Genomic DNA, 72,089 nt, shown 5'->3' on the forward strand with positions numbered 1-72,089 from the left:
CGGCGTACTTTGCAGGTTTGAGTTTTTTCATTATTATTAGACCTATTATTGCGAAGACTTACAACCAAAATAACTACAAATAGCGAATACACTACTCCACTTTGACTACTAAATTCAAACTTTTCGAATGACTGAAGTATGAAATATTACTGTTAAGAAAGAACATGCCCAAAATTACCATAAAGTCATACAAGAATACGTCAAAAATCAGAAATCGTGGTACATGATTAAAACATAACTTCATTTCGGGGCGACTAACTCAGAAAGGAATTATGACAATTGGTGTACAAATAGCTAAAATGGCGAGTTCAGTTTGTAAGCTTCCTGTAAAAGTTCAAATGATGTAAACTTTCGAAAAAGTTACAAAGAAAACAGCACATAACGCGCTGTAGCACTCATTTGTAAGTTGATTAGTAAATTGGCTTGAGCATGACAAAGCTGTCAGTGTAGAAAAATGATTGATTGAAAAATAAAAACTAATCAAATTCAATTAAACGAATCGTAAATTCACTTAGAAATAACAAATCTTCTTCATATTATCTCTCTTGATTGCCTATGCATGCACGCAGCTTATGACGTACTTCCGGAACTTATATTTGAGAACAGGACTAAAAGACGATTCTCACATTACTACACTAGGCTAAAATTTACCTTTTCCACTTTGTTCAATGATACGTTGCTGTCAGATAAAAGCTTTTCCAAATCTTAAAAATAGTATAAATATGTAGTAAATTGGCGAAAAAACTCTTGTATTTTTTAAGTTTAACTTCCAACGATTATTACCTTTAGGCTAAAGAAAACGAATGATTAAGTAAATTGTATGATTGTGAAATTAAATTTTTGCGCTCTTCCACCGGGAATCGAACACGGGCCCAGAGGCACACGCGCCAGATACCAAACCAGCTCGAAGGGCATAAGGAACTCCTCATGCATTCGATTATGGACACATACACAATATTTTTGTGTTTCTCAAAACCTGTATTCTTCTTGGTTTCCGCGCGTAGTTGGTTTCCCTTAAAATATTTTTTATTAAGCTGAAATCATATATATCTGTACGAAAGTCTACGGTACCATAATATTTGTATAGACCCCCCTATACAATTGTATTCCAAACATCAATAAATCTACCTCTATTTAAACCGTTTTTTAAAAATTTCGAGTGAAATAAGATCAAAGAAGATCCATATTTGCTTGAGTAACGTTGTTCAAGTAGATGTAAATAGCTCCGTCGTCGCTAAGCAATTAGCGTATGCGATTCTGGCGTGGGAGACCCGTGTTCGATTCTTTGTGAGTGCTCATGTTGTTCGCATACCACGGTAAGTTATAGGTTCATGCATCATATCGCCTTGGGGGCGCGGTGGCTCAGTGGTATAGGGTTCACCCTCGGTGCTTGGGGTCCCTGGTTCGATCCCAGTTCGCACCGTGTGAACTTTAAGGTGGACAAACACCGTGCTCGTGGGTTTTCTCGGGGTTCTCCCGTTTCCTCCCACTTTCTTCATTGCACCATTTAACTCATCTCTCATCATCACCGTCTCCTTTAGCCTAACCGCCATAACCGTGGGACTTAAAACTTAAAGATTTCATTTCATTTTTTCATATCGCCTTGTTTGTGAAAGGGATGCTAAACTCACAATCAAATCCAATAGAGATGAGTGGTCAATTATTATTATTATTATTATTATTATTATTATTATTATTATTATTATTATTATTATTATTATTATTATTATTATTATTATTATTATTTTGATAAGTTTCAGAGTATTACCAGAACCTTAAAACTCAGGTGTTTCAGTTTCGTCATTGAACCTTTGTATGTCAAGCTTCGATGCGTTAAAGAATCTGCCAAGCTCCTATCCTCAATTTCAGACTATGGGTCATTGAGGACGAATTCCGCCCTTATGAGATGAATTGTCGCTATTCCAATAATTGAACAAATATAAAAATGGCCCTTTCCTCCGTATCTAGAAATGAAATTACCTTTTTATTTTTCTCTTTCCCCCATAGAGATAAAGCCTTCTTTATGAAATATTGTCACCCGGAAACCTTCCATTTGGTTTGATCTTTAAAAAGAAACAATTGCGTTTTTGTCACTCGGAATTGATTTCCTACAATCATCCAAAAACATATATTATGGGACGCATTCTTCCTTTCATGTGCACTATCTCTTTATTACAAGAGAAGAAAATAAAAATTATAAAGAAATAGACAATTCTGTTTTATTTTGAGCTATATTTTGTTATTGGATCGACAAATCGCATTATTTTTTATTTATTTTTTTTAAATAAAGTATTTCTTTCTCAACCTGCGAATCATTTTAGTGAATTAGTATTTGTTTCGTGTAAAAATCTCATTGTTAGCGGACCATTTCAAATATATTTAAAATGTTTTATTAATCCGTTTGGTTTAGCAAAACTTCTTCATATTATATATTGAGCCTGTCTGTCCGTCAGTCAGTCCTGGAAACAAACTAACAAACAAACAAAATAAGTTGATGGATCACTATCAATTTTGGCCGGTAAGTAAAGAAAACAAAAACTAGGAATGAAGTTTGTTAATGGAAGTGATCTCCACTTCATTTACTAAACGAACACACAATATGTTTCACTAAAATATTAACTAATAATTATAACTGGAAATGAAGGACTATTTTTGGGTCATAAAAGTTGTAGTTTCTCTTTTTCGTGTGTATCTGTGTATCTTGATCACGCAAAATACTGTTTTGTTATTTTTTTTTAAATAACGCTTTTGTATTCGCATATGAGAGACAGATGTTCTGTATTCTGACTGGAGACAAAAAAAAAAAAAAATCATGGATTTCCACGATTTGTTCTTGGAGGTCAATGGCCAGAACACTACGCTCATAAACGGGTGGGGAAGGAAGATGTGAATAAGAAGAAGCCAGGAGCGTCATTTCAGATTTTGCTTGGGGGGGCAAGACCCCTTGATTTAGGTAAAATTTCTCGTTTTTCACTGATTTACCATTATTCTTTTGATAAAATCTATATAAATCTCAAACTCAGGGGAGGCAATTGCCCCTCCCTGCCTCCCTAAATGACGCCCCTGGAAAAAGCATGTATTACACACTGAGAAAAAAAGGACTAGGATTTCCGTGTGGATACATCGTATTTACGCGGGTGCGCTCCTTAAGTATTGTAATTTCATGTATAAAAGTACAGCAAGTGGGAACACCATGCCAAGTCTGGAGTTCGGCGTCGAACTAGACTCGCTGTAATTGGATAATTTTATTCACATGATTGGTTTCGTGTTGAAAACTATTACTCTCGTAAGGTAGGGAGTCACAGATTTAGAAAGAAGCAGGAGGGAACAATCGTAGGAAGGTGGTAACAACATTATATACGTAAGTTACCACCGTCGGAATGGGTATGGCGTTAATTCTAGATTTGAAATGATGGTCCTACAATACAAAATTTTCGCTGGACGGTGGTGTAGACAGTACTACGGATGAAACAACATTACTTAATGAGGTGACGCGCGTAACCTGGTAAAAACAGCATTTACATGCCGACTGGAGTATGCATTTCTCTCAGTGCAGGAATTCAGGAAATGGTTGTACGCAGTGGCGGATCCAGGATATGATCAAGGGAGGGGCTAAACCATAGTTTGTAGTTTTATCCAGTGTAAAGCAGGATTGAAGTCCATTTTATCCACTGCATACCTGAGCGTCAAGGGGGGTTATAGCCCCCCTTGGATCCGCCTCTGGTTGTACGTATTTGTTTACCCTGTCTGTTTTGTAAAACCATTAGCTATATCGACTCCTTTTATCACAGGGGAGCCTTAGTAACCCAGAAAATTCTCAAGGTTAAACGTAACCAACCATCTCAATTGTAAACTATTGGCACCTGACGGCTTGTCGTAATGTAGCGGAGGTTTTGAGATGTCAATTCTCTTAAGATTTTCCCAAAACACCTTTTGCTCCGAGAGAACCCTTGTAACTCATTAACAAGAAGTGGTTAACTACAAAATTAGAATGTGCATATATGCCAAAAAGAATAAAAGAAATATGGTCCAGAATTAACCAACATGAATAAATTATAACTGATATTAATAACTGATTCGCTATTTTTTTTTTTTTTTTTTTTTTTGAAAAGTATCTACAGAAAATATTTGTCACTGTTTAATCAGTTCGGTTTAAAAGTAGCTTTCGTGCGGTTGCTTATAAAAAATTTTACAATCAAGTAATATTAGAAATGCTATTCTAAAAAATACACCAGTCATACTTATTTTCTGTAAGTTGGTCACTTTTCAATGGGACCGACATAGACAGGTTTCACTGTATCCCAATGAATAGATTGATGAGGTTATTTTTCAATATTGGTTTCATATTAATAGATGGTGAAGGTATCGTCCTTCAGCATTAATTTTTAATGTTACACAAAAGAAGTTTTTTCTCAATTTTCTCGACAGTTATCCATGTTGGTTTACATTCACCCGTATTATTTTGTTTAGCTTAAGAGCCTGTATCACTGCGAAATTAAAATACCGCTAATTTTACAGTAATTATGATATATCTTCAAATAGATAAAAGATAATCAAAAAGTGGAACAAGACCTCCCTAGACAGTATTATTTTGCGTGAGATACCGTTATCACGACTCATTTATCTGCTTTCGATTTCCAGCCCTTTAGAAAATCGGCATTTATTTTCGCGTTTCTAAATAACACCAAATGAAAAGCTACTAGGTGACTCATGATAACGGTACCTCATGCAAAATAACATCGTCTAGGGAGGTCTTGATCCACTTTTCGATTATCTTTTATCTATTTGAAGATATATCATCATTACTGTAAAATTAGCCGTATTTTAATTTCGCAGTGATATAGACTCTTAAGGAGTTCTATCCAAGGGGTAAAAGTGAGGGGGAATGCAGGGGCACGACGTTCCCCCTCCTCCAAATAATATGTACGGCGTCCCACCAGTTCCTAAAAGATTACAATGGGCAAAGATAGGCAGAGGGACGGCGTGAAGTCATGCTGCTACGTACCGTCCACCTACCTTTTCAGATCCACTTTTACCTCTGGTTCTATCGATTCGTGTATGGCTCATCACTGGACATATTCGTTAAACGTTAATAATATGATAGAACTGTTGGATTGTCGGAAAAGTAATAACTTTTTTCTGTTTTTTAAAAGTACTTCTGTATATCAATGATGTATTATCTGTCGTTTTCTTCTTTTTTTATAAACTTTCGCCATGTGTCAATGAGCTTCATAGTACCTTGCTCATACAAGGATTTGTCTTCATCAGGGACAAGTTGAATGAATTGCTGATTTAGAGTCTCATCTCAATTAAACTTTATGCCACGCAACAAGTTTCGAAGATAGCGAGACAAATTTTAAAAATCTGACGGCGGAAAGTTAGGCAAGTATGGTTGTGTCAGCACATCCCATAAGAGCTTCAATACTTCTAATAGGTGGGTCTGTTTCGCTTTGCCGTGTTGAAACACATCTCTTTTTACGATTAACGACTCTTGAAACGTTCTTTTTGGATGATAAATTCGTTCAAACTGTCCTTTTGTCTTCACTATACATTTGAATTAATATTACGATTCCTTGGTGGAAACTCTAAAGCGTGATATCTTTCAAATACCACCACCTTCCTCTTACGACTGTCTGTTTGAGGCAATTCAGCACGTGAGGGCCAAGACCGTTTCCGCACCACAACTGACAGATTATCACACAGCAAAAAGTGAGGTGTTGAAATAACAAAATGACTACCACTTTAGCGTGTTACTTGTGTGTCAATTCAACACCAGCTACATCGCCTTCAGAGCATATGAAAAATACCTTGTTACTGTCTGAAAGTGCATTGTTTTTTATTGTTTGGTATGAGTAAAGTTTTGCGAAACATGTTTCGCATTTATGGCAAGTAACTAATAATATTCTATGTTTTCTGTAATCAGTCACAATAATATTTTTGTAAATCTGTGAATATCATATCAACAGATTGTTCATTCATATCATAACAGATTGCGACTGCAACCTGTGCCCAATTCATAACGTTGACATGTATTCTTTACTTTAGCGAAGTAAAACAGCAAAATGCAGTGAAAGTGCATAGTTTGTTCTTCCATTTAAAACTCTTAAACTCTACAATACTCAACCACATTCCCGTACAATCAAGCTACAACTGTCAGCTTTTAAATTACATTAGTTTGAATGATCTAGTACTTTCATAAATGATCTATTGCAAAAATGCGTCATGACTTTTTTTTTTCGGAAACCCAATAATTTAAAGTTTTGTTTTGAATTTAATAATTTCCAAAAACATAAAAAAAAGAAAGAAAATACTTTATACAAAAAATGAAATGAAATTTTTGAGTTTTACGTCTCATGGTTATGCCGGTTAGGCTAAAGGAAACGGTGATAATGAGAAATGAATGAAATGATGGAATGAAGACAGTGGGAAGAAACGGGAGAACCCCGAGGAAACCCACGCACACGGAACACTTTATATACTTACGAACATAGTCTATATGCGTATTTTACGCTCGTCCCTGTTCCATGTCTTGCATTTGGATAATCGACTAGGTATTTTTCATTATGTATAATTAGAATTCCAAATTATCCTATGCGTAATTTTTAGGAATCTTAGAGAACTGGTTTGTCCGTTCGCCAGACTATTTGCCCACTAGTATCAGAGCATAAACGGTGTTACCTAGCAAAAATCGGCTTTTCGGAATCGGCTTTCAGCTCTCCAAGAATAAATTCCATCTCAATAAACCCTCTATTGAAATCGGGAAGTGGAAATATTTAATTATTTCCGGTTTAAACGTTGTTCACCATAGAGTATAGACGGTTATAAGGTATCTTTGTCCGAGAAACTGCTTTCTACAATCGCTTCAACGTTCCAAGAATGAATTTTATCTTCATACTAAAACTAGAAATCCGCTACAAATTTCGGTTACAATATTGATCTTCATACAACAAAAATGGTAAGAAATCGTTAGATTTTTTTTATGTATATTTAGTTCCACAAGAATAAGTTGTAGCTCGACTTTTACCCTTTTATTTAAACTGAAAGTGGCGGAATTCTGTCCTTTCCAGTTTCAACACTGATTCCAGAAGTGGAGTAAAGTTTATAGACAACGATAGAAACAATTTTTGATATGAATTAAACGTTGAAAGAAAATATTCGATCTTTGACTTTATCTCTTCATTGGAAGTTTTAGAGTACAGGGCTATTACAAATGCTTGACTGGATTTCATATAATCACTGTAGATTTATAATTGGACGACATATTGCCACAAAGCTTTGCAGACGTATTCAAAAGCTTAACAAGTTCTTTTGTGTTGCAGCAGGCCCGTATGCACGGGGATCTAGGGGCTCCCTAAATTTTTACTGGCCCCTACAATTTTCACAGTAGGCTTGCAAATGAATTTTAATATGGTGATGAACTATAATATGGTTGGATCGACCCCTTAACTTTTACCGGATTTCTCGTATATTTTTTGGGCTGGCTATGAGGTTCTATTGCATTTTCGATTCTGATTTCTGCCACAAGAGCGCAGCAGTGAGTATTTATACAAAATTGCGACAGGCGGACGGGAAGCTGGTTTAAAATCATCGTAGATGTAAGCTCCCAGTTCTGTTACGTTCGTTGGTAGAGGAGGCGTAAATACTGTATCTTTCACATTAACCTGACACACACACACACACACACACACACACAAAAAGTCGCATCCGACTATATCAAGGATGTTATAAAATAGAGGATCTGTCCATACAACAAAATCGTGAAGCCATACGTAACAGCTTCGCCACGCCTACTCTGCCCACTCCAAGCTACTAAGATCGCAATGTTCCGATCCAACAATCATGGCAAAAACGAGAGTAGCCAATCAGACGATGCTCGGTTGTTTTTTGGCTTCATTGAGTTCATATGATGAAGATACGTATGGGCAGATCCTCTATTTTATAACATCCTTGGACTATATGCTGTGAGCGTTGCGGCCATGACAGGAATTGCTGATCATTATCCTCACCACGACCGATCTACCGGTTTTTCAATCTATTTAGGATTTCACGAACATCGAAATGGAAGTGAGGCATCCTGAAGTTACAAACTGTGCATACCACCACCAAATGGACTTGACGGAAGTCCATTCGTTCGGAAGTGTCGTTGTACTGTTAGGTCAGACTGATATGAATGAAACTCGAGTACAAAAATAAGCTTTCTCTGCTCCTGTCGCCATCTTGAATAAATACTCACTGCTGCGCTCTCGGGGCGGAAATCAGAAGCGAATTTTCAATTCTTAAAAGAAAAACCTTTTGACTTTTTCAATATATCTGTTTGTGAGAATATTTGCAATAATTAAGTTACAGTGAATTTGTTTAATAGGGTCAATCATTTCACTATGTGACAGCCATTTTGTAACTGCGGTGCCAATATATGTTTTTTACTAATTCCGATGCGCTGAATCCAAATTCGTAACGCAAAATTTTCCAGCACGTACCATTTTTGAGTTACGCGTGACGTCACTTCCGGTGCTACGTTGCAGCCGAAAATTTTTATTTATATTGCTGGCAACACTGCTGAACTAAAGAAAAAGAAAAACATGTGGCGTATATCAGTCGGCTAGATCTTTACCCGTGATAAACAAACCGGTGAGAGTTTCTGGTGATTGTTGTGTTATTTGTCTTTTATCGTGGTTTAAGTATAGTATAGAAAATATACATCTTCCACTGATTGATGCTAACCAAATCTTACTTCCCCCACTGTACATTAAACTTGGTTTAATGAGTACATTTGTGAAGGCTCTGGACAAGGAGAACGTAACTTTCAAGCACTTAAAGGAAAAATTTCCCAACTTAAGTGAAGCAAAAGTTGTAGCAGGGATTTTTACCGGCCCTCAGATAAGGAAATTACTTCATGACCCAGGGTTTGAAAATAAAATGAACCATTTTGAAGTCGCTGCATGGAATTCATTTGCTGCGTTATGTGACGGGTTCCTAGGAATATACAGGAGTCCTCACTATGTACAATTGGTCGATGATTTGATAAGCAACCTATCAAGTTCTAGGTTGTCGCATGTCATTGAAGCTACATTTCCTTGATTCTCACTTGACCTTTTTCTCTCCAAACTTGTGTGACTTGAGTGATGAACACGGAGAGCGATTCCACCAAGAAATTTCCCAAATGTAACTCCGGTACCAAGGCAGATCAGATGCTTCAATGATGGGTGACTACTGTTGGTTTTTGTGCAGGGAGTCCGACACTATATCATACTATATCATCAGGGGTATATTCCCAATACATGATGCGCTGTATATAGTGAGCCTATGTGGGATATGGAAACTGGTCATATTCTATAACTCAGAAATGTGACGTGATAGAAAATTTCTAAATACACCATTGAATTCAGCGACCCCAAATTAGTGAAGAACAGATACTTTCATTCCAGTTACAAGAAAAAAGGTTTCAATTTGTTGTCTAGTAATAAGTCTGCCTTTATGCTTTAATGTTGAATTCGAAAGGTTTAGGAATACAATCTGGAAAGAAACTCAATTAGTTCGTGTTCTGTTTTCTACAATGCCAACCTTCAGGTGAGATTACCATTCTGTGTAAATAGTCACTCACTATGTTTTTTTATATATTTAAAGTGGAGGACATGTCTTCAACAACAAACAGCTAATTTGCCCATGACAATCAAAATAACAGAAAACAAATGAAATCAAATTTTGTAAAAGTACTATAAACAAAAAATGTAGTACGAAATACGCTGAATAAGGAAACGATAAAATATCATTTACTTCTGCAAAGTTGTGAATGACAACACAAATAAAGCAGTTAGACATCTCTGGAGGAAGAAGATAAAAAAATGGAACTTCTTTCTTCGTATCCATTTATTGCCGGCTCTACAGAATCTTTGTGAAAAATCAAAATAAACCCAATGATACTTGATATATTTCAAACGCTTCCTCTCAATCTACAGTATACATATCCTGCATATATGTACTATACTTTTCCCTTAAGAGTCTTTATCCCGGCGAAATTAAAATACCGCTAATTTTACAGTAATTATGTGATATCTTCAAATAGATAAAAGATAATTGAAATATGAAACAAGAGCGCCCTAGACAATATTATTTTGCGTGAGGTACCGTTATCACAAGTCACCTAGTGGCTTTCCGTTTTCAGCTGTTTAGAAACGCGAAAATAAATGCCAATTTTCAAAATTGGCTCGAAATCGAAACCAGATAAGTGATTCATGATAACGGTTTCTCATGTGAAATAATATTGTTTAGGGCGCTCTTGTTCCACATTTCGCTTATCTTTTATCTATTTGAAGATATCACATAATTACTGTAAAATTAGCGGTATTTTAATTTCGCCGGAATGAAGACTCTTAATATATAGCTTAACTATTACATTTCCCAAAGAATTCCAAGTTTCTTTGTCTATTTTTACTTTCTTTCATTGTTTTGTTTCTAGTTTGTTCTGTAAAATATGGACTTCCTTTAGCATCACTGGACAAACCGTTATTTATTTATTTATTTATTTTAGAGATTTATCTCCCACCAGTGTTCGTAGGTTTAAGAAAATTTTCCTCGCCTGACATAAAATTTTTCCCAAGTTTGTTGAGTGCCCACTACCTATGACAGAAGTTATATAATAAGGTTAATTTAGCTATATTAAAGGAACTACCACCACGGGCGTCTTTACGGGGTGTCAGAGAGGGGAATTGCCTACTGAGTTTGAGACATATATATATATATATTTTTACCAATAGAATAGTAATAAGTCAGTGAAAAACGCAAAATTTTACTTATATCAAAGGGTCTTGCACCTCGCAAGCAAAATCTGAAATGACGCTCCTGCAACCAGCCAGTTGTTTTATTCATTTGATTTTTACTTCTATTTCTTCGTGTACTTTTTTTTTAACAAAAGTATACACAGAAATACACTCAGCTAACAAAATGAAATGAAATGAAATCTTTCAGTTTAACGTTCCACGTATATGGCTTTAGGCTAAGGGAGATGATGATTAAAGCAAGTAAATGATGGTGGGAGAATGAGAAAGTGGGAGGAGACGGGAATACCTCGAGAAAATCTACGGATACAATGTTGTTTATCACAAGCTTGCTTGGCTGAGAATCAAACCAGGGAAACCATGCACGAGAGGTAAACGCTTTACCACTGAAAACTTTAAGCGTTGATATTGGTCAGTCAGTCAGCTAGAGAATTTCCCTGGATTTTTCCCGTTTTATCGAAAAATTCCCTTTTTCCCTTTTTGCTAAATTTACCTATGAAATTTCCCTAGATTAGGTAAATATCCCTTAAACTACGAACACTGCCTCCCAAGGTTTGACTTTTTAGAAAGTTTCTAAACTTGTGGTACGCGTGCCACTGGTGGAACAAAAATCACTCTTGGACTTCCCGTTTGGCTTATTAACGTTTCGCCTACAGACCTTCCAGCAACGTCTATCATTATCTCATCTTATCTATAAGTAAAACGAGTATTCCCGTTTTGTCTATTCCCGTTTCGCCTACGCTCATTCGACGAGGGATATTTAGTATTTGAGCGAACATTTGAGTGTTTGAGGTGGGAACGCATTGTAAAGATAATGAAAATATTAATATGTCGACTAAATACACTCATGCCATTTTCAATCAAGTTCCATCTATGGAAATTTATCAGTCTAGGGAATATTACATTAAACCAATTATCTTGGATTTTACAGAAAAGAAAATTCCAGAATGAACACTGCATAGTAATCCTTGTATTGTCTAAAATGCTCATACTAATTAGTAAATATCGTAGTAAGTTTAACTTCTCAACAGTGATTCTAAGTTTCTAAGTTTAAATTTCTCAACTTCATTTTTTTTAAGATTACGATTAAGGTAAATTGAGTGCGTTAAGCCTCATAATATTTTTAAAATTTGATTCAGCAACGTTCAAATCCCGTCATTGTCTACAATCACCATACTCACTTTAAACGTTATACCTTGACTGAAGACTTATCCCATCTCATCAACCCTATAAAACTGCTTCCTTCATTTTGGGAAATTTGTTTTTAAAAAATTAATAATTTATCTAAAATAAGTTTAAAGAAATTCAGATTTGGAAGGTAATTAGCTCCCATTCGAGGTATTCCGCCCTTTACTCCAGAGCCGCCTTAAACACTATCAAAGCAAAACAGCTATATCTTTTTATTGAGAGAAACTCGTACTTGAGTTACTTAAACAGAAAGTACGAGGGAGAGAACTGTCTTCGTTTACTACACCTCTGCTACTTTTGGTTCGATACTCATCTACCACTCTGTACAGTACCACTCTGTACTTTATGGGTAATCAACCCATAAAGTTGTGAGAAAAATAGACATAAAATTTGTACTGTAAGCTTAATTACACAGAAATTTTAAGTTTGGATTGTACTCATAATTATATGGAAAATTTTACTCTTTTTCTTTTTCCTTTACGTTGGTCTACTTACTTTGATTTGGGACTTTCAAATTTCATTCCTTTTTCCACTGAAAAGTATCGATAATTCAAAAAGGAAATAATTATACTATGATAATTTAATTGAAATTCATCATAATTTGGCCCATGACAAACAGCAGTGTGGTAATTGAAGGGATAGAAGGGGGAAATTCCCAGGCATCTCTGAACACTTCTCCGAAACCTCGTTCTCTTTTGATTTTTAGGGGAAGGGGAGGAAACTTGGTAATGACATGAAACCTTCATGTGTAATTACCAATATTAAATTTATAAACAAATAAGAAATCATCAGTTTATCAGGCTTTAATTGATAATGTATGCACAAGATTCCCTATCGAAGGCGTGGTAGATGAAGTTTCTGTTCCCCATGAGTCAACATTGCCAACTGACATGGTCGATATGGAAAATATGTTGTATGGTGATAGAGAGGTGATACTTCTTGCTGAGTATTTCAACACTGACCAAGAAAAATCGTTATCAGTCTTAAGTCTAACAAGTAGATTTTCGATGAGAAGTTGCAGAAATCGGGTAGAAGTATTATCAATTTCCACGAGAGAGTGCGAACGGGGATTTCCCCTTATGAATTTGCAGATGACTGATATTAGAAATGGACTAAGTGCTCAAACATTGTCTAACTTGTTGCTTATCAGTGTTAATGGCCCACCGCTAGACATGCTCAAAATAGACGAGCTAGTACTTTCTTGGCTGAAGGATCGACATAATTCCACTGCGGACGATTTACCGCCAAAAAGTAAGCAACAGGAAAGAAATCCGATTTCAGATTTGTTTTAAGGTGGAAAATTACGAGTTATGGAAAATGTATATTTGTATTACTAATGGCTTATTTGTGTTATTCAACTTTGTACCTAATTTTTAATAAGTCTCTTCTTTGCTTTAGGTAAACTACTTTGAATAAATATTCATAATAATTGCAATTATGCATATTTGTAACTTAAATTTAACGTGGTGTTTTAGTGATTACACAAATTACAATTATGAGCATGCTTTATGGAAATGCTCTCACATAGGGTACCCGAGGTACCCTATGAACAACTGAACAACTGATTTTTCAAGTCTTTTGTGAGAAAAATACTGTGAACTGAGAAACCATAACCTTTTCCATATTGCACAGGGGTATTTTCCTGCGAATAGAAGTTTCTTGTGGAATGCGTTCAGAAATTAACACTTGCAAGAATACTCTCTTAGTACAAGTATATTTTAGGCACACACTAATTTCTCCCCACCTCGAACTGTTTGAATTTCCTCACTGACAAACATTTTACCATTTCATATCGTAAAGGTCAGATCCACCGTTATTGTAACAGAGTGGTGCTTGAGCGATTGACCGTAGAAATTCAAACTCAGATTAGTGACAATTTCACAGCCTTGTTTTATTACAAGTGTAAACTCTTGTGTAGACGAGTTTCATGGTAGTTCATGGTGGATCGTGGGTCAGAGTGGGTCACGGTGGGTGGTGGGTCATGGTGGATCGTGGGTCATGGTGGATCGTGGGTCAGAGTGGGTCAGTGAGTTGTAGGTCAAGTTTTCATTGACCCACGCCAACTCTGTTAAAATGCCAACACTTGCATGCATTTCTAATTGAAATTTTGTATTACTTTTAGGATACTATAAATAAATCCACTGAAACTATATTTGAAGATACCTATTCATACGGTACTAAGAAAAAATAATCTCAAATTTTGCAATATAAATAAATATAATCATCCCCACTTGGAGGTAAGTTTTTTTTATGACTTCAGGTTTAAAAATAGTTTTAGCTTCTTGAAATTAGTATAAAGAGTGTTATTTGAAATTTATCCAAATAACACTTCGTGATAGGTACATTTAAATAAATGGCATCATTATTACGTCTTTATTTGAGTTTAATACAAACTTAAGACGATTTTAATTCTTTTTACTATTATTCCTCAATTACCATAGGACATAATTTCATTTATTAACCTGCCATCAAAGGGCAAATTCTAATATGTTTATTAAAAGATGCTTCAGTTGCTAATTAAAGGATAAAAATTTAAAAGAAAAAGATACGGAGATAGACGTGTTAAATAGATGCAAATTATCACACGGAGGCACAGAGGAACTTCGACATAGATAGAGTAATACAAGTAAAAGGATAAATTAACAGCCGAGACAGAAAGAAGGAGAAAAACATAGAGTCATAGAAACAAAGTATAGAAGAAAAATCGAAATTAAAAGATAGTGAGAACAGAGTAAGAAGGAGAATGAACGAGAGAATAGAGAGAGAAAGGCAAGATAGAGGGAAAGCAATAATCAGGAGCATATGATTGAGAGTGTCACGTAATATAGAAGGAAAAGAATTTTTTAATTAATTGTAAAGGTCAGATGCGATGTGAGTCAGGATGCGATTTTCCTTAATTGCAGAATTCTTCCCCCTCCCACCCGGAGAAAAGTCTTCCTCTCCTATTCATAAAGAAGAGAAAATTAAGATTTTAAAAAGAGAGAGAGAGAGAGAGAGAGAGAGAAATAGACGTTGAAATGGGAGATTTCGTTGTATAAGAGTCTAATGAAAACAAGCAATTTACGCAGGTGTTGATATGACGAAGCTCTGCTAATGGGAATGTTTATATCGTGTAGATTTTTAAGGAGATTCAGCAATTCAGTTTTAGTGTTGCAAAGACAGATTTTTGCTCTTATACGTTACATGTGCCTAAAGGAATACTTGTGTCCCTGTCTGAAAAAAAAATGGGATTGAAATAACAGCAATAAATACAGTCTACTAATTAGTGTATTTTGATCTCTAGACACACATCACTTAATGCTTGCAAATTCAGTTTCCAAAGGTGTTCAATTGGGTTAAGATCAGGTGAATTTGAAGACCACAGTGCTCCTTTAATTAGTGTACGAGTAGCAAAATCTTTGCCTTTGACAACGAGGATTGTTCTGCAGAAAGATGCCATTCTGAAATAGAAATATGGCCGATATGTATAGGAGTACGTGATTAGCAATGACTATTGATAGCTAGGTGTCGTCATGGTGCCTTCCATGAGCCTTACTAAATCCTTGAATGATTATGGAAAGGTTTTCCATATCATAATGAAGCCACTACAAGCCTGTCGCAATCCTACTGTAGGTGTGTCCACCAACCCTTTCCCTGAAAGACGTCGATTCTGACATAGACATCAATGCGACGACGGCAGTATCGTGATTCATCGAACCGTGCAACGTTGCGTCAATGCTCTTCGATCTAATGACGATGTGCACGAGCCCATTTCAGTCATTATCGATGATGCTGTAAAGATAATATTGGTACACGATGGGACATCGCCTGCGGAGGCCCATATCTAACAGTGTACGGCGAATTGTGTCTACGCAAACATAATCAAACATGTCGAGGTTGTGTCCTATTCTGTTGTATCAATCTCGACATTCTACGACGACTGACATCTTTAACGAGGTGTGACCGCTCCATGTCTTGTAGTTTGGTTTCAACTTCCCTTCCACACTTTTGGAAAGCACCAGGGGTGGCTCTACCATATGTGCAACAGGTGCATTTGTACGGGGAGGTAAGTTTCGAGAGGCGGCAAAATCTATCATCACTATAATATTTAAAACAAATACTTCTCTTTGGGAAATAGACTTCATGATGATGGAAATTAAATTTACTAAGCTGACCTTCTATTTGAATACTACATTCATAAATCATGTTTAGAGAGCATTAGTCTAAGGTCACATCGACAGTGCTAAAGCAAATGGTCAAACGAACTCCAGCGTGAATTGCTTGATTGTTGTCAAATACAAGAACTCAATTCTCGAACGGTAGCAAACATATGTTCCATTTAGGTAGTTATCACGGTTTTGATAAGAAAATTAGCCTTGTCTTTGTCACAAACAAGTTTCTTATCATTGAAGATGGAAACAAGTTTTTTTTTTTTTTAATTAACAGATATAGAAGAAAAACGAAGAAATAAAGATAAAAGAGCTAGTTGCACCAGAACTGCAAACAGGTATATTGAGATTAAAGTTCGATATTGAATTCTATAAAAAGGATTACCATATTTCCTCTGCAGGTGGTTTGCTTCATCTTTCACTGACATAATAGATTATTACTTAAAGAAACAAAACAGACATAGTGAGGTTGTATTTGTGGTGTTTAGGTCTTTCTGAGTGCGAGTAAACTTTCCTCGTCTTCGTTCTTCATGATGGAGTAACATACTTAAAATCATGGCCTTGAAGATTAGTTCTTCCTGGAGAAAGAGAACGACAAATTGTGCTACTGCACGGGGTGGCAAGTTGCCTAGGGCCGACCCTGGAAGGCACTAACCATAGAAGCTCGCGAACACCGAACTGTTTGCCAGATACTCGTTCCCAGCGTCTAGCAATCAGAATCTTTTTTATCAAACTCTGATGTGTCATCGGCCTTCCTAATTCAATGCACAAACATTGCAATGATTGATCGAGTTTAAATTGCTGTTAGCGCCTGAGGACAACAGTTCTGATGTGCCGTGTGAATCTTACGTTAGACTTCGTTCAAAAAATAATGTGGTCATAATGTAGCCTACAATATTTTAACTAAACAGAAAGTAAAATCTAAGGATGTTATAAAATAGATTATTTGCCCTTACAACAAAAACTTGAAGCCATACGTCACAGTTTCGCCACCCGAGCATTAAGAAAAAAATAACAGAGATGCTGAATATCACTCCCATTTATTTAATATATCACAAATTAAGATTGTATAAACACACACACCAACGGGAAAAGTGGAAGAGAAATAAACCGAAAGAATGATTATGCAAATGAATGTAAAAAAAAAAAAAAAAGCAGTGCATAAATCATGATTGTTCGAGAAGGGGCGCTGGCCCCGGGCCCCAGCTTACCTTACGCCGCCACTGATTAGAATTGCTCTACAAATCCATCAAACAGTTACATCGATTGTTAAGATAATAAGTGTTGCTAGTATCAACGTATACTGACTTCAACTGTCATCTGGCAAGAATGGATGTAATTATTTGAGGGATTGGTAGATCTAATCTATGGTTCTTTGTCTGCGATGTTGCCGCATAGTGCAATTCGCGTCTCCAGACGAGGACCCGAAAGGTATACAAATATATATATATTGGTTTATTCTAACTTGTAGAATAGTGTTCTGTGGTCCGTGGGCGCAATTTTTATAACACCGTGTCTCAAAAATCCCCTTCTCAAAAGTCCCCTGACATATTGTAATTATGTTATTAAAAAAGTTACAACAAAATGTTAGAGGGGAAACCGTCTCTAAATGTGATGTTTTCAATCTAAAGTGAAGATTTTTTTTTTAAATAGGACGAGCCATTTGGGCTGAACACTCTTTATATGCCCAATGTTAAATGAAAATGCAACATTGCCATTTGCCTGGACCCACAAGATAGGTGACTGAAGTTACTGTCTTTTACGATGACCAGCCCCCATTTTAAACATTCCCCATATTCACTCTATTCTTACTTAGAGTAAAAGACAGTAACTTCAATTACTTATGTTATGGGTCCAGGTAAATGGCAACGTTGCATTTTCATTTGATTGGGCGCATAAAAAGTGTACAGCCCAAACGTCTCGTCCGACTAAAAAGAAAAATCCTTCACTTTAGATTGAAAACATTATATTTGGAGACGGTTTCCCCTCTAACATTTTGTTGTAACTTTGATAATAACAGAATTACCCTACGCCAGGGTACTTTTGAGACACCCTGTATATATTAATTTGCTGAATGGGACACGGTGGCTCAGTGGTAGAACGCTGGTGCATGTAGCCCGTGTGGTGGACAACATCGTACCCGTGGGTTTTCTCGGGGTACTCCCGTTCCCTCCTACAATTTCATTGCAAAAATTTTTTTATCATCATTTAGTTGCTTTAATTATCTTCTCCTTTAGCCTAAATGGCATAATCGTGGGACGTTAAACTCAAAGATTTCATTTCATTGTTTTCAAGCTTAATTAGCTGAATGTTTATTTATATAATATCGTATTACAGGGGGCGTTAAAAACCGGACGTTCCTTTTGTTTACCCCATTGTTATCTGTACGAAGCTGAGCATAAGAAAGAAAAGAATTAATTTACTTTCGAAAGAGAAAAAAAAATAGTTTAAACGCTGGAATATTCTAACTAAAGTGTCTCTACTTGAAACAAAAGTTTCAGCAACGAATAAAAGAAGTTAATTTATGCCAAAAAAAAAAAAAAAAGATCAGGTGACTAGCAACTAGTTTCCAACCCGGAACGTCTTGGCTCCTTAGGGAGAGCGATCGGTTACATCTGAAAAAGCTAACTCCATAATTTAAAACTAACTGATTAAGTCACACCCGTCTTTCAAGTAATATGTGCAAGAACTAAATTCTCTATAAACCCAAATATTGATGATGTTCGAAAATCATACCAATTAGTAAAGTAAAATTCATAATGAATTACATCCTCATTCAACTCTTTCCAACACTAGCAATGATAATATATAGTCATTAAATATAACCTAAAATTATCGTCAAGCCTTAGATTTTACCAAGGATCTTATAAAATAGAGGATCTGCCCATATGTATCTTCGTCCTATTAAATTAATGAAGCCAAAAAAAAAAAAAAAAAACGAGCATCGGCAAGTCTGATTGGCTACTCTCGTTTTAGCCATTGTCTGATTCGCTACTTTCGTCCCCGCCATGATTGTTGGCTCAAAACATTGCGATCTTATTGGACGGAGTGGGCGGGCAGAGCAGGCCTTCAGACTGGTAGTAAATATAAAACCTGACCATCGCTATCACTGCATATTTTTCCTTCATTTTATTCATTTTGAAACAAAGGACACGATAGAAGAAGGATTAGAGATACAAGTGTAACGGAAACTACAACTCACGACTGAAATAACATAATCTTAAGAACAAACAAAACCTAACAACAACAAAGAGTCCAGAATTTATCCTGCACCTGAGTTACACAATCCTAGTTTAAACATGTACTGTAATTACAGGGGTGCCCACAAGGGGGGCTATGACGCAAACTGCGTCATTGAAATATTAGGGGGGTAAAAATCTATACAAATATGTTTGAGAGGGTGTAAAAATTAATCGAAAAGATTTTTTTTTTCAATGAAGAACACCTACGGATAGGCAATTGAGGGGGTGCGTCATGGACATGAGGGGAGTGGTCACCAGTGGTAATTAAATGGAATAATGGAAGTAATGCTCCTAATAATACATTTAGAGACAAATTTACGTACAAAATGTAAGAATGAGCTGATATTGAAAAAATGCGAATAATAATATTACCGATGCGATTTCTAAATGTAAACTCTGAGTTTTCTAGAAATTTCTTGTTTGGTTTTCGCTTTTGGTGTTATTCCTATGCAATTTCTCATGTCTGAGTCGCTACCTGGGTTTTATTTGATTAGATTTTCCTCCTACAATTAGCCTCATTTACCTTAACATTCGGTTTCTCTCTAATGATCATACACGATACTTAAACACTTTTGAATCGAACTATCAGTAAATAATGGCTAGAATAGATTTCTCTCATGTGTGTCTTCTTCACTTATTTTTTAATATGTTTCTCTCCAGTGATAACATACAATCTATTTAGTCCCACTGCCTCTGCCGAAATATCAATGAATAGTTCATGTTTCTCTCCTGCTTGTCTTTTTTACTATTGTTTCCAGATTTCACACTTGTTTTATGATTCCATTATTTTGTATTTAATAATTCAGTCATGTTTATATTCTGTTACTTATGACTATTTACATTACCACTTACTAACATACTAGTATTAGATTATATTATAACAAAAAAAATCCTGAATGTATTGAATAATTGGGAATATATTATAGATTAAATATGTGAGCACAGAATTCTACTACGGGTTATACCATCCTACTTTTCATTACCGTCCACCACCAGTCATTGGCAGATATTGACGGCTTTTTTATTATTTGTCTGGTACTTTCGGATTTTTATTGTCTTAAGTTGAAACATGAAACTACTTTCGACGATAGTTCCACCAGCATCCGAAGCCACCAGTTCCGAAACTAAAGCGTAAGGTAGCTACTGCTATAGTGGTTGTAACAACAGTTCTCGCCTGTTATGTTAAAAAACGAAAACCACAAAGAAGTATGTAGGCAAAGAGCATCCCTACTCCAAGTCATTCTTCTTTACTACAATTCAATGTCCCACACAAAACAAAGAGCATGGATATTTGGCACAAAATCTTTCGCTTCGTTTTAACACACCACAGCGCTGCAATCGGACCGGAAATGCTGGGGAAAATGCTACGAAATAGAGCAGGTTCTATCGACAAGAAATGCCATAGGATATGCCATGGCATATCATATGGAAGTGCTATAGCATTTGCTACTTTACACGGTGGGATATCGATGATACGATGTTTGCTACTAGAAATGCTACGATAAATGCTTGCGTCTAAAAGCAGCCTCATTGTGAAGCGCAAGTATGACTCCTTTCAGATTCATTTTGCTGAAAGATCTTTCACATGATGCGACAGACACGGGCAGTGTTATCAAAATCTGAAGAGTGGTTACACGTAGAAAAATCCAGTAGATAAGAAACGCTACCAAATCGATTACATTCTGGTGAACCAACGTTTCAGGAATAGTGTACGAGACGTGAAGACGCTGCCAGGAGCGGACATTGATTCGGACCACAATCTCCTGATGGCGAAACTGCAAACCTGGTTAAAGTCGATCAAGAAAAATGGGAGGAGAAATCGAAAATGGGACTTGGAGCGACTAAGAAATATCGACGATGATGTGAAAGAAGAGATTGAAGAAAAATTCTGTGCAATGGGCAATATGGTTGACAATACAGAGAATAGTTGGGGAAAAGTTAAACAGATTCTACTTGACACACTCTACAATAACATTAGCAGGATGGAAAGAGCACCGAGAAAACTATAGATAACTGAAGCAATGCTTAAGAAGATGGAGGAACGCAGAAGGGTGAAAAACACGGACATCAAAGAATACAGAAGGCTGAATAATGAATTGAGAAGAGAAACGGACAAATACAAAGAAAAGTACATGGAGCCAATATGTGAAGAAATAATGGAACTTCAACGGCGCGGCAGATATGATCTGATGTACCAGAAAGCTAACAAAAGTATTAGGAGGGAAAGCTAACAAAAGTATACGTACGTTCGAAGATCAACAAAGTAATGTAACCACTGAGCATCAAAGAATCCTTAGAGTTTGATAGGAATACACAAAAGATCTGTATTATCAGAGGAACCGCTCCAAAGGTATTGCGATCGAAGCAAGGAAGAGGTGGATGAGGTTGAGAAAGGACCCAGTATATTGAAAAGTAAAGTAGTACAAGCAATCAAAGACATGCGAAGAAGAAACGCCACTGGAGACGACAACATACTAGTAGATTTGCTCAAGGGATTAGGAGACAACGCAGTGAAAGTACTGACTTCACACATTAACAAGATCTACCTGAGTGGAGAAAGGCCAAGGGACTTTCTTGATGTTACAATGATTGCATTGCCCAGGAAAAAGTAAGCAAAGAAGTGCAGCAATCACAGAACCACTAGACTGATTTCCCATACTGGAAAGATCATTGCACGCATACTGAACAGGCGGCTGGAAAGCAAAATAGATGAGAGGTTAGAAGAAGATCAGTTTGGATTCCGGAAGGAAAAAGGCACCAGAGATGCTATTGGATTGATGAGAATTATATCAGAAAGAATTCTCGATGTAAAGGAATAGTTGTGTTTGTGCTTTATCGACTGGCGAAAAGCTTTCGACCAAGTCAATTGGACGAAACTTCTGAAAATACTTCAAGAAATCGGAGTCAACTGGAATGATAGACGACTCAATCAAAACCTGCACATAGGACAATGAGTGAAGTTGCGCCAGAATGAAGGAGAAACCAACAGTGTGCAAATTGGAAGAGGAGTCAGACAAGGATGTAGTTTGTCGCCCCAATTATTCAACATTTACAGTGTATGTTTAATGAAGGAAGCATTAATGGGAATTGGATATTTTAAGATTGGAGGGCAGACCATTAACAAGATCAGGTATGCAGATGATACGGTTATAGCTGAAACCGAAGGAGGACTACAGGAGATGATTGACAAAATAGTTGACACTGGGAAACTATATGGAATGGAAATTAACTTCGAAAATCGAAAGTCATGAGAATATCCCGAGGAAACACGCCCTTACGAATCAGAGTAGAACAAAGAGAATAACTTGAAGAGGTCGATAATTTCAAGTATCTGGGAAGTATTTTGACGAGACATGCTTACTACACCAAAGAGATCAGGTCAAGAATTGCCATAGCTAAAGAAGCATTCAACAAGAAACGATCACTCTTAACCAGCAGGCTCAATATTTGGACTTAAGAAGAAGTTAATCAAGTGCTATATATGGAATATTGGACTGTATGGTTCAGAAACTTGGACATTACGTAAGTTAGAGAAGAAATATTTAGAGAGTTTCGAAATGTGGTGTTGGAGGAAGATAGAGAAGATAAAATGGACAGAGAAAGCAACAAACGAGAAGATGTTTTACGAGTGGATAGGAAAACGAATAGGAGAGAAGAGGACAATTTCTAGCCACCATCCTTCATAGAAAGGCCAATTGGATTTCACACATTTTGCGAAGAAATTGTCTTCTTCACACCACCATAGAAGAAAGATGGAAGAGAAGCGAGGAATAATAATAAGAAGAACACAGCTGATAGATGATTTGAAAGAAGAAAATATTGGAAGCAGTGAAGCCATCTTGGTGCTAGATCTAGCATAGTTCACATGCATTTAGCATCTAGCATCTTGACTTTAGCATCTTGGGCAAATCTAGCATAATTTCATTCTTCCCTCTAATGCACAGAAAAAGAACGAAAATTTAGATGGTTCAAGGACTGTCGGGAATTCTTCTTCATAGTTAAAGCGATGGTTGGAATAATGAGACCAGTCAATATTTCCAGGGTTGTAATTTATTGTTGAATTGAAAGAAATGTTCAAAAATAACAAAACATGACTCTACAAAACATATTTACTTACCCATAGTTTTATTACTGTCAACTGAAACCTGAATGTTTGGTTGTCTGGGATGTTTCTGTCCTTTTCAATTTACAACTTGAGAGGGGAGGGATATGAGCGTCAGGGGAGAGCTAGTAATACACTAAAGAAATGCTTCAGGCCTGTGTCGGAAGCGGCATGTTGTGTATATATTTCTCAAAATGTAATCCATTTATACAACATAAATTCGACCTTCCTCCCGTATAAAGTGCATTTACCAATTTATTTCATTATCATTCCTGACAGTGTCATATTAGCTTTGTACGTGAATACAGTTGAAACACTTCATTAAAATAATGAAGATAAGTAGGGACGGGTCCTTAAAATTAGTTAGGAACGATAATTTGAAAATCTGGCATAATTTACAAAAATCTAGCATAATTCAGACCCGTCTTTGGCATCATCACGAGTCTCGGGTGTGGCAACCCTGATTGGAAGTTAAAAGAGGAAGCTGAAGCGAGAAAAGTGGAATAAACATTTTCAGGCTCAAGTCTAAAATTGAAAAAAAAAAAATCTCATTACTCGTAGGACCTCCCGAAAGGCAGAATACTTAATAATAATTACTTTTAGCCTTTCCTCGTTCACATCATCTAGCTTTTGCACAAAGTTGGCAAAGTAAACAAAAAAAAAAAAAAGTTCTATTTTATTTCCATTTAAATATAACATATAATTTAAGTAAATTATTTTTTTTTTCTTTTGAATATTTAAACACTTGTTTTCTTATTGAACATTTTCTTCACTCTAAATGTGTGGGTTGAAATGTAAATTCATACGCCAAAAAGCAAGAGCGAAAAAGAGGAAACGAGCTAAGCAAAATGGCTTCGCTCGCTTTATAAAAAAAAAAAAAAAAAAAAAAAAAAAAAGACAGAAGTAAACAAGTGAATCAGTGACTCAGTGACTACAGTGTAACGTCTGTACCAAAGAGTTTTTAGTTAGCAAGAGAATGCTAGTACCCTAATGAAGCATTTTTTTTTAATGTTGATCCCTTCTTTGTGTCCTTCCCTTGAACTTATAAATAAACAAATAAATAAATAAACAGTGATGTTTTAGGAAGCAGAGTAGCAGACGGGGTTCCATTACTTGTATCTTAAGACCTTAGAATGTAAACAACACAATATACTTCTACTTTTCTTTTATTATATTTTAATCTACACTCAGCTTTTTCTTTTAAATTTCTCTGAGGATATTGAACAGAGTGAATCTTATTTTATTCATATGTTGATCCACATAGATTCTTTCCTTTAAATTTCTTTGGGGTCCCAAGATAGTGAAACGTTTGTATTATTATTTTTTCACTTACATTCAGTCTTTTCCTTTAAATTTCTTTGGGCCCCTCAAGAGCGTAAAACGTTTACTTTATCTACTTTGATCTATATTCAGCTTTTTCTTTAAATTTATTTTGGGACCCCCATGATAATGAAACTGTTATTTTATTTATTTTTAATCTACATTCAGCTTTTTCTTTAAATTTCTTTGAAGGTCCCCAAGACAGTGAAGCCCTAAGCTATAGCTTGTTTAGCTTATACGAAAATCCGGCACTAATTAGTTTTATTATATTTCTGTTCTGTTATCTGTTATTAGGTGTAATATTGATTGACAATTAACTGCGTTTACTTTTAGGGAATGTGTGGATTATAAACCTTGACGGCACTTGTACCGGTCATGCTAACAAGGTTCTTTAGTAATTATTTTCTACCTAACGTCCGGGGCCCCCCACAAAGTGGGGCCCGGGGCGAGGGCACCGCTCGCCCCGCCCTTACCCCGCCACTGATGCTCATAATTTCAAATTAATATGCGATGTTGCCACATAGTGAAATTTTGATTGCCCATAGCAGCTGAAGGAGAGCCCGTAGGTCATTCCATTAAATAACATTTTTGCTTTATTTTGACCTGTAGAATAGTGCTCTATGGTCCATGGGCGCCATTTTTAAAACATCCGATATCTATCTATTTATCTAGATAGATAGATAGATAGATAGATAGATAGATAGATAGATAGATAGATAGATAGATAGATAGATAGATAGATAGATAAACAAAAGTTCCGAAACGAAAAATGAACTTGGAAGTTTTAAACACCCCGATTAAATTATGTGTACGCCATTGATCTAACGCAACGGGGATTGCAAATAATTAGATCATGTCTAAACGGCCTAAAATATCATTGTTGGAATTGTATTACGATTGTAACTTCCACGGAAAGTAATAAAAGTGAATTCAGGCATGTCCCAGGACGTCTGGTAACCTTATCATAGCCTAACTTTATAAAACTATTATTATTCTCTACCAAAGCGAATGCAACTATTGTATTAACAGTAAAGTTGAAACTTCCTATTAGATCCATTGCTCCATGCAGACAACAGCGCCAATAGAAGTTGTTTAACCAAATGCTACAAAACAATTCATCTTGCATTATTCCTCGAGCTATTCACTGGCATGTTCTCTGTCACACGCAACAACGAATACATCCATGCGTCTCTAATTAGTCACATACGTTACACATAGAAAGGACAAGAGAGAAACAGAAACACGTGTACTCGCTATGTCATTCATTTGGGGATAACATTTTTTTTCTTTTTTAATCAATTCACCTAATGGAAACTCTACTTTGATGTTATGTAGATAGGTAATTGTTTGGAAGTAATGTTGGTGCTAATCAGGCCCGCAACAAGAGAGGGGCTAGAGGGGGCCTGGGCCCCCTAAACTTTTTGTGGCCCCTCCAGACCTCAATACAATAAACACAATTTAGATATTTGTAAGAGAATTTTTAATGACTTGCCCCTTCCCCCCTAACATATTCATGGCTCCCCAAACCTCTGTGGCTGGTTTCGGACCTAGTGCTAATACGAGAGCCAATATTCTCAATTCCTCCAGCTGTACATCAAAATCACTGCAAGTTTTACATAGGACAATATGTTTCCAAGTGAAGAATTGCCAACATTTATACAGTTGAGGTTCCTGAACAGGGGCAAACTCGCGAGGAAAGTTCACCCAGTCCGGACCCTCGCAAAAAAAAAAAAAAAAAATCCTAATTCAACGTACGTTTATACAAAGAATATGATTTGAAATGTTTATGTTTAACGTACCAAGATTATTTCCTTTAGCCCAATAAGCAAATATCTATAATTGTACCTGGCTTTCGAGACAGTCGAATTTTACACTCCCCCCCCCCTTCACGGTGGCCTACTTTATCTTCATTTGAGACTTTCAAAATTCATCCTATTTTTCACTGAAAAATATATGTAATTAAACAAAGAAATAATTATACAGGGTGTTTCAAAACAACACCGACGAAATTTGGGAGGTGATTCCTGTCGCCAAGATAAGACGAAAAGTATAAACCAACATGGGTGGACAAATGCTTCCTTTCGTAGTCATAGATTGCCGTAAACACGAAAAAAAATGAACTTTTAAGATCCATAGCTCTAAAACTATGGGACCTACCGCAGTCGGGTCAAAACTTCACTTAGAAACTAATAAGTGCCCTATACAGAAATCCATGTTCCGGAATCCTAAGGTACTCACGCAACAATTTTTATAGAAGGGTTTTTTTCTTACGGGAATATAATTTGAAGTACTCAACAACTATCTCTATAAGCAGGATTCTGAAACATGGATATTTGCATAGGGCACATACTAGTTCGTAAGTGAAGTCTTGACCCGACTACGATAGGTTCCATAGTTTCTGAGCTATGGACCTTTAAATTTCCTTTTTTTTTTTTTCGTGTTTTCGGCACCCTATAACTCTGAAAGGAAGCTTTTGTGCACCCAGGTTGGTTTGGTTTATACTTTTCGTCTTATGTTGGCGCCAGGAATCACCTCCCAAATGTTGTCGGTGTTGTTTTGGAACACCCTATATATGATAATTAAATTGAAAATTATCGTAATATTACCCATGACAAACACTTTACTATTTTATATCGTGAAGGTCAGATCTACTGGTGTTATAACAGAGCGATGCTTGAGCGATTGACCGTAGAAATTCAAACTTCGATTAGTGATATTTTCACAGCCTGTTTTACTACAAGTGTAATCTCTTTAGGCATTGGACGGAAGGGCTGGATTATGGGTCAGAGTTCATGACAATGAGTTTTGGTGGGTTTTGGCTCAGAGTAGGCCAATGTGGATGGTGAGTCGGAGTGAGTTACAGTGGTTAGTGAGTCGGAGTCACGGTGAAGGCTGGTTGATAGTAGGTATTGGGGTTACCCAGTAGGTCACGGTGGGCGGTTGGTCAGAGTGGGACATCGTGAGTCGTGAATCATGGTAGGTGGTGGGTCCAGGGCCGTAACTTGTGGGGGCAGGGGGAAACTGCTTCTTCAGGAAACCTCCCTGCCGTTCCAGGGGGGTCCATTTTGAGACATTATTTGCTTACTCTATATACGATACGAACATGAAATTATAAATGAAGCATCAAACAGATTCATTATATTTCATAAACAAAACTGTACACAGAAGGTAAATAAAACAAAAATGAGTCGTGGGCCCATTTCAGTAAGACCCTAGAAACAATTAGGGACGCTTGAAATAATATTTATTAGTATGGCTTTCAGATTTGTCAATATTGTCCCCTCAATTAATTTCTTATGTATGGAGCGGGCCCAGGGGCGTAACTAACGGCCCGGCAAACCTTGCCGTGCGGAAAGTCCCACAGACTCCGGTGGGCCATAAAGAGTAAGAGAAAAATGGAAAGAGGGGGCCCAAGAATTAGAAAAATATCTTCTTCTAGGGGGTCCAAATACTCGTATTAATGCTTGCCCCCCACCCCCAGAAAAAAGCTAAGTTACGGCGCTGGGTGGGTCAGTGGGTCAGAGGTCAAGTTTTCATTGACCTACCCTATCTCTGTTCATAGCATGGAACGTAAAACAGAAAGATTTCATTTCATTTTTTTCAAAATAAAAATCTAAATTACAGTATATTTATTACGTACTGCTAAACTTGAATGCCTCTATTTGAAGTGCTTACTCTTTCTGCCAACGGATGTGTGTGTGTGATTTCCTCTTAAGACCTGTAGTAACAATAAACAACAGAGCTTTACGAGATAAATCGAGATCGAAATGTCCGCATCCTGTTTTGCTCAACCGTCTCACTTTAATTTCATCACTTGTGGTTTGTGGTGGTGGAAAATCCATTTCCTTTAACAATTAACACTAGAGATTCATTCTCTTTCTCATTGTTTTAATTTGGCTATCTCCGATACCAACTTCCGGTTAAAAAAAAGAGAGACTATAAATAAGATATGTTAAACAAATGCCGGAAAAAGGCTGCACATTCGATAAAGGAACTTAATGTAATGTGAAGTCTGCGATTTTGGACATGAAACCAAATACGCAAAATGTAAAATCAGGGGCATGGACATTATTCATTTCTTCAGATATGAACTCTTACTTTCTAGATTTTGATTAATGTGTACAATGAAATGAAATTTTGGAATTTTACGTCCCATGGTTATGCCGGTTAGGTTAAAGGAGACGGTGATGATGAGAGATGAGTGAAATGGAGGAATGAAGAAAGTGGGAGGAAAGGGGAGAACCCCAAGAAAACCCACGCACACGGTGTTGGTCCACCACAAAGTTCACTTGGCGAGAGCAGGGTTTGAAAGGTTAATGTGTAGTTCCATTACGTGTTCTTTAGATGTCAAAGATTCAAATATCAATTTTAACATCACTATTCCGCGTATGACCCCATAACCAACAATGGGGGCTTTGATTCAATCCTAGCTTGTGCCAAGTGAACTTTGTGGTGGACAAACACAATGTGCGTGGGTTTTCTTGGGGTTTCCACCCACTTTCTTCATTCCACCATTTTATTCATTTTCCATTATCACCGTTTCCTTTAGCCTAGCCGACAAAAACTTGAGACGTAAAACTTAAGGAGGATCACTAGGTGTTCTCGGTGCTATGTTAAACGCTGTTTGGATAATGCGGCATTGCCATATAGTGTCGAGTGTTTACTAATGCCAGATCATGGAATTCTGCTTAGATACTTACTGGAGAAATTATTTTTCGACCCTTACCGCGATTCTTCTTCTCGAACTGCAACGCTAGAATCCAGGAATTTTCTTATTGTGACTACTATAGTCAACGTACAAATTTGGCAACAACGCATTATGGCGTTCTGAGCAAGTTTCGTCTCAAAATCTATTTCCTTAAACGTAAATTAATATTTAAATAAAATATGAAACATAACACGAAAAACGGTCGAACAATATATCTATTTCCTAATAAGATCGTTACTTTAAAATATTTTACACATACAAATAAATATTTCGTAAATCGGAGCATTTCTAGTAAGATCTAACACCAAGTGCCATCTTTTGTGCTCATTGTAAAACGAATCAAATATTTTAATTTTTTACATTTTTCGATATCAGGAGACACAACCAAACGAATCAGTGTCTTGTGCTGTAGCTGAAACAATACTCTATCTTATAGTACAATATTTATAATAGGTAACGTTTCATTGCGCAGTAGTTAAGGGAATGAGCTAAATTATGTACTGACTTCCGGGTGGTGATCCACCTTAAAGATTCCATTTTCCCATAAACAGCAACCATTTCCAACCAAACGCAAATATGGACTGTTAATTTTATGTCACACCTAATGGGAAGGGTAATCAGAAAGTAAGGTTACCAATCCTGCAGTGAAACATGTATATATTACTTCTTACAATCAATACAGTCAACTGATAGTACATACATTAGGTTACTTTTCGATATAGTCTCCGTATTGATTGAGGAACTTATCACATCGTGGGATGAGTTTGAAATTCCCTCCTGGTAAAAATCCTGTTCTTGCGTGTTCAGTCACATTGTCACGAAGTGTTTCACCTCCTCGTCTGAAGCAAAGCTACAGCCTCCTAGGTGCCCCTTCAACTAAGAGAACAGGTAAAAGTCACTTGGAGCGAGATCCGGCTGTAGGAAGGGTGGCCGATGATGTAACAGTAAAACAGCATGGTGATCTGGGTTGTACGCTGGCGCACATGGTTCTGAGGAAAGATAATTCACTCGGTGAGAAGTCCTGGTCGTAAACCTCTACCAACTGCCGCTGAATTTCAGCCACGGTTACATGTTTCGCTCGCAGAAATCGAATAACTGAGCAGACTTCTTTGCAAGACCAGTATTCCAAACGAGTCGCCATTTGTGTTTACCTACAAGTAGCGCTGTAGGTGGTGGGTAACTGAAACTCTACACAGTTGCCAACTCTATTCTAATTACCGCGAACCCCTCAATCCTATATAACAGACGAAACTCCAAATATATCGACCTTGTAACCTTACTTTTTGATTCTTCCTCGTATAATAGAAATAGTTATCAAAATAATGGAAAAAACCATGTTCTCCAATACGCCATCTTTTGTAGTTTAGTAACATCGAACATTCATGAACTCTGTTTTATGTTTTTTTATTAGCACGCACAATAAAAAAATGAAAGTTCTAGTTTGACACTTCGCTATTATTTCCTTTGTGTTAAAGCAGAGAGATAATTAACGAAACTGAGTCAAGCTAGTAAAAGTAAGAGAATCAGATACAGCCATTAAACTGTTAGCAAACGTAATATCGCGTTCTGTTTATAGCGTATTTCTTACACCAATATTAGAAAACAAGGTATTCCATCAAATTAGTCAATTGCAGGAAAATAAGTCAACGAACGACAAAATACCGACAAAAATAATAAAACTATGTAAAGAGTCATTGACACCGCATCAAACGTATTTATTTAATCAGTGTTTAATAAATGGTGTCTTTCCTGATGCTCTTAAAATAGCTCAAGTAAGACCAATATACAAGAAGGGAGACACCACATCCGTCGAAAATTACAGACCAATCTCGCTGGCACCTGCTTTCAGTAAAATATTTGAACACCTGATAAAGAGCAGACTATTGGACTTTACCATACGCCAGAATATTGTAACGAACGAGCAACAAACGGCTTTGTGCCCAACAAAAGCATCGAAACCGCTACCTATAGCTTAATAGACCATATACTAAAAGGAATAAATGAAAAAAATGTAGTATTCGGTATCTTTTACGATCTGAGTAAGGCATTTGATGTAATAAACCGTTATATTCTACTGAAAAAAAAAACTAGAACGTTACGGCATACGCGGAAACTGTCTCAAATTATTCAAATCTTATCTAGAAAATAGGAAGCAATCAGTCGAAATTATAAGAAATGCAGGTGATACTCAAATGAAATACAAATCGACTTATCGAGAAACAAAATATGGAGTGCCACAAGGCTCGATTCTAGGTCCACTCCTGTTCCTACTATGTATAAACGATCTACCTAGCAATATAGATACCAAAATTATACGGTACTCTATGTTGACGATACTTCAGTTATTATCAAAGGAAAAGATACAAAAGCTCTTGTTAACAATGTACATAAAAACCTATGCTTTTGGTTTGATAATAAACAAATTTTTAGGTATTATAATAGATGAGCACTTCAGATGGAGTAGTCATATTGAAGCAACTATACATAAATTAAATTCGAGGCTATATTATCTAAGAGTGCTAAAAGACACTTTAACTCTAAAAGGCTTAATACGATTCTACTATGGGTCCATATAGCCTATCATAAAGTATGGCATCCTATTTGGGGGTAAATCAACTCAAAGCAAATCTATATTTATTAAACAAAAACAGGCTGTTCGTACTATTGCAAACTTACATAATACTACAAGCCGCAAATCGTATTTTAAAAAGTTAAAGATATTAACAGCTCCATCTATTTATATATATGAAGCATCCGTTTTCATGAAACGAAAGAACATCATTACAATACTAGAGATCAAAACAAAAAGTCTTACTTTACTAGATTATCACTAGTGATGAGCAAATGCAAGACCAAGACCAAGACCCGGGTGGTCTTGGTCTTGGTCTTGGTCTTGCACATGCGGTCTTGGTCTTGGTCTTGCACTGGAACCCTCGGTCTTGGTCTTGGTCTTGGTCTTGCACACCTAGTCTTGGTCTTGGTCTTGGTCTTGCACACCCAGTCTTGGTCTTGCTTGCAAGAGTCTTGCAAGTTTTGCTTTTAAGAAATCTATGATTTTCATAAGTAAATTTTACTCTGGATATAAGGGATAATAAATCCTACATTGCGTCAGTAGTGAGGGAAATACAATGTATGTTTCTAAATGCAATATATTTTACCTTCGTGTAAGTGTGATGATACTGTACAACATAGGCGATGACCTTTACTTTTTTTTTCAATGGGTGATCACGCTTCACTACTTGTAAGATAAATCACAACATTTCGTAATATTTTTATGTGTTTTAACAGATCCAACACTCCACTGGTTCCCAAACTGAGGAGTCTACCCCTGACAGTGAGACGCATGGAAGAAAACCAAGACGGCACAAATACCACAAATTGCAAAATTATTTTTACACTCTAAAGGCGTCAGATTTTTTTCTTTCCAACCACACCACGATTAGCTCATCTTTGTATTGAACAAACTCCGAATTAAATATTGAAATTTTGTTATACTGATTCTAATATGTACTGTATGGGGCAGAAACAAGGACATTACGCAAAAACGATGAAACAATTAGACTTTCGAAATGTGGGCATGGAGAAAAAGGAGAGAATCAGCTGGGTTGAACGAAAAACAATGCGAAGGTTTTAGAAATATTAGCAGTAGGGGAGAAAAGAAGAATTTTAGATGTAATTAAGAGGAGGACATTGGCTGAGGAGGAACTGTATTATGAGGGACGTGCTAGAGGGAGGGGGCGAAAGAGATTGTAGTTGAAGAAAGATATTAAGACAGAAAATTGCTACGTTAAGACGAAGAGACTAGCTGAGGACCACAGTCATCGAAGCTTCTCAGCTGCAGCAAATGACCTGCAAATAATGGCAGAATAGCTATTATTATGTCGATGATGATATGTTTTACAATATTGACCAAAAAAGAGAGAAAAAATTAAAATAATAATAATTAAACCTCTTAATATTTTAGAATATGTAATGAAATTAAATTTGTGAGTTTTGCGTCCCACGATATGCCGGCTAGGCTAAAGGAGACAGTGATGACGAAAAATGAATGAAAATGATGGAAAGAAGAAAGTGGGAGGAAACAGGAGAACCCCGAGGAAACCCACGCACATGGTGTTTGTCCACCACAACGTTCACTTGGCGGGGGCTGGGATCGAACGCGTGACCCCAAACACCAGAGCTGAACTCTCTACCACTGAGCCACCGCGGCTCCAATAATTTAGAATAATTTGAGTAAAAACTGAAAACGACTCAACTGTGTATGTCTTTTGTGTAAATTCAATTTATATAAATACTTTTGACCTACATTAGAAATACATAATAACGGCATCAAACTTCAAGTTATTTGAAATAAGTACGAAATCACTCTCAGTTGTGAATATAGATTATTTATTGTGGTATAATGTTATATCGTTGAATCCTAGATATGCCGTATAACTAAGGGGGCTATAAGTTTTATTGATAAACAGTTATTCAACGTATAAGCATCCACCTATGAAATCAAACTTGCGGTCACATGTGCTAAGTTTTTATCAATGTTATGAAAATGTTATTTCAATATTTATTTTATAAGTACACATTAAAAATTTCCAACGGATGCTTGAACCTCAGAGCCAAGGCCATACCCATGTAGTCAGCACCTATGGTGTACGGAATTGCCGATGTTCAATACTACATTTCTTTAGTTTTGGAAGAAGAACACCACTAATATGTTTTGAAATGAAATGAAATATCTACTTTAACATCCCACGATTATTTCACTGAGGCTAAGGGAAACAGTGATGATGAGAAATGGTGGAATGAACAAAGTACGAGGAAACGGGAAAACCCACGCACAGGGTGTTTGTTCATCAAAGCTCACATAGCGCAAGCTGCGATTGAACCAGGGCCCCATGTACCAGAGGTGAACGCTCTGTCACTGAGCTACCGTGTCCATAACATGCTCTAGTTTATTTTTGCTTATCCACTTCTTATGGACACAACTATTCTTCGTGTGATTTCCCAAAATCCAATCATGGGTCGTCGTGAATGATCAAATGATGACCAAAGTAAATCAGACACTGAAGTTATTATAGCTTGTAACAATTCATAGAATTATGCTGTCGGTCGTCTCGTGAACAACCGATTCAAAAAACGACATACTGTAGCTATACGTTACAGGAGCAGATCGACTCACATGGATAAACTACTAGGAACACATTTACTCCGAGGTACTTTTACTGGAGCCAAGAAGTTCACGTGAAAGATGTAATGATTTTCCCCCTTCCCTTTTACATTCTATAAAAAATCAAGTAGTACCATACTTGTGCAAGACTCTTGCGCAAGAGTCTTGGTCTTGGTCTTGGTCTTGCAGGTATGGTCTTGGTCTTGGTCTTGGTCTTGCACCCCTTGGTCTTGGTCTTGGTCTTGCATCGGGATTCCTGGTCTTGGTCTTGGTCTTGGTCTTGGTCTTGCATGCAAGACTCTTGCAAAAACTGCAAGACCAAGACTCTTGCGCTCATCACTAATTATCACTGGTACAGCAGGGCCCCAGATATATGGCAAATAAAATATTCAATGCTTTGCCCAACCGAAAACTTAAATAAATTTAAACAAAACTTAAAAACGTATCTAATAGAGAAAGAATTTTATAGTGTTTAAGAATATCTAGAAATATATGTATAACAATGTAAAATATTTTATCTATATGTATAATCACTTCTGTAAATAGTATTATGTTTGTTTTACAGTCTCACATAAATACTATGTACACTCATGTCCAAAATTATTGTCGCATGTCTATAAATATGTTATTGTAGGAATATAATTTGATAACAAATTCGCCCGGTATTTCTTATAATGTTATTATGTGTATAATTGGCATAGAAATGTATGTGGCAAATTTCATATCAAAAGAGCAGTAAATAAGAACAATAAAACTAAAATAAAACTTTCTTGTCCTTTTAGTAACATCTTGTTTTACTTATTCTTATTTTCGTATTTATAACTCTTTTCCTATGAAATTTACCACAAATATACATTTCGCGATTATAGACATTGTATCAGTATTAAAAAGTATCCTGCAAAATCATTATCAAATTATATTCTTACAAGAAGACAGTTATAGATATGCGACAATCATTTTAGACATGAGTGTACATGTGAACTCAATCCTCCAAATAGCATGTATTGGTTAGAGGGAGTAAATAAATGAATAAATAAATACATATAATCAAAGAATTAGAGGAATGAGAATGCGGAAGGATAATCCCTAGAAAACTAAGGAACAGAATATTGTCCACCGTAAAGTTACACCGAACCAGATACTCCTCACACCAGAAGTGAGCGCTCTACCTCCGAGTCAACGTGTCCAATGCTGCTTAATGAGCAGTACTTTGGAAGCTGAAGTTCAGTTTCGTGTGTCCAACAGAAACAACGTTGGTTATACGAAATGCATCTCTCTGTCATATTCAAAGTGCGAAATGTGTGTCATCTGTTGGGTGAAGGATTTTGATTTGTATCCAAGAATGCCACTGTAGTACGAGCAACACTGTTAAGCATTATCGTATGGAGCTTCCAGCATTTGGCAATCTCTGGTCAGACCCATTGACTCATTCTTGCAGTTATTTGAGGACTTGTAAGCAAGGTTTACAATCTTTCATTGAAACAAAAATTCTTTGTGTACCACCCTTTTCTAGTCAAAGAAGACAATGAGCGTTGTCTTGATCCTAGACTTGGACATCCTTGTCTTTCTAAGGTGTGAGGACTTCTTGTGGTACCTCTCCGAACTTTGGCGCTTGCTTTCAGGGTGGTATTGGAATATCCATGTTTCGTTTCCTGTTATTATATTGTCCAAAAAGTCTGGTTCACTCTCCATTTGCTCCAACATTTGACGGGAAACGTCAGTATTTTTCCTTTTGTCTGTCATCTACCACTGTTGGCATCAACTTCGCAGAAATCTTACTGATGTTCATATTTTCACTAACAATTTCATGCACCACTGTTTTGAGTAGATTCAGCTCTTAAGCTATCATTCTTATAATCAAACAATGGTCTTAATCAAGGAGTTCTTTCACTTTCACATAATTTTCATCCACATGACTCGTCGAAGGGCATACAGAACGTTCGTCATACTTCACGTTTCCCCGTCCGTTCTTGAAATCTTCATGCCGACAGGAAAACCTGGTCTCTTGGCAGGGCTCGGGCGTGGTAAGCCTTCATAATCATGGTGAACGTATCTAAAGCGGTTTTTTCAAGCTTGAAGCAAAATTTAATGGCGCGTGTTGCTCAAGAGAACGCTGCATTTTGAGCTTCCAGAAATGTCGACGTCGTTTTTAAACACGGTCCGCACGATAAGCTACCTTTACTCTACCAGGGCTCGAAAGCGATCGAACCGGGTGGCGTTGATTAATTAAGACTCCATACCACGAATCCCAATCGTGGTAGACGCGCTGCTGACGACTGGAGCCCCATGCGTGGCCAGTTTCATTACTTTCCGGACAAACCCTGTATTTATGTACTTTTCTAATATTTTAGTTTTTGTTAAACGCAAAATCTTCTGTCCCTCGAGAACATTCAAATGTGGAATACGCCATTTTGCACTAAAGAAAAGTGTTTTATTTATTTATTTATTTACGTGTTTATGTACGTACTTTGTTAATAGCAGATTCTATCTATTGTAGTTTCATTTTTTCTAACAGTGTCACACATACCTTTGTACTTCTAACATTGACGCTTATATTTCTAACAATGGCACTTTATGTGACAGTGGCACATACAATACTAGCAGTGACACACGTACCACTGACAGTGACACATAATACTAGCAGTGACACCCATACTTCTAACAGTGACACTTGTACCTGTAACAGTGACACATATAATAGTAGCAGTGACACACATATTTCTAACAGCGACACACGTACCTGTGACTGACATATGTATAATTAGCAGTGACACACATGCTTCTAACAGTGACGGACGTACCTATGACAGTGGGACATATAATAGAGGCAGTGATTTCATGCTTCTAACAGTGACACACGTACCTGTGACAGAAATATATACTAGTAACAGTGTCACACTTACTCCTAAAATATATTCAAATGCAACTTGTAAACAAAGAGAAAAGAGCAACTTGTATTAATTTGCGGATGCAATTATTACAAATTAACTTGTCTAACATTGCATTGTACTCTATACAATACTCCTGAGGCTTAATAACCAACGTCGTGTGCATGTAACAGCATACATGAACGGCTCGGTCGAACAAAATTATAAGCGCCATTTCCGATAAAATTAAGTTATTCGGTGGAGTGGGTTGAGATCAAACCACATGACAGTATGTAAGTAGATTAATTTCCGAAAATTACCTGCAGATGACAGGGAAAGCTTGTTTGGAATGTGTCATTGCATCTAATTGCGTGAGAATGTTGAGCCTTCTTTTGCAGTTTACTTGAAACTTACAAAATGTGACATGTCATTATGTTCCCCCGAGCCGCTCATATATGTATATCGCCACCTCCAACTGGGAATGAATTTCGCTGTGAATGTCTCTTGTTTCTCATGTCCACCCACAGTTTCACAACGAACAGTGTATAAAACATGCTGCTGACAGTATCCAGCCATAAAGGAAGGACATTACTTTTGCATATACCGTATATTACCCCATCCTTTGTCATGTTGTCTTTTCCTTTCTAAACTAAAGGGGAACTACAAGATTATATTTTCCAGTGCATTCAGCCAACTGCTCCCAAGGGGTTCAACAATGTAATATACACACGAGAATATTTCGTTGTTTTCTTCACTGATATTCCCTTTGAGGGTGGTGTTGAATTAGGATTTTTTTAAAAAAAATAGATCAAATTAAACATGAGAATGCGGATAAACTCTACAAATATTGTTATCACATTTTGGGCAAAAAAAAAAATCTATGCCCTTAAGGCTTAAGGAGATGGATGAGTAAACCAAGCTAGAAAATTAGGAATTAGATTTCTGGGCTTTTGGCATCTATGGCTATGTTAGGTCGTCACTAGGATTAGGATTAGGAATTAGATTTCTCTTCTTTCGGCATCTATGGCCATGTTAGGCCGTCACTAAGATTAGGATTAGGAATTATATTTCTGGGCTTTCGGCATCTATGGCCATGTTAGACCGTCACTAAGATTAGGATTAGGAATTAGATTTCTGGGCTTTCGGCATCTGTGGCCATGTTAGGCCGTCACTACGATTAGGATTAGGAATTAGATTTCTCTTCTTTCGGCATCTATGGCCATGTTAGGCCGTCACTAGGATTAGGATTAGGAATTAGATTTCTGGACTTCCTTCATCTATTGCCATGTTAGGCCATCACTAGGATTAGGACTAGGAATTAGATTTCTGGATTTTCAGCAACTATGGGCATAATAACCTATCACGTATGAAGGATGAAGTCTCTCGGCGATCACACTATCCAAGGTAAGGGAAGGAAGGAAGAGACCTGGGACCTATATTTTGGGAAGCATCCGGCATTTGTATGGTAGGAATAAGAAAAACCCAAGAAAACCTCCCTCAGGATGGCTGGCCAATAAAAAGTTCTTTCACTTTTTCGATCGAATGTCCCTAACGGGAATCGAATCCGGGACCGCTTTCACCAAAAGTTAGCGACTACGCTATGCAAGGCCACTGATTAAGGCTAGTGAATATGATGGTAGAATTTGTGGAATGAGAATGTGGGAGGAAACGAGAGTACACCCAGAAAACCACCGAACGCGATGTTGTCCATCTACACGTAGTTGGTAGGGGATTGAACCAGGGACCCTACGCACCAGAGGTAAGTGCTCTACTACTGAGTCACCATGCCCCCCCAAGAAAATATTCAATGATGACATGTATTCCTACCAATAGATTTTTTAGAACTGAGCAAAATGGTACAGGTTGAGTGTAAATCCTTTTACTTACTTTCCGAATAAGAAACAAGAGCAACTTTTTGTGCATGCTACTCGAAATCCAAGCCACCTATTAGGACAAAACTGATTCGAAAATATACACTCATCAAGGCTTTACAATGTCACAACAACAAGATGACAGTATACAGCACGAACAAAGTCCTTATTATGATTAAATCTGAAACTTTAAAACCTTGTCTAAGTACGGTATATACTGTGCAAAGATGAGAAATATATCAATCGACAGAAGACAAAGAGCTAAACAATATTACAAGCTTGAGGATAAATTCTCATGTGTGTTTTACGAGGAAATCAAGAACAACCAATTTATGAGCAAATAAAAAAAAACTAGTTTCTGGGGAAATCAAAAACAACTAATTTCTGAGGAAATCAAAAACAAGTAATTTCTGAGAAAATCACAAACACTTACTTTATGAGGAAATTAAGGAAAACTAGAAATAAAAAACTAGTCTCTGACAAGCAAGGTCCACAACGAGGCACACTAAGATCCGACTCAAACTTCGCCCAGAGGACACATAATGGAAAAGAAGAAAAAATGCCAAATTGGAGCTGCCCAATGCCAGAAACACCGGAGTTATGCTCCCCAACACAACGCACCACGCGACAATATGATCTAAGGTAAACGTCGCAAGATACTCGTTTATGTCGATAACGGAAAGGGCGAGAAGCACCGGGATGATATCAAAAAGATACCTGATATGTTATAACAATGTTTTGGCGGCCATCTTGGAAGCCACGATCTTGGATATAGCGTAAGGTATTGAAATGAGAAGTGGGATGTGTGACATATCAATGTAAGATAAAATGCAAAATGAAAATCAATGATGTAATCGCGAAAAACATATGTGTAATGCTGAGGACGTGATGAAGTGTAGAAGAAAAAATGAAATTTTTTAGTTTTATGTCCCGCGGTTATGCCGACCAGGCTAAAGGAGACGGAGATTATGAGAAGACTCGGGTAAAACAAACGTGTATGCGAAGGACAGAAGACGCCACGGCATTGGGTAACATACCACGGCAATGGTACGCGACAAGTAAACGTAACAGTGTCTGTACATGGAATTGTCTCCGCATTGGCGCATTATGTCTTTCAAGGATATTGGGACCCGGCTTGGTACAGTAAAAACCACAATTGCACCCGCGATACGAGAGTTCGTTTGAAGACTACAGGAACTACAAAGGGCTATCTATTGTGAAACAGCATGAAGGCAGCTCGATCGGGAGAGTAGGTAATATAATATTGGATTGGTTACCAAAAGCAGGACCTACCTGGGATCGAAACTCACTCCTGGGCAACGTTTTGTACGTTTCTTATTCACTTTTCCTGCTGTTTCGTGAGAACAAAGGACATTTCGGCCTACGTTTGTTTAAACAACAGTATTTGAAACAAAGTATGCATGAGTGATAAGGCCCAGCCATGTTCTAGCTGACATTTCTTTACGAATGTTTCTTTTCTTTTGCGCAATGTGCTACACTGTTTTTCGACGGGAGACGCGGTGACTGTGTGGTAGAGCGTCCACCTCTGGTGCTTGGGGTCCCTGGTTCGATCCCAGCTCGCGCTGTGTGGACTTTGTGGTGGACAAACACCGTGCTCGTGGGTTTTCTCGGGGTTCTCCCGTTTCCTCCAACTTTCTTCATTCCACCATTTCATCATCACTGTCACCTTTAGCCTAACCGGCATAACCGTGGGACGTAAAGCTCAAATATTTCATTTCATTTTTTATTTTTCGACGGTCCCAAACAGAATCACAATATCAGTGAAAGGCAGCACTGCGGAGTCGAGTTCCATGAGTTGTTGCAATCTCCCACGAGAGGGCTAATTTACCACACAGTGAGACCACTCGAATTGTGTTTACGGGTTTCACTGGCACAGATGGAACGAAGTGAGCGTTACAACAGGTGCTAGCCCGTGAGAAGTGATAGTGTGTTTGTGGCATACGCGAGTCAAAACGCGCAATATTCTGTATAGTGAATGTGTCCGCACTATTGTTCATCTAAAAACGCCAGTGTAGACCTGCAATATGAACCCTCTCAATGTGGTGTTAGTTATGCAAAGGGAGCTTTCAAAACAAGGGTACGTTCAATCGACAGAACCGACAGTGGCGGAACGAAAAGCAGCTGAACACATGCTGGAGCTTTTGAACAACTACGATGTAACAGAAGTAAATGTGGATGAGACTCTCGACATTGATGAATACGAACCCGGTCCGGCCCAAACAGGTGAAGAGGATGCCGCGGATAGTGGTGACAGTACGCTGCCTTGGAGTGATTCTTCGCCCGAACCACATGCAACACCGTTCTCGTCCGACAGTGACTATGAGCCGAATGAAAACGAAGGCAATACAAAATATTATACGCTAGAGGACAAAGTTAATATGTTACACTACTGGCTTGGCGTAAAAGGCAAATGGCGTCAAACATTCGCACATCGTTCATATCACTCGATGAAAACGGATTCCGCAACTGTCCCTCGGTGAGAACACTGTTTAAATAGAAAGAACAACGCGAGAAAGGCTTCTTGAAAACAAAACGCTAAGTGTAACGCGAAATCACAGAACATGTGCTGCAACAATTTATAGCTGCGCGACGTGATAACCGCATTGTCCATGACAGTGATCTTAAATTATGGGCAAAGGAGCAGGCTCTGAAGTGTAGTCTCCGTACGTTCAATGCTAGTCACGGATGGATTGGGGCACTCAAACAACAAAACAATATCGTGAGCCGTAAAATCACATCATATGTCACAATGAAGTATGTACGCGACAAGGAGGATATTGATTTGGTTATTGCTGGGTGGCGTGACGAAACCAAGACCATCATGGAGGGTTTGAGAATGCAAATATATGGAATGCTGATGAATCCGGTTTCGCGAGAGTTGACAAGTGGGCGCACATTATCCAGAAGAGGATCATCGCACATTCAGGGCTGTGTCCAGTCTGTGCATGCAACGACGCATACGTACACTGTGGTGCCGTTGTTGTCGAAAGCAGGGGTGGTGGCGGATAAACTCTTTGTCATTCTCCAGGAACCCGTAGCTTTAAGTACTAGGGTTCAGGACAATATGTTCGCCGCACCAAATTTAGTGGTATTCTGGACGCCTTCTGGTAAAATAACAAGGGAAGCGTATTCGGTTTTCATCAAAGAATGCGTAATACCACAAGTAGCAGCAGATGCTCCCAACACACAAAGCCTTCTGTTGCTAGATTCATATGGACTTCACAAGGACAGAGACACATTTGCAAGGCTACTTCATGAAAGTGGTTTCACCGCCGATCATATTCGCATCCATATTATACCTGAAAAAACTACTTCGCAGTGCCAACCGTTGGATCGGTATTACTTCCGTATGTATAAACACATGGTACGACGGATTTCGGAGGCATTGCGTGACCATACCAACGTGAACTTTCACCAGCGAGACACCGTCCTTAAGCTCCATTCACTGGTACACAACCAATTTTGTTGTCCACGATTTCATGACACATCAATACGGGTGGAAACTAACTGGATTAGCAGAGGACGTTGCTTTCCAGTACAACACAACTGACTTTTGTTTCAATCTACGACAGTGTGAATGTTGTAAAGAGGAGTGCCCAGAACTTTCTGTGATCAAATGTGCTTGGTGTTTGCGGGAGCTGTGTGTCACCCATTTCTTTACTCACTACCAACTACTGCCGAGATTTTCAACAATAGGTACAATCTTATATATCTGTATCTATGTATATATATCTGTATCTGTATCTATGTATCTGTGTGTGTATGTAGCATTCCAACTCAAATGTATATGTTTCTCTCTATGTGAGTGCGTGTGTGTTTCTTTGTCGCATCATCCATGTGTTCTGGGTTCCTTTGGCCGTTTCTGTTTCATCGCGTTAACAACATAACTTCAGCTGTTTTTCCATACTCTCCTCGCATGAATTCCTCTTCACGTTAATACCATGCTCGATACGTTATTAGAGTTTGGGCATTGGTTTCAGTTTCTAATTCTACCCGACATCGATCTTTCACAAGACATCCTTCACGTTTCAATACCGTACGATATATTCACGATAACGGCTTTCAAGATGGCGGCCAAGTCTGTGTTATACCATATCAGGTATCTTGGTATCATCTCGGTGCTTCTCGTCCTTTCCGATTTCGACCTAAACGGGTATCTTGCGACGTTTACCTTATATCATATTGCCGCGTGGTGCGTTATGTTGAGGAGCATAACTCCGGTGTTTCTGGTATTGGGCAGCTCCAATTTGGCATTTTTCTTCTTTTCCATTATGTGTCCTCTGGGCGAAGTTTGAGTCGGATCTGAGTGTGCCTGGTTGTGGACCTTGCTTGTGGGAAAATCTAGAACAACTAGTTTCACACGAAATCAAGAACAACTAGTTTTTGAGACATCAATAACACACACACACACACACACACACACACACATATATATATATATATATATATATATATATATATATATATATATATATATATATATATATATATATATATATATATATATATATGCTACTAAAAACAGAATACATCGTTCTTTGCCAATAATTATTAGTTCTTATTCTGACAGAATGGATTTATTTTCTCATTTATGTATTGTGTATAGTGTGTCCAGTAAGTTCCGGTAATTTCTAGAAATAATATGCACACCAATACCAGGAAAAAAAATATATTATCAAATTAATTTTCTACCGTTCTCGCACCATTACCATTTCTAACGTTCTGGAAAGCAACAGATTCCATCGGGATAGAACTTGGTGGGCCGTAAAGTGAAGAATGTATCAAGTATATTTTGCACCTCTACTAGAGATTTGAACTGGCGTCCTCTAAGGTCATTGTGCAAGGAATGAAACAGCTAATAATCGGTTGGTGCAATTTCCGGGGAGTATGGCGGATGCAATAGTGTTTTCCGTCCAAGGTGTAGAATGGTGTCCCGGGCCATACTACTCACGTGGGACTTAACGTTGTGCTGTAAGATGAGGATCCCTTTGCGATTCAGAAGTGCTGGCTCCAGAGTCTTGAGTGTTTCTTGAACACGGCTCAACTGCTGACAGTACACAATTGAATTGATGCTCTGACCAGCTGGTAGCAGTTCCCGATGCTTGCAGTCCACCAAACACACAGGAGGACCTTCTTCTGGTGCAGTGCTGAATTCGGTTGTTTTGGAACCGGTTCGTGGGATGCCAAGCAATGATGATGGCGCCGTGGAGATTTGTACAGGACCCATTTCTCATCACATGTCAACACCCTGTCCAGAAATGACTCCTTCCTCAGACGAGACAGCAAGGAAACACAGGTGTCTGTTCGCGTTGCCTTCTGGCCCGGAGTCAAGTTATGTGGGACCCATCGACCCAACATGTAGTGCTCCCCAAGTTGATGTAGGTGCTTCCGAATGGTTTCTCCACTCACATTGAATTGTAGTCCCAGTTACTCACATGTCCGGTCATTATTCGCTTCAATTGCTGCCTAAATATCTTTATTTTGTACATGTATTGGTCTTACGACACGTTATACGTTTTCGAATATTTCGTCACCGTCCTTAAACTTATTAAACCACCGCTGCACTGTCCGCGTAGTCACTACACCCTCACCAAAAGCCCACCATATCTTCCGGCCTTGATGCAGTGGCGTTTGATCCCAGTTTGAACTCGTTCAGCATACATGCCCTTATGACGCTCTATTGAGGTTCCATATTCACTGTGTTCTTACGTAAGTTCTCGGTGTAACTGAACTACCACAAGCAGGCAGTGTGTTGGATATATCCACACCAACAACTGACCTTCGCCTTATCTCCATTCGCATTGAACACATACCTGCACAAAAAGTGACAGAACTTTCTTAGTTACCTTTACGTTACTTTGAGGTAGTCCGGGAACTTATTGAAAGCACTGTATATAAGATTTCATCTATTTTTATTTCTCTTACCCTAACAATGTCATTCACTCTTCTAATAATGATGCAGATGCTGGTAACGGTAAGCTTTTAGCATAACTCCCTGATGGGTATATGGTCACCGTACTTGTCTCTTGGACTGGAGGCCTGGGTTTGATTCATGGTGGGAGCTCATGTGGTTCGGATTCCACCTTAAGCTGTGGATCAACGTTTCATATAACCTCGATGCTGAATGGGACGCTAAGCTCTAAATCAACCTACAAATACACTTAACAGAGCCGCATATTATCCTGACAGTGACACAGATATTCCTAACTCAACAATGACAATACTTGTAAAAATATTAAGAATAACGAGAAACTAAATAACAAAATGTATGGAGCTTGATGAATAAAGATTACGTCACAGATAAAATTAATACGACAGAAAAATGTATAGCGTAATAAGTTGGATGAGGATAAGGTGACCAATGAGGAACGAATTGAATAATTAAAACTCGCATTAATATTGAAGAGGATAGCACGCATTTATTGTCATGACATGTTGAGTCACGGTGAATGTGAAGTTGGACTAAATACAGGGTGACCCAAAAGTAAGTATACAGACCAGCATCGATCAACTATGGCATTTTAATTTATTAAGGTAAGGAATTTATTTGCTTTGGTTTGTTCCGAGCTTACGGTATAATTAAACAATAAGTAAATGATATAAAATGTGATGATCGATCAGTATGGAACGATATACCTAATTTTGGACCACTCTGTATAATAATGCAGGATGCAGTAAGCAGAGAAGTAGATGGAGATGAAATGCAATGCTCTGAATGCTACCTCAGAGGGATTTGTTGGTGGTGACGAGTCCAAGTTATCTTCTGTTCCTGAGGCGACTAAAGAACTGATGGAGACAGGGGAAACCCATGTTAATAGGTGGCATATTATTGATATATGAGGGTTCAAATTTTACGTGGTTGGTAGATGTGAAAGATTTCAGGATCCACTATTGCGATAGCATAATCTAATTGTGAATGGTATAGTCATGAATTGCTGTACGAGAGTACCGCTCTAGAAGCCAAATTTACAGAGCAAAAATATGTCACGAAAGAAAGCAGATTTAATTCGTGGTGTTTGTGTACCATGGAGGGAGTTACTTAAATGTTGCGCACCTAAGTAATTGTGTCTGAGTCTACTAAATGTGTGTTTGTACAGATTTAAATTTATGAAAATTCCGCATTGCATGGACCAAGTAATTGCGCGAAGAGTACATAGACAAATATTACGTTTTACTGCATAGCATTTTTAAAAATCACGCCCGACCCTAGCCATGTGAGATAAAAACGTGGGTCTGATTGGTTGAAATTATCCGTTTCTCACTACGTAGCGTACATATAGAAGAAATCTAACGCCTGCTGCTGTCGGTTCTCGTGATCAAGCGTGGTAGTGCAACAGGCTAGTAATGGTAATCGTATTTGGTGTAAGTTCAAACCCGACCCAAAAAAGTTTTTTTTTTATTTTGTTATTTTCATAACACTTTTATCATTGAAATAAGATAAAAAATAATATTCAATTTGCTCTTGTACGTAATATATGGGGCATAAGAAGTTGTTTATTTACGTTAAGATATATAGCTGAGCGAGCGAAGGGGTTGGAAGCGCCGCAGGACTCGTTTTCTTCCACCTTTACCCCCATGCTAATGCCACATTACATTACGTTACATTCTGGTAGTCCAACTTCGAACCTCACCCGATTCCTTGTTACCAAAATGCATATTCTTTTAGGGTAGCGTTTGAAAAAAAAATATATATATATATGCCTCATGTTCATGGGTGCCCGAAGGTGGGGGCAGGGCCCACACTCTGGCCCACGAAAATGTATAAGTAATATAGTAAAATATGTATATTAAGTACCAGAAATACCAGACGTAATATAGAAACCATGGAGTTGAGACCCCCCCTAGAAATTTTTTCCTCGGGCGCCCCTGCTCATGTTCTTACGAAATATAACCCACATATAATTTTATTTTTTTTATCACCACACAAAGGGACAATTTTGTTCTATTACTATAACACACAATACCAAGGGCGCCCATGTTGTGGTTTCCAAGGGGGGGGCAAGTATAAGCGATGTTTCAAATATAGTTTCAAATTTTGCTGTAACTAATGTAAAAATTCTATTGGGTTTTCAATATTCCCAAGTACAATTTTCTCTTAGGGGGGCGAGTGCCCCACCTTGCCCCCCTGATGGGTGCCCTTGCACAATACATGCACCAGAAGGTTTGGAAAATCGCAAACTACAATCAATCAGAAACGTGTATTTAGTTTCTATGGCTACATTCGAGCGTAAAAAATATGCTACTGCGCGCCATCTGTTTTCTTGTTTTGCGTTATTGTAAATTAACGAGATAAGTCCTCAAAGTTTTGTTTGGGCCTCCAGAATTTGAATATATTTGCTTGGTTTTTGGTTAGATACATGATAATTTAACGCATGCACGGAACGCCCAATTTCCCTAAAGTTATGCACAAATCGACTCCACCGGTTACTTTTATCTGCATACGTCCATAACAAAAATCAACGTTTGGCTGCATATGTGTAAAACGAACATATTAAACGTTACTGACAAGTGCAAAACTCTATCAATATTTGCCTAGCTTTAAAATCACCCGTCGTCCTCAATACGTCCTACAGGATGCAGATAATACAAAAAAAAAAAAAAAAAAAAAGAATGTTGTAATGTAACATGGCTGCTGGCGGAGAGACAAATGACTTGCGATTTCCGCTTTGAAAAGAGTAATGTTTGGTTATCTTTGTAAGCCTATACACAGTAGTTGTTATCGAAGGTTAACACCATAAAATATTGAAATATATTGTACGTATATATAAACAATTTACAATCAAAGATGGTATTATAGGTTCGACTATGATTTTTAGTTTCAGATGTAAAGGAATGTAGCAAAGGAGAAAAGCTTTTTTTTTTTAAAAAAAAAAAAAAAACTATTCGGACATTGAAAAGGTTTCCGTTTTTCGTAAGAACTCTTGAAAGGGTTAGGTGGTTCCATTTTTCTCCATTGTGAGAAACATAAAAAGAACTTAATCCTCTTTGCACCATTGTTGAAAATGAAAAAAAGGATAGAAAGAGCATTCAGTGCCTGGAGTTAGATTGTCTGTGGGGAGAATGACCTTAGGGAAGGAGGGGGGTAAATTAAAGCTGCAGATTCTGACATGAAACCGATTCTATTACTTAAATTGATTTATTCGGGGAGCTGATCAAAGCTACGTATATTTGCAACACATCTAACACTAACTCAAAGCAGAGTGTCTTGTAAATCATGTTTGTTGTCTTCCAACCATAATAAACGTATGAGTGAGAAGTCAGAAGGTCCATTGCCACAGATGTAAATCCTTATAATTTGAGCCTATCCTGCAGATAATCAATTCAGAAAATATGTATGTTTCCGAAGACGTTTAAGTTCAGTTCAGTTCCCATCGGCACGGAAGTGAGAAAGAATGACAAATGTAATTTTCAAAATCTATGTTAATCTATTGGCGTGGGAGACCCGGGTTCGATTCATGGCGCGGGAGCCCATGTGGTTTGGATTCCACGTTAATCAGTAGGTCCACGTCTCATATAACCTCGCTGCTGAAAGGGACGATAAACGCAATATCAATCAATCAATCGATCTGTTAATCTAATGTTTGTGATCACATCAGGGGGAAAATGGCTGACCCGTTTAAAAGTTTTGGAACAATACCTATCCGGATTCTGAGGTCCCTCGTGGCTTAGCAGTTAGCGGACGCGCCTTTTGAGTGGCGGACCCGGGTTCGATGCCTGGATGGAGCTCATGTCGCTTGGACCCTAGGTTAAGCTGAAGTCCACGTCTCATATAGCCTCGCTGTTCAAAGGGACGCTAAACTAATATCAAATAAAATCGAATGAAGCTGGATTATTATCATACCCCTTTGTTTAAAGGGTGTATCTTTAAATAGATACAGGATTCACACATTTTTTGCCAAAATTAGATTATCTTACGAACTTCTATCATTATGCTTTCAGTTAAATGCGTTTCCTAAGGGGGCGGGGAGGAGGCTCGTCAAATACTTTTCATAAATATTTTTTTCCGCATGAGAATAAAGCGTTATATTTAGTTTTAACTTATCTTTTACATTAATTAGGTCCATGTCTCACAGCCTTGCTGCTGAACGGAACACTAAACCAAAATCTTTCTCAACAACAACTAAAAATGGATGCTCTTCAGATCACTTTCTTCACAATGAAATTATATTCGTATTAAGCAGAACAAAGGCCAATGTATAACAACAAAACCCAGAACATCCCCCTCCCAGGTTTTTGACTGACAAAAGTAATTTAAGTTATTATTTATATATTTTTTGAAAGTTTATAGTAAACTCATGATATAACTATAACAGTCTGGATTCTGACTGCCCTCCCCCAGTTTTTAACTTCTAGATCCGCCTCTGAACAAAACTTCTGTAGAACCTTCACAAATATTCCATAAACTTTTTTGAAAAGTTTGATGCAGCGGCTTCTACCAAAAATAAGTTCTAATGACAGAGTATAGGCTATTTTAAGCTTTAATAAATTTTGATCAGTTGCTACATTTGCTAATGAAAAGTTGACTTTATTTCTTCTTTCAGAAGTATATACAAAGGAAAATAAGGTTTTGACGTAAGTCCGTCATACAGTAATAATGTAATTATAATTGAATTGATACAATTTGTCCCTTGTGACAGTTCCTTTCCTCTGGTTTCTTCTTCCTGCAGGTGGTCATAACAATCAGCCAAGAAGGACTGTTTCTATGGCAACAGCACGTTCAGCCAATTATAGTGGCTCATTTCTCTCGCTCTGCATTGGTATACATTCCACCTTCTCCGCACGTTGCCAGTTTGAATATAAACAAACCCACATTGTTTTAGTCGAATGGTGGTTACTGAGAGCATTCCTTTTATTTCCCTTTTGTGTCATTTAGCATTCTACATTTAGTAAATGTTAATATGAAACAAGAAACAATTCACTTGTCTACTCATGTAGTTTCAATACCGGACACAAAAGCTGGCAACGCAGCATTGAGCACCACGTGGGCGCAGCGAGCTGTCACAAGGGACAAGTAGAATCAACTGCAGTGTACTTATGTTGATCTATCGACAAATCGGGAAAGAAGGAATAGTCCAGTGAGCCACACCTTGGACTTATCGCTATGTTAGTCAGTTTATAATAACAATAATATAATCACGAAATGTGTAAGTTCCCTAAGGCGTGTGTGTCTCAGATTTTGTCAAGGATCTACTTTAGATGTATATTTCAAAGTGAAATATCACGTATCCATTCAAGAAATTTATGTTTCATCATACAAGGAAGAATATTTTTGCCAACTTCCAATACCTTACACTTCTTTGCAGTTTATTTTAGTGACACTATTGTTTAATTTATTACAGAATTGTTCATAATTATGTTTCTTACGTCATCTTCGAATTTTTAAGTATAATAGTATCCATTTTCTCCATCTATTGGTGTAATATAACGTAACTATTCTCTTTATTTTGTTTAGAACTAAAGATATGTCCGTCAAGTTGGCCAGAACATTTTAAAATGGCAAATATTTAAAGACAGTGATCGTTTTTGCTTCGTTTTTGCTTAAATGTGTTCTAGTTTTAGCGTTAGTGCAATGAAAATAACAACGTTATTTACATTTCAAAAATCCCGGCCTCCTTCACGGTACAAATGATGGGATTAGTTTCATTAGTTAGTGTTAGTGCATCATTTGTTGTCGTTTATGCACAAAACCCCATCTTTTATGCTTTATTACTTCTAGAAATGTAAGAGAAAAACTATTAGAGGGGCCAAGTTCACAATGGCTCCCGGACTTCACACACAAACGTTCAAAGTAGTACCGTTCGTCAGTGCATCGTTAGTGCTCGTTTGTACACGAAACCCCATCGTTTGTGCTTCAATAGTTTCTGAGTTATAAGAAAAAAAAAATTGAAAACAGAGTTGGAAACTGGATACAAATTTTTGCTATTTCTTTTAAAATGAAAAGCTTTCATTTCTCCCGCATATGAAGCACAAACGATGGGATTAATACCATTGTTTATTACATAGTTTGTGCTCATTTGTGCGCTAAATACCATTGCTTGTGCTTTATTAGTTCCGGAAATATAAGCCAAGTAGGGGGTCAAGTTCACGCTGCACCCCCCCCCCCCGACTTAAAGTACAAACGATCAAAGTAGTGCCGTTCGTTAGTGCATCGTTTGTGCTTCAACAGTCCCTGAGTTATGACCCTAAATTGAAAACAGAGTTGGAAACTGTATACAAATATTTGCAATTTCTTTTGAAATAGTAGAAGATGAGATCTTACCTTGAGACTCTAAATCGATTAAAAAAAAAAAAACGATTGTCATCATCTATTACTATTTTCCTTCTGGTACTTGTCAACAGATGGACGTCTTATGCATAGCCGTTCTAAAAGAATTTCGATATTTATCAATACCATAGTTTGAAAGTCTAAACAAGAAAACTTCAAAATAATTAAGAACATATTTTTTTCCAAGCGAGCATAAACTTATTCTTGGTTTTGAAATGAAATTCCGTTTGTGGTAATTTAACATTCATATCTATCCACAAGAATTCTCCACAATTATGTTCCGTTGTAAATGGAACGACCCATTTTTTTTTTTTTACCCCGTTTGGAATGCTTACAGTCGGCTTCTATACACTTTGCTCTCATTAGCAGTAATATAATCCAAATGACTTGTGCTCCGTTAATGGATTTGAAGTACCTTTCCTTCAGCCTAAGAGCATTCACAATTTCCATTATGAATTTTGACATCATAGAAGATGCTCTGCTACCAAACTAACAAACTGGGTTTCCTTGTTCTTTGTTTTCCTAATGAATGCAGTGTAACTGATATTCTATTTACCTCCATTTTGAAATGTGATAATGTTGTATCTGCACTGGTATCTGATCGCATTCTCTCTCTCTCTCTCTCTCTCTCTCTCTCTCTCTCTTCGTCTTCACCCACAAGTCGAAGATGAAACTAATTCTAAAGTAATTTCAGTTTTTTTTCTTTCTTCCAATCTTCATGTTTCTAAGATGAACACTGACAGCCATACGCATATAGAAAATGATTATTCGATATAATGGCTCTGTGTTCCCCTATTTCTGTTAAATTTTGACATTTACCGCTAGGTATTCAATCCCATCGGATTTTCAAGTAAATTGTTAAAGTGATGGTCGCTTAATCAAAACTTGGACCCATGTGACTTTTTCTTGCTATAAAAACTAAGAAAAACACTAAGTATTTCACGTTACAGCGACAATCATGAGTTAACACTGATGCTCTATGTTGTTGCACAAGAGTGGTTTCACAGCTGACAAAACCATCTGTTCTGATGGTGCTCGACGTCATACTGACTGATGTACTAAGTGCGTTGAGACCAGAAAAGTCATATAGAAATTTTATATAAGACTTTCAGGTAATCATCTACTCCTTGTATGCTAGGATTAGAATCTATTAACCCTCCATACCCGCGTAGTCAATTGTAACATCAAGGCACGCGCGCGGAGTCTCATTCCGCAATGTTTATTTAGCTCATTTAAATGTGTATTTTATTTTGAAGCGATATTAAATTGCTTAATATTTTCTTTGCAATGTTTTTGACAACTGTCCACGTATATTTTACAGCACAAACTCTTTTAACGTTCTAAGAAAACTAAAATTTCTCTATCCGCGGAGTCTCCGCGGAGTGTGACCGTGCTACGGCGGGTTAAGCGCTCCTTGTAATACTTTTCACCTTGCCCTTCCAGCCGCAATTCTATATTTTTCGTACGGAATACCTTGGCAATTGATTTCATTGAATAATGCTCAACAAAGCGACAAGATACAACACTTATCGGACGTTGACACTTGGTTAGACCAGCAACAGAATTACACTAGTTGACGCTCGGGCCAAGAACTCGCCTTAGCGCTCCCCTGACAAACCAAACCAAAACGCTCCCCCAAATATTTGTCCAATTTTCAGCCCTGCCAATCCGGCGTCCGGGGCATAAGCCCCGTTTGCCCCCTTCCCTAGTTACAATGAAATGAAATGAAATCTTTAAGTTTTACGTCCCACGTTTATGACAGCTAGGCTAAAGGAGACAGTGATGATGAGAAATGAATGAAATGGTGGAATAAAAAAGTGGGAGGAAACGGGAAAACCCCGAGAAAACTCACGCACACGGTATTTGTTCCCCTAGATACGTCACTGCGTTAGCCTGCCGTTTCCTACTGCTGGGTCTACTACCATCTGTGCTGCTAGGGATGAAAGTCATTGCTGGAGCCCGTCTGGCACTCAGGTGTCGTCTATCATGTTCTACATGTGCTCAAAGGACTTAGATCCGAAAGCCTTGTCGGTAAGAGTACAAGGCGTGTGCTGAGCACAGCAAGCATTGAATGAATCATGTCAATCATCGATTCTGAATTATTCTTCAAACACTAATTTACCTGTAGATCGTTAGGTAGTGCACATTCAAAAATTAATGTAGTTTTTGAATGTATTACACTATATCTGACAATCACGTTTTATCAGCACGTAGTAAAATCCGCATAACAGTACGTATAACCATAATGTTCAACAATCTCTTTTCTTCTTTGAGTTGTAAACATAGTTAAGTACATTCACGTTTATAGATAGAAGCTACCTGATATAATTAAGATACTGAAATAGATTAGTGATTTTCCGCTTATTTCAAGTATGTGAAATCTCAAAGTTGTTTAAAAACACTTAAATTATTATCTGGTACTTGACGATGTTACACAGTTCACTTACCATAGTTCGGTCTGCTGTTTATTTAGTACAATCTTTTCAATCATTTTTTTTTTGTTCCAAAATAAACTTAAAACTCAACAAAGTATGATAACGTTTCTCATCTGAAACCAAGAAAGAAAATCTTTGAGTTTTACGTCCCACGTTTTTGCCGGTTAGGCTAAAGGAGACGGTGATGATGAATAATGAATGAAATGGTGGACTGAAGAAAGTGGGAGGAAACGGGAGAACCCCGAGAAAACCCACGCACACGGTGTTTGTCCACCACAAAGTTCACTTGGCAAGGACTGGGATCGAACCCGGGATCCCAAGCACCAGTGGTGAACGCTCTACCACTGAGCCACCGCGGCCCTCATCAAACCAAGAAAGAGTTTCGTTTTGTATTTACATTATCCATAAGTTCACTGGTTCATCTTGCGCTTAAAATATATAAAATAATAATCATGTCTGTTGTGCTGTATGGTTGGGAAACATGATCGCTTCCTTTGAGCGAAGAACGCAGACTGAAAGTATTTGATAATGAAATACTGAGACGAATATTCGGACCCAAGAGAAACGGGAATGGGGAATGGTGGAAACTTCATAACAAGGAACTGTATAATTTATAAAGTTTACCAAACATTCTTAAGGTCACTAAATCTGGGCGGCTCAGGTGGCCAGGTCATGTAGCCAGAATAGAAGAAATAGGAACACTTCTGGAAGACCAATCGGAAAACGACCACGAGGAAGATCTAGGCGCAGATGGGAGGACAATATTAAGATGGATCTCGTAAAAGTAGGAATACAAACTACAAAGTGGATCCAATTGGCTAAGGACAGAAGTCAATGGTGAGCTTTTGTGAACGTGGAATAGAACGTCCGGAATCTACAGACCATAGACTTAGTTAATAGTTAGGTTTATCTTATAGATAGCGTGCCCAATGAAGTTATTCGCTACACTTCCGACAGCGTTTTCAACTTTGCTTAATATTCTACAGACAATAAAGTAAGAAAGATTTAAAAAGCATCTACAAAATCTTATTAACTATTACCGGTACAACGGCTTCCTAACTATTAAGAAATAAAATGACCTATATGGTCAGATCGTTTTACTTTTCACACTTTTTTTCGTTGTGGTTCTTTTCCCTTCCAAAGCCTCGAGAACATACCACTGTTCGACCCTTTTCCACTCTGATACATGTTCACTAGGGATGGTACCACAGCCGAGACAAGTCTCGGTTCTATCTCGAATATTGACTAAAAAAAAAACTCATATTATCTTCACCCAAAATTAGTGCATTATTATGTTACATAATAAAATTGCGGAACAATTGTCGTCAGATGGCTGTAGTCATGTACCTGTAGACGGGAGAAAGGGAGTGAAATGCCACCTCTGATCACATGGTATATCGAAAGTGCTTTAAACACCATACAGTTTTGAATTGGAATTCAATGTATTTTATTGTTTCCAGTTATTCAGAAAGCATGTTGACAAGATACTCGTACATTGAAAAAAAAATGACTTATTCAGAAATACCAAATTTGTTTGGTTAGGGCATTTGGTCACTTTATTTGGTTAGTTTAACCAAAATTTGGTCATTTATACCAAACGTCTCTAAACGTGTTTGGTCATGAACACTATATTTTTTGGTCAGAACATTTGGTTCATTAATTTGGTTACGACAACTAAATCTGAAGTGATTTGGTAAAGTTTTGGTTTTTCTAACCAAAGTGTTTAGTTACAAATTCACGTGTATCGACTTGACTTCTGGGTAATCTTTATGGAAGCTATCAGCGGTTGAGCGTATGAAAAAGACAAATAAAAGTGACTATTTAACAGCAGAAAATGTATATTCTAATTGTGTGATTAATTGTGTAAATCGAGGTAAGCTTACTTTTTTAGCATATACTACTTTACTGTTGTGTATTGGTCATTTTAGTGGCCGTAAATTTTGACATTTATAGGCCTTTATATACAAATGAAACGGGCAAGTTCCATTGAAGACGCTAGGGCAGGAAGCAAAATTGTAGGGGCAGGGGTTGAGACATTTTCTATTCCCCGGCTAGAAACTTCCGGAAAGGGGTAAATAAAGTGACACTAACGCTAGAAATTTGCAAAATAAACTGGTGCATTTACAGTTTACAGATGCACAAAATCTAAAGTATACGGCAAAAATAAGGGATAGAGGAAAACAGGGGGTTATAGAATAGGAGTGAGGTTATAGAATCGTAGGTTATTGCCTCTGTTGTGAGCTATATACTCGCGGGGATAAGTGAAACTATGTTCTCGAAGAAGCTTCATGACGTGGTAGTATTGTGCTAGTTGTTACTGGTGGATGATTTCTTGAAGTTCGTCTTTTTTAAAATTTGCGCTCCCAAAAAACTTTTGCAGGTAAGTTTTCATTACTCATTTCGTAAAATGATTTTGCAAATTAAACGCCACACTCTACAGTACGTGTGTGCCTTATGTTGTGCTTCTAGGGAGCAGAACCTAATGTCACGTTGTGTCCACGATTTAGGTGTAAGTGTTTTACAAAATGGTCATGGGAGAGGGTTATGTAATATTTCTATTGTTCATAATCCATAACCACCTCCCAACTGTATGAAAACGATCAGCATAATGATAGACCTACAGCATAGGTTTGTGAGTCAAGTACGACATTGTAAAGAAATTAAAATGATGAATAATCTAATAGTATATATGGATAGATCTATCATAGCTAAATTAGTGCAATGTTTACTAGAATTTACACTCAAACGAAAAGAGGTTCACGAAGTAACATCCACGTCCGTTGAACGAAAGTCTTCTCTGCAAGATTCTTCAGAACACAAGGACAACAAACCTGATGAAGCAGAACCAATACCAGGTTAGTAGATTAAGTAGAGTAGTATAGGTCTAGTTTAGAAAGACGAGATACAATGGGGGTCTATAGTACACTGAACATAGATCTCCTCCAACTGTTTCATAAAAATCTACAGCTGTAATTGATTAGTATAGACGTTGTTTTCCTTCATGCCCAGAAACTTTTTGCGTCACAAAACTGCGGCGATTGCCATCAACAAAATCGGCTCACAGTTTAATTTGGATTTCAACAAAAATATGAACTCTACAGTAGGTAGCTATTCTACATATTTCTGGATGAATAAAATAGATTATAGACTAGTCTAGTAGAAGCAGTAGATTAGATTGGATTCTTTTGCTTTTTAAAACTGCTCATCAACATTTCTTCGAACAATGTATTACTTTGCTGAAAGTGTCTCTCTCTTATTTTCAGGACAGTTGTCTTCGACAAGTTCATCTATCACTCCCTATGACATTTCACCACCACCATTGCAGAAACGCAAACTATGTGCACGCGGACTTTCAAGGGTCTCAGCGCATGTTCTGACTTCTTCGCCATACAAACAACACGTAGTACGTTCGTGTAAAAGACGAGAATCTAGGCGTGGCGCTAAATGTCTTTCTAAAAGATATGCTCCTCCGAAGGAGGCGAAGAGGTTAATGGAACCATCTTCATCTACTGACTCTAGTAGTGAATCTGATGAACTGCATTTTCAAGATTCCAGTGGTGAAGAAGTCGTGAATCCGTGCATCCAATCAGAAGATGGAAATGTTAAGTTCCTCTTTTGTGACTCTAAGTTTTCGGAGGATGTCCGTAGAGAAGTGCGGGTTAAGTGTGTGATATGCACAATGTGGGCTCATGAAGAGTGTTCTGGGTCCGATAAGGATATCTATATATGCGATTTCTACAAATGACAACGTGAAGACTATGCGAGTTGCGAAAACCTGCACAATGTATATGTACTTTTCCTAGAAATACATCAATTTCTGATAGACTTCGCTACTATTCCATATACCCACTCCTATTCCATAACCCCCATCTTTTTTCTACATTTAGTATTTTAATTTTATGTTCTTCCTATGTTTGCTAGGAACTTCTAGTTGTTATATTATAGTCCTTATTAAATATATTTAAGCCTATATACGAAATATTTATTTAACACGTATCCTCGGACAATTATTTTCACATATGTAAATGGTATTCCATAACCCCCTGTTTTCCTCTATTATTTAATTTCTCCTCCAGATCACTTGGTATTGATTCTGGGTCACTTGGTAGTGGTTACCATTCGTTATTTATAACTGTAATGTAGTCATGAGTATAAATTCAGTGTGAACGTATATGGTGCATAAGATCCGAACCAACTTGTGGTAGGTCGCTAATAAAAAGCACGAATGCTATCTAACCGAGTAAGAACAGGAGTGCGGCAGGGGTGCTCGAGCGTTTGCAATGGGGTGAGTCCGTAGGGAGCAGAAACTTCAGTGACGGTGGGCGTTCGTATAAACGAGATAGTTAACAACGGCTCTAAGTCACAGTACCGGCTCCGTAGCTGTCGATGGATTTGGGGGAGATACTAATGTCATCTGAAATATGAAGTATAATTTTGAAAGAACATTTCATATGAAATCCAAATATGGGAATCCTTACCTGTGAGATCGATATTTCTTGAGAAATACGTTAATAAAATTGTGCAAGTTTACGTTTGGCACACCACCCGAAATAATTGTTGAAAAAATGTAATTTTCACTAATTTACTTCTTACTGATCGTAAAAGGTTTGCACTGGACGACATGAAAATATCAGAGTTGGTATAGGTAAATTTCAAGGTGGTCACGAGAAGTAATTGTTGAAGAATCACAATTGTTTTACGATTTGCGTAAATTCAACTTTCGGTTTATGGGAACAGTGAAAAAAAACGGTCCTAGGTGGCCACTTAAAAGCACAAATACTAACTAAGCCGGTCAGGACACGGCAAAACTGGTGAGCCCGTGCTGCAGCACAGGGAGCGTCCAAAGGGAGCGGGCGCATCAGTGATGGTGGGTATATCTAAACACAAGGGTAGTGAAAAGAAGTGGATTTTTACAATGATACGCGTTTCAATATCACTTATCATGGTATCACACTAATAACACTCCACTTGTAAACAGGATTCAGCTTCTGTGCACTGCGTTATATTTCTGTAAATTTTATAAAATTGTGGTTCCGTAAACTTAATCAGTACCAAAAAAATATTAGAGTATATATTTTAAATTCTATTAGGTATGCGGAAAATATTACATTCTTCAAAATATTCGGAGAATATTGCGTTACCTCCAAAAAATAATTCTGTAGCTTGGACCAAAACGACCAATGTCATAAATTATTGAAAGTTTTGCAAGCAAAAAAAAAAGGAAAAACAATTCAAATAACATGATTGTAAGGATCTGTCAGTTTACATTTGCGAGAAATAATCAACAAACATAGTAAACCAGTATTTTCCAATTGGTGTTCCGCTGACCTATGTAGGTTCTTTCATTGTTTGTGGTGGACATTATCGTGCCCATGAGTTTTTTCGAGGTTCTCATTCCACCATTTTTTTTTACAATCATTCCCTTCCATTAATCACCTGTCACCTTTGACATAAAGGGCACAAACGTAGTACGTGAAACGAATTACTTTGTGGAGAGGGGCAGCGGTGGTACAGTGGTAGAGCGTTCACCTCTATTACATGAGGTCTATATACAATGATACAATGATGTCAATTTCTGAAAGGGAGGTACTGATGGGGACTGACATGCGGAAAAAGGATGCTTTTGGAAATTCCTTGCGCCGCGTCCCTACCGTCCTGCTTCACACAACTATTGTATCATTCAGGCATTACTTTCTCTAAACTGTTTTGGACCGCTTGCTGTTGCACCTTTCCTTTGCCTGCAATGAGGTGTCACATGTCGTTGCATTGTCACACGTCATTTTGAGGCCATTTGCGACAGCTTATAACTCTGATATGATTCCGAAGTTAACAAAATGTCTCGTAAACTTTTTTTGTTTGTTTGTTTTCATGTGTAGATTCTTATCCCAAGCGTTGTAAACGGAATTTTGCAATCACCCTATATATTCTGCTAGCCTTTATATGATAATCTATTCCCATAAGGAGGGAAAATAGATCACACCTCAACTTCCTCCTTTCTAGTAAAAAAAAAAAAAAAAAAAAAAGTTCCGGCTTCAACTTCGGCGAAACCATTCTACAGAATAATCGGACTCTTTGATACAAGTTTCAGGACCTCTCTTTATTGATGAACATAAGTTCTTCTCCCTTGAAGTACTTAGGTCAGAGTCAAACTTTGACTCGGTCTCATGACTGTAAAGTGAGGAATGATTCTAAACGTACAATGCCTATTCATGCAGCTATCTCTTCTTATCTCATTTTCCTTAAGGATTTCCACTCAAGCTCTTCCTAGTGCGGTTGTTTCGTTATCAGCTAGAGAGAATATCCTCTTGAACCCAATCACAAAAACAAGCATTTCAAAGGTTTCCTCTTATATAGAACTCCCAGTTAGTTTTAGCACCAGATGTTCTGATTCAAAATTCAAACTTACATATAGAGAACAGCCAGTGGTCTTTTGATATCATATTAGTAGTTCTACACTTCCAAACTATGCTTTGTAGATAAGTATACAGATGGTGGGTGAAGAATAGCTAGGTATTAAAGAAAATATAAATTCTGTAAAATTGTTTCCTTTTTCGTTAGAAAAACATGTACATGTCTTTCGTTAGATAATAAAATAAAAGAATGTGTTATATCTCAACATACGATCATCTGTTTTGTTAACCAGCTTCCTCAAATAACCAGAGGTGGTCAAACAATGATACCTTTCTGGAGAAAGTCAATTGGGATATTGACAACAATCGCTTGGATCCATGTCTTCAATTCCTCTACTCTGCTAGTTTTAGACTTGTATACCTCCGTCATATTATAGAACCACAAGAAAAAATCACACGAAGTGAGATCTGGACTTCCTACTGACCACTCGTAAGGCTCAAACCAACGTACAGAAAACTCCGCGAACACTCGCGAACAACTACTGCTAAGTGGGATGGTGCACTATCTTGCATTAAAATGAGATCGTTAATGTTTTCCCTTTCCAATACTTTAGGCCACACGTTATTAGGAAGCGTCTGACAGTAGCTGTCGGAATTCATGGTATCACGGAGAAGATGTTGATCCAAAGAGTCTTATTGCTGTCATTTCACACTATTTGGCATCTTCCCAACAGTCCCTTGGGGATCATTATCACGTGATGACTGGAATGACATGTCGAGTGACAAAACTCACAATATCGTAGATGGTCTCGCCACTCCATAAGATATTTACACACAGTTGGGGAAAATCTGCGCCAAACCAGCACTATTTACCCAAATTCCACGAGCAAAAATTGAGTTCTTTACGCAAAACTACATATATTGAATTTCTTGATAATTCACTTTCAAGAACTGTTTGGTGGGTTGATTTTCTTGTCCTACGGGTTGATCTCTTGAACTTTTGCTACATTTTCATCTGACTATGATGTAAAGAGGTGGCTACTTCTTACACTTCTTCATATAATGTTGTTCACCAGAAATTCACATGGACTTTGATCGAACCAGAGACCCCTATGCATTGGGTGAGCGTTCTACAAATTTTCTTTCAAATAAAATATATTTTCTATTCTTATTTTCTCTTTCGTATACTTTTCATGATTACTGAACTCCAGGCCGGTAGACAGTCCCAAAATGTAGGGGGGTTTGGTAAAAGTTAGGGGGGCCCGGTAATAATAAACGAAATAATAATAAACTACAGTAATAAACGAAAATGAGTTTCAGGATTCTCCATGACATCTTCATTTTCCACTTTGTACTGACCCTCTTTATTACCACGAATTTCTTTGTTAGCTTTAAAACGGACAGCTTCTTCGTGGCTCGGCAGTTAGCGTATGCTCCATTGGCGTACAAGACCCGGGTTCGATTCCCGTTAGGAGCTCATGTGATTCGGATTCCACATTAATCCGTAGTCTCATATAGCCTCGCTGCTGAATGGAACAATAAACTCAATACCAACTCAACTTTAAAACGGGTTAGGTTCCGCGATTGATTTGGAATTCAACGTCTTTTTACACCAAAAACATTCCTATATGCGATGTTGAATCCGAAGTACATCATTTCCTACCGTGAATCACACCCGTGTGTCTATCGCACTAAGGTTAGTACGCTAATCACATATCCATGAGGGTAAGTTTTAGAACATTTTAGGATTTAAGTATCTATCAGTGGCGGCTCGTGCTTTGAATTTTAGGTGGTGCAATAGGTGACCTCTCCTTTATTATTATTATTATTATTATTATTATTATTAATAATAATAATAATAATAATAATAATAATAATAATAATAATAATAATAGTTAGTATAAACAATAATAGCGATTTCTTCATGGTATACTTCAAACATGCAATGGAGAAGCTGATTTTGTGTGAATTTTTATGTACTCTTGAAAATTGTTGCGCTTTCTAAATGACTCTTGAGAGCGCTGTTAAGTTCTGCACTGAAATTAATTAATCTACGAAATATTCCTCGATTTGAAGAAGAATCTGTTTTCCATCATATCCTCGAAAATGCCACGAAACCAAATGCAATTGATGATTATATTGAGCATATACCTGTTTTGCGTCACTTTTTGATTGTGATTCTCAATGGACCGCATATAACCAGCATCTAGTTGAACAGCAATATTCACATTTCCCAACACAGTGAGATTAGAACGTGTCTTATATGAGCTGACGAATTTTCATGTTTTCTTTCTTTATTTATTTATTTTGTCGTGCATATCCGCACCTTTTTTACTACATGCATCTTTCCTCGCCCCGAACAACAAACAGGGAAAAAAAACAAAGCATTTTTAATTTCACATTCGCATAACCACTTAGGCTATGCTGTTCGTACAAGTTGAGATTAAACTTCCTTGTAAATGTTCGTTTCTGACTTCTAATTACTTGCGTTATATTGAGAGTCGGAATCGGTCTTCTGATGCCTTTCACGAGTAGGGTTTTTTCTGAAGTTCTTTTCGAAAACAGCTAATTCAACAGAGACGTTACAGAATTTATTCCTACTGCATTGATAGTTCACGTACATCAGGGACAGACACGAAATTATGCAATTACTGCAACAATATTCCAATGAATAACAAAGACCGGCACACATACACACACACAAACATACAATACTACCCGCTTTAAAATCTCACCCCTTCCCCAATTAACGCTATTTGTCTAAAAACTACTCTCCAGCTTTCTCATTCACCCATACACACATGAAAAGGAAAACATTGTATATATGCTGCCAAATTTCTACTCATTCAGATCCGAGTGTATTAAATATCGACACCCTCAAATTGTCTTCACTCTTCACGGGGTCGCCTTTACTGTTTTCATAGCTGCCTTGACCTTACTTGCTTGATAGAACCAATAGTTATGACCACTTGGCAATCTCGCATTTAGGCATGGCGTAAGTTTTTTTTCTCTGTAGCGACTTGGTTACGGTACGCAACATTGCCACAAAGGTACATAATATTCCCCTTCAGGCGAGAACCGTGTCAACCAATACTGCAGGGAGAGCGACGGTGGAGAAGTTCCAGTTCCAAAGCGTTATGTTTTGGAAAAGCTGTTTTTGTTTGGTAGACTTGTTTGCAAAACGTCTGCAAGCATATGGATCTTTATGAGGCAGTGCACGGCGTGATAACTCCTCCTTACTGCGCAACTCCCGCAGTGGCCCAGAAGCTGTTAAGCTGGAGAGTTTGGCAAACTCTCAAGCAGAAAGCAACTAGCCAGCGCCGTTTCAAACGCACTTGCTTAAGAAAAGATTATGTTAACAACAAATTGAAAAGTGATTTAGCACAAATAAAAATTGAAAATATTGGAAGGTGGTTTGTACAAACAAGCAAACATTAAGAGAAAGCGCCACTAGTATCTATGTATTAGTTTGTTTACGATACGATGAAACACGAAAAACAAATACTTTTGTTGTTTACTTGTTTGTTTCTCTGTATTTCAATAGAGTGAAAGAAAGATATTCATGTGTAACTTCAGAATAACCTTCACATCCTTATTTTGTACCCTTAACTTTTACGTTAACATTAACCAACTCATCAGTTGTTTTACTTTAAACAAGTTACAAGAAGTTTTAAAAAAAACTCTTCCACGCGCCAAAGCCTACTCTGCCCGGACAAAGACAGACCACACTCCGGGTATGCCTTCCATACATTACGCATGCTCTCGCTTGAATGTTTACGCGAGACTTGATTTCATTGTTCATAGTTTCCTGCGTGTCTCGGCTTGGATAGGCTGCCCCTGCTCTCAATTAGCGGCCGGGTTTGAGGCTGGCTCCTATTTGCTCTCACTTTAAATATTTCATGGGACTACACTTAATGTGTTGAAGTGTGCATAGTTTGTGCAGAACTTTTCTTTTGGATAACTGCATGATAGTAAAGATTATTTTTTTAAAATTACTTCGATTTTCTTAGTTTAATTAGAGATATGTTGATGTCATAAATAAAGGAAGAATTCTTTGTGAAATAAAGAGTTTACCTGTTAAGTTTTCCAAAGCGTGGTCCCTTGTTTAACTCCATCTTGCTGTTTCATACCTTTTGTAGTAGTCTTATACATTTGAAGTTATTTAAGCTTGTCAGACGCAAACTCCTTTATTTGCTTGTCCTTAGGCAATATAGAAATCAATACTGGCTTTTGAAAGCATCACTAATTTAACAGACATTTAAATAACCCTGTTTGAGTGACACTAATGATCTCGGAGTGCAAGTTCGAAGTTTAGCATCTGCTTGCGTATAAAAAATAATTAACAATTATGTCTCGCAGAAGTTGATGTTTAACAGTAAGCTAGCATTGTTGGTTAGCTTATCTATTTGTATTTAAGGCTTTATTATCATTATTATTATTATTATTATTATTATTATTATTATTATTATTATTATTATTATTATTATTATTATTATTATTATTATTATTATTATTTAGAGGAAGAGAGAGATATGAAGCTGGCATTTGCAGATTTACGAAATATTAATAATGATAATGTTCTTCTATTTCAAACAGAAACTTGAGATGAATCAACTACTATTTTCATTGTCAGTATTGATTAGGATTAGGAATTACATTTCTGGGCTTTCGGCATCTATGGTCATGTTAGGACATAACTGGGATTACGATTAGAAATTAGATTTCTGGGCTTTCTGCATGTATGGCCATGTTAGGCCGTCACTAGGATTAGGACTAGGAATTAGATTTCTGAACTTCCGGCATGTATGGCCATGTAAGGCCGTCACTGGGATTAGGATTACGAATTAGATTTCTAGGCTTTCGGCATCTATGGCCATGTTAGGCCGTCACTAGGATTAGGATTATGAATTAGATTTCTTTGCTTTCGGCATCTATGGCCATGTTAGGCAGTCACTAGGATTAGGATTAAGAATTAGATTTCTGGGCTTTCTGCAACTATCGCCATGTTAGGGCGTCACTAGGATTAGGATTAGGAATTAGATTTCTGGGATTTCGGCATGTATGGCCATGTTAGGCCGTCACTAGGATTATAATTAGGAATTAGATTTCTGGGCTTCGGCATCTATAGCTATGTTAGGGCGTCACTAGGATTAGAATTAGGAATTAGATTTCTAGGCTTTCGGCATCTATGGCCAGATTAGGCCGTCACTAAGATTAGGATTAGGAATTAGATTTTTGGACTTTTCGGCATCTAAGGCCATGTTAGCCCGTCACGTATGAAGGATGACGTTCCTCGGCGATCACACAATCCGGGAAAAGGGAAGAGAGAGAGGATTGGGGAAGGAAGGAAGCGGCCTGGGACCATTACGTTAGGTATTTATCTGGTGTGAATGAGGAAAACTCAGGAAAAACCTCACTTAGGATGGCTGGCCTGAAAAAGCTTTTACACCTTTTCGACCGAGTGCTCCCACCGAGACTCGAACCCGGGACCGCTCGCACTAAAGACAAGAGAGTTAGCGACTACGTTTCGCGGGGACACTAGATGTCAATATTGATTTCGCATAGTTCCGAAATCTATTGTAGTTCGACATTCTGAAATAAAACTTACTTTGTTCTATAGTATAGAATATACAGGGTGTTTCTAAACAACACCGACAACGTTTCGGAGGTGGTTTCTGACACCCAGATAAGACAACAAGTATAAACCAACGTTAGTGCACAAAGGCTTCCTTTCGGAGTTATAGGCTGCCGAAAACATTTAAAAAAAAAGTGAACTCTAAAGGTCCATAGCTCCAAAAGTATGAGACCTACCGTAGTCGGATCAAGACTTCATTTAGGAACTAAAATGTGGACTATCCAAAATCTATGTTTCAGAATCCTTAGGTATTCAGGCAAGAATTTTTGTAGCGGGAATTTGGCTACAGGCATATAACTTGAGGTAATCACCAACTACTCCTATAAAAATTGTTGCGGAAGTACCTTAGGATTCTAAAACATGGATTTTTGGATAGGGCACATACTAGTTTCTAAGTGAAGTCTTGACCCGACTACGGTAGGTCCCATAGTGTTGGAGCTGTGAACCTTTAAAATTCATTTTTTTTTCATGTTTTCGGCAGCCTATAATTCGGAAAGGAACCATTTGTGCACCCAGGACGGTATATACTTTTCGTATTATCTTGGCGTCAGGAATCACCTCCCAAACGCTGTCGGTGTTGTTTTGAAACACCCTATATACTAAAATACTCTTTAGTAATTAAATTAGATCGAACAGAAGCATTTAAATATGTATTAATTCCATGAAATCAGGGACCTCATTTGGGAGAGGGCAAGGGAGTAATTGCCCCCAACTTTGAGATTCATATATACTTTAATAAATGAGATAATAATATACCAGTGAAAACCGTGAAAACTTACTTACATCGGAGGTCTTGCCCCTACCCCCTCCTCCCTGCATGCAAACTCTGAAATAACAATGCTGCTCAGACTTCAAACAACCATTTTCCACTTTCGCTCTTTTAGAAGATTGAAATCCTTCCTAGTTTTACAGTTATGGTTCAAAATGTCTCTTATCTACTTCTATAGTTGAATTTAGAAAAAATAATTCCATTGCTTTCAGAGTAACAATCGCACTTTTTGTTTCGCTGTAGTCGGTTTCTGTAAGGTTTCAATTTATCTTTAAGTCTGCGAGCGGCATACAATGAAAATACAAAATTGGAATCCAGCTAAAATCAAGTGTTATTGTTTACAACCAGTAAGAGGTGCCGCTGGGAATTATTTGAAATCTATTGGGAAAAAATCTGAGTTGATATTCTTACTAGTAAAGACAAATTACAAAACATGCAAGAAATAATTTAAGCTTTTTACTTGGTATCAACACCGTAACTTAGATTTTTTCTGGGAGAGGGGGGAAAGCATTAATACGTTCATTTGGGCTCCCTAGAAAAGTTGTTTTTCTAATTTTTGGGCCCCTCTTTCCATCTTTCTCTTACTTTTTATTGATCCCCGGATCCTGTGGGCCCTCCCGCACTTCAAGGTCTCTTGTGCCATTAGTTACGCCCCTGGGCCCGTTCCATACACGACAAATTAATTAAAGGGACAATATTGACAAATCTCAAAGCCATACGAATAAATATTATTTCTAGGGCTCCTAATAGTAGACATTTTTTTTACTGAAATGGGCTCACGTCTCATTTTTGTTTTATTAGCCTTTTGTGTGCTGTTTGTTTATGCAATGTAGTAAACATGTTTGATGCTTCATTTATAATTTCATGTTCATATCGTATATGGAGTACGAAAATTTTATCTTAAAATGGGCAGTAAGCTTCCCTGGGGGGAGGGGACAGGTGCCTCCTGGCCCACCGTAAGTTACGACCTCCTTTGTATTTACGACGTGTTTCCTGTTTAACCTGTTTATATCTATCCTCCTACAGAAAAAAAGAGCTGAAGTTTATACTAAGGCAAAATTATATTTTAAAATAATATTTGTAAAGCCCAAAAGATACAATATTCTTCTTTTATGTCTTCTTATTAAATTTGTATTTCTATTGTGATTCATCTTATCCATTATATGTACTTTGTAAGACTGGAAAAAGAGATACTTACAAGAAAATAATATATTTTTGTTCAGACTTCGACCTCCATCCAGTATTGGGGTGCAAGAGATAGTGATGTGTCTCTTAAAGCCTCTCCTATCCCATCACCATCCCTGCCTTCACGTGGTTCACGAAACTCTGGCGACGATGTCGACAAGTGGCGCTCCCATTGCCCAGTTCTTCGAAACTGCAATCAACCACTGCTCCTCCAGGTTGGTGGTTGGGTAGGGCTGGTCACCCTGCCTGTAAAACTCATCGATCGATAGTAACAACGCAAGCCTCGGATGAAGCCGGCTGGATCTTTGGATTTTGTACCACTGCTCTGTGCTGGATATGACTCTGGATTGTTTGGATGATGCTCGGACCTAGGATCATGAGACGGCAGAGTGAAATGTGTGTGCAACCAGCGGGACCGGATGGAGTGATGCCCTGAAAGGGAACGCTGGGAGTCTCCGACACAGGGATCTCCAATGGAACATAGATCTCTCCCGTAACACGGTGGGACGTGGGTCTTCTCAAGAATACCCGTCAGTCGGCGGTACAAGTGGCCCTGGCCCCTCGTCAAGCATGACTTGGGGTGATGGCTTAGCTTGCTGACAAGTGTCGTGCAGGTAGGACCTGCCAGCCTCGGCCGCTATGGAACTCAGACGGGGAAGTGGAGAAGATTTTGGGCTTAATTTGAATATGGTTTTGCATCACCCTGCTTCGTCTGCAGCTCCTGACCAAAGCAAAGTAGAAGAGAATAAAACCATCCTTTGTAATCTAATAATTAAAGATGAAAGTGCAGAGGCAACTGGTTCTTTAGTAAAGCTCCCACCGTTTGTTTTGTATCGCCAACTCTGTCACATAGCCACGGGCTCATTCCCAGATGGTCATATTAAGAAATTACGCAATGGCATTTTACTTGTTCATACTGTCAGTGATAAACAGTCGCGGCTGCTGCTGAAATGTGAGTCCATCGGCACCGTTCCTGTCCTGGTTGAAGCTCATAACCAGCTCAATTCCAGCAAGGGTGTGATTAACTGCCGCGAATTGCAAGATGTGCCTGTAGATGAAATCTGCGCAGAGCTCCGCGACTCCCATGTTACAGAAATTCAACGGATCCACGTTAAGAAGAATGGACAACTAGAGGCGACACATTCATATATCGTCACGTTCGACCTGCCCACTTTACCTCCTGCTTTGAAGGTTGGCTACCTCCAGTTGAAAGTCAGACCGTACATTCCTTTGCAGCTCCGATGCTTCAACTGTCAACGCTTTGGCTACTCTGCGCCTTCTTGTAACGGAACGGCCATTTGTGGGAACTGTGGTGGCCCTCCACATGGTCCTGCTCCATGCACGATGGATCCGAAGTGTGTCAACTGTACTGATGCCCATCCTGCTTAGTCCAAAGATTGTCCCAAGTTCAGAGAGGAGAAGATGATTAAGGAACTTATTGTGACCGAGAAGATCTCTGCTGCGGAGGCCCGCCGTAGAGCTGCGCCGAAGTTACCTTTTAAAAGCCGTTTTTCTTCCTTAGTGAAATCCATGAATTCTGTAGGAACTCAGACAACAGATGCATTCATGCAAACCAGTCCTGTTCCAGCTTCTGCTAGCTGTTGCACTTGTGCTGCCATCTCAACGTCTTCGTGTGACTCCATCGACTACTTCTGCCTCTACTGTTTCTGCGCCTCGGTTGCCCGCCAAGGCTACAGCCTCGCAGTCTTCTAGCAAAGCTACAAGGATAAATCAAAAAGTAAGGTGAAATTGCCTGTCAAACCCATAGTATTGTGTGTAGCTAATTAATTCTTTTCCATGTTACAGGTAATCTGGTAATAGAAGTGTGACGGCTTGTACAACATTCTATGTCCACCCGTCTGGTGCTGAGAGCAACTCAAAGATGGCGCAACGACTGGAACATTACACCAAGGAGGAAGTGCGCGGTGTCATTCGTTTTTTCTGGGCCAAGGGAACAAAACCATGTAATATTCATCGAGAATTGGTGCAGATCTACGGAGATAGTGTTATGTCGATGAAACAAGTGTACGTGTGGTGTAACGCATTTGCAAGTGGTAGGAGTACTGTCACAGATGATGGCAGAAGTGGCAGACCATCAACGTCCATCACCGACACGAATGTGGATGTCGTCGATGCCATGATTCGTGAAGACAGAAGAGTGCGGTTGCAGGGCATTGCCAATGAATTGAATATCTCTTATGGTTTCGTAAGCGGTATCGTCCATGACCAACTGGGCTTCACAAAAGTGTGTGCGCGCTGGGTACCCAAGCTTCTGAGTAACGAACACAAAAACCAGCGAATGGGCATTTCCCTGACCCACCTCACACGTTATGCCGACGAAGGAAATTCATTCCTTCGTCGCATCATAACGGGCGATGAAACTCCGATACCTCTATGGACACCTGAATCCAAACGTCAGAGCATGACATGGAAACATCCATCGTCACCACAGACCAAGAAATGCAAGACAATAGCATCTGCCCAGAAAATAATGGCTACTGTCTTTTGGGACCGTCTCGATGTTATTCATGTTGAATTTCTGGAAAAGGGTACGACCATTAATGCAGACACCTACTGCCAAACCATGGACAGGATGAAAGCAGCCATACGGCAGAAACGGCACGGGGCACTCCGAGAGGGCGTGTTGTTACTGCATGATAACGCACGTCCACATGCAGCCGAACGAACCCGTACACACCTCCGCGGGTTCAAGTGGGAAGTTCTCGATCACCCTCCATATAGCCCTGATTTAGCCCCGTCGGAATACCATTTGTTCGGCCCCCTGAAGCAACATCTCCGTGGGCAGCGTTTCCAGACACTGACAGAGGCACAACAGGCTACACGTACCTGGTTAGGAAATCTGGGACCACATTTCTTTGAACAGGGCATGGAGGATTTGGTGCCACGTTGGAATAAATGGTTTAGACAACTACGGTTCCTTCTTCGATTAATAGTGTGATACCATACTTCAAACATAGTAAAGCTTCATCGACGTATCTCTGTACGCTTTTCTGTAAATCAACAATTCACCTTACTTTTTGATTCACCGTTGTACTTCTGTTCGCTCTTTCCGCGACCAGTTTCTTAAATCTTCTACTCTTGGCATACGAAGCAAGCCTCCGAAGAAAGAGCGAAAGAAAAGACGGTGGCCCTAACATCTCAGCCAGCAAGTCTACTCTGGCAAGTCTAAGTCCTCCCATAAGCCCTCTTCGAGACCTCCCGACGCAAAGAAGATTAAGCAGAAACCACGTAGTGCTTCTGCGAGCGGTGTCTCGTCTATGGAGGGAGTGGATGATAATGATCCAGATGCATTTCAACATGTGCCTGGTCGTAAGGGGAAGCATGCATCAAAACTGTTTGTTATAGATTCCGCTTAAGTTATGGCTTTACTCCAGTGGAATCTCCATGGATATTCCTCTCACTATGCGGAACTTCGTCAGCTCCTGTCAACGTTGGATCCAGTGATCTTCTGTCTCCAAGAGACTCACTTCACGCCTACAACCACCTGTTTAGTCTCCGGATACACGCTAAATCTTCACGACAAGATCACAGATGGTCGTGAGACCGACGGCGTCGCTATTAGAGTGTCTAACTGCTACCATTCCTCGATACTACATGTCACGAGTCCTCTTCAGATCGTTGCTGTCCGTATCTTTCTGCACCAGCCTATCACCATCTGCTGTGTGTACATCCCTCGCACCGATACCTTTACTGCATCCGATCTGGAAGATGTTTTTCACCAGCTTCCCGCCCCTATTGTCTTCGTGGGTGACTTCAACTCATACCATGCCGTATGGGGCTCTTGTCGGACTGAAACTCGTGGTCACGATATTGTAGCTTTTCTTGCCGAGACGAACCTGATTCTATTGAACGATGGCAGTCCCACGCACTTCACTACTGCTTCTTAGATCTTTTCTTATCTGGATTTGTCCTTCTGCAGCCCAGCTCTGGGAGCTCAACTTCAATGGCGTGTACATCCTGATCTTGTAGCAGCGATCATTTTCCACTGGTACTTACTGGGTTTCAGCTCCCTCCAGCTGCACC

The sequence above is a fragment of the Thermobia domestica genome, chromosome 18 (genome assembly GCF_964235325.1).
Source record: "Thermobia domestica chromosome 18, izTheDome1.hap1.1, whole genome shotgun sequence".
Taxonomy (NCBI): Eukaryota; Metazoa; Arthropoda; class Insecta; order Zygentoma; family Lepismatidae; genus Thermobia; species Thermobia domestica.